Source organism: Theropithecus gelada, chromosome 2 (assembly GCF_003255815.1).
Source record: "Theropithecus gelada isolate Dixy chromosome 2, Tgel_1.0, whole genome shotgun sequence".
Lineage (NCBI taxonomy): Eukaryota > Metazoa > Chordata > Mammalia > Primates > Cercopithecidae > Theropithecus > Theropithecus gelada.
The window spans coordinates 50821732-50893820 of record NC_037669.1 but is presented as its reverse complement, the minus strand read 5'-3'; the positions used below and the strand labels follow the sequence as shown (position 1 = coordinate 50893820).

At 41.6% G+C, this 72089-nt stretch overlaps 1 pseudogene; it reads left to right on the top strand.

The window, feature by feature from the left end:
* The first annotated feature begins 14228 nt into the window (after positions 1-14228).
* Positions 14229-56893, top strand: LOC112619306 (annotated as a pseudogene).
* Positions 56894-72089: the final 15196 nt, after the last annotated feature.

The following is a 72089-nucleotide window of genomic DNA, read 5'->3' as shown; positions in this document are numbered from 1 at the left end:
GAAAATTTCAAATCAAAGCCACGAGATACCACTTCATAACCACTAGGGTGACTATAATAAAAGTAAATGTAAGGCAACAAGTGTTGGCAAGGATATGAACAAATTGGAACTTTCATATATGAGGATGTACAATGCAACTGCTGTGAAAAGCATTCTTGAGGTTTCCCCAAAAGGTTAAACAAATGGTTACTATATGTCCCAACAATTTCACACCTAGCATATACTCATGAAAATTGAAAAGAGTTGTTCAAAAAAAAGTGCACATGAATGTTCACAGTGGCATTATTTATAGTAGTCAAAAAGTGAAACCAGGCTGGGCGCGGTGGCTCAAGCCTGTAATCCCAGTACTTTAGGAGGCCGAGACGGGTGGATCACAAGGTCAGGAGATCCAGACCATCCTGGCTAACCCGGTGAAACCCCGTCTCTACTAAAAAATACAAAAAACTAGCTGGGCATGGTGACGGGCGCCTGTAGTCCCTGCTACTTGGGAGGCTGAGGCAGGAGAATGGCGTGAACCTGGGAGGCGGAGCTTGCAGTGAGCTGAGATCCAGCCACTGCCCACAGAGCGAGACTCCGTCGCAAAAAAAAAAAAAAAAAAAAAAAGTGAAACCAACCCAAATAAGTAATAATTGATGAATAGAGAAATAAAATATGGCATATCTCTCTGAATCATTATTTTTCAGTAATAAAAATGAATAAAGTACATGCTACAACATAGACCTGCAAACATAACGTTATGAGAAAGAAGCCAGCCACAAAAGTCCATTTATTGTATAATTTCATTTATATGAAATGTCCAATATAGGAAAATATATAAACATGTGAAATAGATTAGTAGTCGGAGGCCTGGAGGGTTGAGGGGAAATGGGGAATGGTTGCTGAATGGTATGTGGTTTCTTTTTAAGGTTATCAAAGTGTTCTAAAATTGATTGTGGTGATGGTTGTGCAACTCTGTGAATATTTTAGGATATTGAACCCATCAATATATAAAAATATACATCACACCCTCTTAAAATGGCATCAAAGAGATGTGTACTACTTAGGGGCACTTTAACAAAACGTAAGATATTTAGATTGAAAACTGCCAAATTTACTGATAGATATTTTATTTTCAACTTTTATTTTAGAATCAGAGGGTACATGTGCAGGTTTGCTACAAAGGTATATTGTGTGATACTGAGGCTTGGGGTATGACTGAACTGTAACCCAGGTAGAAGGCATAGTACCCAAAAGGCTTTCAGCCCTTGTCTTCTCCCTTACTCCCTCCTCTAGTGGCCCCAGTGTCTATTGTTTCCATCTTGATGTCCATATGTATTCAATGTTTAGCTCCCACCTATAAGTGAGAATATGTGGTATTTGGTTTTCTGTTTCTGCATTAGTTTACTTAGAGTAATGGCCTCCAGCTGCTCCCATGTTGATGCAAAGGATATGATTTCATTCTTGTTATGGCTGTGTAATATTCCATGGTGTATTTGTCCCATATTTTCTTTTTCCAGTCCACCACTGACGGTCACCTGGGTTGATTCCTTGTTTTTGTCAAATGGTAGTTCAACACTTATTTCTTTGAGAAATCTCCAAATTGCTCATCACAGTGGCCGGACTTAAAATTACACTCCCACCAACAGGGTATAAATGTCCTTTTTTCTCCGCAGCCTTGCCAACATCTGTTATTATTTTTTTTTTTGCTTTTTAATAAAACCATTCTGGTGTGAGATGGTATCTCATTGTGGTTTTCATCTGTATTTCTCTGATTAGAGATTATGAGGATTTTTTCATATGTTTGGGGGCCATTTCTATGTCTTCTTTTGAAAAGTGTCTGTTCATGTCCTTTGCCCAGTTTTTAATGGGGTTATTTGCTTTTTTGAGTGTTGATTTGTTAAAGTTCCTTATAGATTCTGTATATTATGTTTTTTTCCAGATGCACAGTTTATGAATATTTTCTCCCATTCAGTATGTTGTCTGTTTAGTCTGTTGATGGATCTTTCATTTTTCTGCAGAAGCTCTTTATTTTAATTAGGTTCCATTTGTCAATTTTTGTTTTTGTTGCAATTGCTTTTGAGGATTTAGCTATACATTGTTTGCTAAAGCTGATATCAACAAGGGTATTTAGGGTACTTCCTAGATTTTCTTCTAGGATTTTTATAGTTCGAGGTCATACATTTAAGTCTTTAATCCATCTTGAGTTGATTTTTCTATATAATAGGTAGGGGTCCAGTTTCATTCTTCTACATATGAATAGCCAGTTATTCCAGCACCATTTATTGAATAAGGTCCTTTTGCCATGGCTTATTTTTGTCGAATTTGTCAAAGATCAGATGGTTGTAGGTGTGCAGCTTTATTTCTGGGTTCTGTATTCTGTTCCATTGGTCTATGTATCTGTTTTCTGTTTTATTATTATTTTTTTGAGATGGAGTCTTGCTCTGTTGCCCAGGCTGGAGTGCAGTGGTGCAATCTCGGCTCCCTGCAAGCTCCACCTCCCTGGTTCACGCCATTCTCCTGCCTCAGCCTCCCAAGTAGCTGGGACTGCAGTCACCCACCACCATGCCTGGCTAATTTTTTGTATTTTTTAGTAGAGATGGGGTTTCATCATGTTAGCCAGGATGATCTTGATCTCCTGACCTCATGATCCACCCACCTCGGCCTCCCAAAGTGCTGGGTTTACAGGTATGAGCCACTGCGCCCGACTGGTCTGTGTATCTGTTTTCATACTAGTCTGATGCTCTTTTGGTTACTGTAGCCTTATAGTATAGTTTGAAGTCGGGTAATGTGATGCCTCCAACTTTGTTCTTTTTGCTTAAGATTTCTTTGGCTATTCAGGCTATATTTTGGTTCCATATGAATTTTGAAATAGTTTTTTCTAGTTCTGTCAAGAATGACATTGGTAGTTTGATAGAAATACTGTTGAGTCTGTAGGTTGCTTTGGACAGTATGGCCATTTTAATGATGTGGATTCTTCCAATCCATGCACATAGAATATTTTTCCATCTATTTATGTCATTTCTGATTTCTCTCAGCAGTATTTTATAGTTCTCCTTGTAGAGACCTTTCACCTCCTTGGTTAGCTGTGCTCCTAGGTATTTTTTTGTGGCTATTGAAAATAGGATTGTGTTCTTGATTTGGCTCGCAGCTAGAATGTTACTGGTATATGGAAATGCTACTGATTTTTGTACAGTGATTTTATATCCTGAAACTTTACTGAAATAGTTTATTGGTTCTAGAGGCCTTTTGGTGGAGTCTTTGGGGTTTTCTGGGTATACAATCATATCATCAGCAAAGAGAGATAGTTTGATGACTTCTGTTCCTGCTTGGATGCCTTTTATTTATTTCTCTTGCCTGATTGCTCTGACATAGTACTTCCAGAGCTATGGTTAAATAGAAGTGGAGAGAGTGGGTATCCTTGTTTTATTCCAGGTCTCAAGGAAAAAGTTTTCAGCTTCTGCCCATTCTGTATATTGGCTGTGGGTTTGTCATAGATGGCTCTTATTATTTTGAGGTATTTTTCCATTGATGCTTAGTTTGTTGATGGTTTTTTTCATGAAGGGATGTTGGATTTTACCAAAAGCGTTTTCTCTGTCTATTGAGATGATCATATGATTTTTGTTTATAATTTTGTATATGTGGTGAATCACATTTATTGATTTGCATATGTTGAACTGACCTTGCATCCCACGAATAAAAGCCTATTTCATCATGGTGAATCAACTTTGTGATGTGCTCTTGGATTCAGTTTGCTAATATTTTGTTGAAGATTTTTGCATCTGTGTTCATCAGGGATATTGGCCTGAAGTTTTCTTTTTTCTTTCTGTCTCTGCTAGATTTTGGTGTCAGGATGATGCTGGCTTTGTAGAATGAGTTAACAGGTCCCTTCTCTGTGATTTTTTGGAATAGTTTTAGTAAAATTGGTTCCAGTTCTTCTGAGTGATCTTTTTAAAGACCTAAATAAATAGTGAAGTATCCCATGTTCATATATAGAAAGGCATCACATTTCTGGAATTTCATTTCTCCCATATCAGTTTAAACATTCATTGCAAACCCAATCATAATCTCAGCAGCATTTTCTACAGAATTTGATAAGCTTAATATAACATGTATTGGAAATGCAAAGGATTTCATTATACAAACAATCTTGAAGAAGAATCAAGCTGGAGGACTTAAACCACCTTACTTCCAGTCTTGTTACACAGTGGCTGTAATTGCAACAGTGTGGTATTGTCAGGACAGACACATATATTAATGGAATCAAATAGATACCAAAGAAATATACCCCTGTATGTACAGTCAGTTGACTTCTGACAAAGGTACAAACCAATCCCATGAAAAGGAAAGTTTTTCAACAAATGCTGTTGAAATAACAGGATCCATATGAGAAAAATGAACCTTGACTAGCACCTCACAGTGTACACAAAGTTTAACTCAAGACAGTTAATAAATTTAATGGCAGAAGCTAAGAATATAAAGATTTTAGCACACAATATAGGAGGATATCTTTACAATTTGCATAGGCAGAGATTTCTTAAGACAGTGGTCCCAACATTTTTGGTACCAGGGGCCAGTTGTGTGGAACAGTTTTTCCAAGGACAGTGGTATGGGGGATGCAGGGATGGTTTTGGGATAATTCAAGCACATTACATTTATTGTGCACTTTATTTCCATTACTATTACTTACTATGATGGTTAATATTGAGTGTCAACTTGATTGGATTGAAGGATGCAAACTATTGTTCCTGGGTGTGTCTGTGAGGGTGTTGCCAAAGGAGATTAACATTTAAGTCAGCGGACTGGGAGAAGCAGACCCACCCTCAATCTGGGTGAGCACCATTAATCAGCTGCCAATGTGGCTAGGATAAAAGCAGGCAGAGGATCGTGGAGGGGCTAGACTGGTTAAGTCTTCTGGCCTTCATCTTTCTCCTGTACTGGATGATTTCTGCCCTCAAACATCAGACTCTAAGTTCTTCAGCTTTGGGACTCGTGGGCTTACACCAGTGGTTTGCCACAGGCTCTCAGGCCTTCAGCCACAGACTGAAGGCTGCATTATCGGCTTCCCTACTTCTGAGTTTTTGGGACTCGGACTGGCTTCCTGGATCCTCAGCTTGCAGATAGCCTATTGTGGGACTTCACCTTGTGATCATGTCACTCAATTCTCCTAATAAACTCCCCTTCATATATTCCTCTATCCTATTAGTTCTGTCCTTTTAGAGAACTCTGACTGATACACATGCTCACCATAATGTAGAATCATTGGGAACCCTGAGCTTGTTTTCCTGCAGTGGTCCCATCTAGGGGTGATGGGAGACAATGACAGATCATCAGGCATTAGATTCTCATAGAAGCACACAAGCTACATTCCTTTCATGTGCAATTCACAGTAGGGTTCGTGTCCCTATGAGAATCTAATGCCACCGCTGATCTGACAGGAGGCAGAGCTCAGCTTTACTGACTTGCCTGCCACTCACCTCTGGCTGTGTGGCCTGGTTCCTAACAGGCCACAAACCATGTCCCGGGGATTGAGAACCCCTGTCTTAAGACATAAAAGCAATAGCCATAACAGAAAAAAAAAAAAAAAAAAAGATAGGTTTCATAAAAACTACATTCATTCATCAAAAGTCACAAAAGTATTAATAAGAGGCATATACTGAGAGAAAATATTCAGAAAGGATTTACCTGCTTTAGACTTGTATCTACATTGTAAAAAGAACCTCTTAAACTCAACTATAAAAAGATATACCCAGGCATGGTGGCTCACACCTGTAATCCCAGCACTTTGGGAGGCTGAAGCAGGTGGATCATTTAAGGTCAGGAGTTCGAGACCAGCCTGGCCAACGTGGTGAAACCCTGTCTGTACTAAAAATACAAAAATTAGCTGGGCATGGTGGCACCCACTTGTAATCCCGGCTACTTGGGAGGCCGAGGCAGGGGAATTGCCTGAACCTGGGAGGCAGAGGTTGCAGTGAGCAGAGATTGCACCACTGCACTGCAGCCTGGGTGACAGAGCAAGACTCTGTCTCACGTTAAAAAAAAGAAAAAAAAAAGAACCACGTGCCCTAAATTTAGACTGATGCTATTGATTTTCTGATGACAAATCTGTGAAAATATGTGACTGAACCAATTATGCAATGTTATGTACCTCACATTTATAAATAAGTAGATAGCTGTATTAATCGTGAAATATTCCACAACTAGCTCTTAACAAATTTCTTAGTAGAATTTTAACACTTGGACCCCATGACTGGGAAATATCCTTGCTGACTTAAAGAAGACATGAAAGATTGAACTCCTATGGAGAACCACCTTTTATGGTAGAAGTGGAGAGATATCTTCTAATTATATCTGTAGAAAAATTATTCTAATCTTTATAAATAATGAATATATTTACCACTATTTTCATGTGCCTAAGAATGAAGAGAGAAGAAATTTTGGAATGTGGTCCTGCTAATAATTGATGACTCTACTCACTTACACTAGGTTTTTCTGGCATGAGTTTCAACTATATACATATCTTTAGGGATTCAGAGAAAAAGCTTTAAATTCCATCAATGTGCTAAGAACAGAGATTGTTGAAAGTCTACTATTTTAGCATTCATTGCTCTTTGGTCTTTTAGGCATGAACAAATCTGAAAAATTTTTAAAATAACTGCATTATCTCAATCACATGTATGAGGAATTGTATAATAAAAATAGTAGTTGCAATTTCAGTGGAGATTATTATTTGTCAGGAACTATCTATATTTGATACGTTTACTTAATTTTTTTGCGTGCATACCATGATATGGTTTAGCTCTGTGTCCCCACCCAAATCTCACCTTGAATTTTAGTTGCCATAATCCCCATGTGTCATGGGAGTGACCTGGTGGGAGATAATTTAATCATGGGGGCAGTTACCTAATGCTGTTCTCAAGATAGTGAGCGAGTCGTCATGAGATCTGATGGTTTTATAAGGGGCTTTTAGCCCTTTTGCTCAGCACTTTGCTGCCACTATGTGAAGGACGTGTTTACTTCCTCTTCTACCATGATTGTAAGTTTCCTGAGGCTTCCCCAGCCCTGTGGAACTATGAGTCAATTAAACCTCTTTCCTTTTAAATTACCCAGTCTTGGGCAGTTCTTTATAGCAGTGTGAGAATGGACTAACACAGTAAATTGGTACCAGGTAGTGGGGTGCTGCTGTAAAGATACACAAAAATGTGGGAGCAACTTTGGAAATGGATAACAGGCAGAGGCTGGAACAGTTTGGAGGGCTCAGAAGAAGACAGGAAGATGTGGGAAAGTTTGGAACTTCCTAGAGACTTACTGAATGGCTTTGATCAAAATGTTGATAGTGACATAGACAATGAAGTCCAGGCTGAAGTGGTCTCAGATGGAGATGAGGAACTTGTTGGGAACTGGAGAAAAGGTGACTCTTGCTACATTTTAGCAAAGAGACTGGCAGCATTTTGCCCCTGTCCTGGAGTTCTGTGGAAGTTTGAATGTGAGAGAGATGATTTAGGACATCTGGTGGAAGAATTTTCAAAGCAGTAAAGCGTTCAAGAGGTGACTTGGTGCTGTTAAAAGCATTCACTTTTATGTATTCACAAATATATGGTTTGGAATTGGAACTTATATTTAAAAGGGAAGCAGAGCATAAAAGTGTACATTTTGGACTGCGTTGTCACCTCCTCCTCAGGACTGGTGTGGAACAGTGATCCAGTCCGTCATTGAGTCCAGATGCTGGTGAACAATGGCTATGCCACCATCAGTTCCTCAGTGCTGCTAGTCAGTACTGAAAAATGAATGATCAAAGTCTGAACATCCATGTGGGAGAAGGACAATAAATCCCTAATTATTCAGTAATGCATAATGTCTCATAATGAGCATATTATTTTTAAAATGATTAATCCCATCATAGGGGATATGCTTTCTAGGTTCATTTAATCATATGGGGTTATGCTTTTTCTGTTAAGCCTGTTTACTTTGAAACATGTTACTAAGAAGTATACAATAGACAATTTAACCCTATAACTACTGAGATAACACAAGGATCTAATTCAAATCAGACACATAAAACTGGAGCTTTGAATTTCAAACTTCAAATGACAAAACAGAGATGAGCGAGTGTCTGAAGGTGCACCTTGGAGCCATGAAGATGCAGGAAGCTGGGATAATGAAAGGGCACAGGGGAGCTGTGGGGTGGCTGTGGTTTCTGCCTCACATGTGGTCCACATGCTGATATTTATCAATGTGTGTGCTTTAAGTATGTATACTTTATTTTGTCACTTTTAAACCAACAAAGCTGTTAATAAAATAGAAAGTCGGAACAGAAATACAACAAATAAAGAGATGCATTTGGTAATCAAAAAAATTCCCACAAGGAAACCCCAAACCAGAAGGATTCATCACTGATAAATTGTACCAAATGTTTAATGAAGAATTAACACCAATGCCTCACAGAGTCTCTACCCTCCTCTGCCCTCCGCAACAACAAATGACTACCTCTCCCCATGACTCAGATCTCTCCAGGGTTTGCAGGGCAAAGTCCCCCAGAAAAAAACACCTTTCAGAGTACCAAGTCCCTGTCACTCTGCACTAAATCCCACCAGCACCCACGGCCAGACGGAAAACTTTCAAAATGTGAGTTAGAATATCAATAAAAAGTCAGAAAACAACAGATGCTGGGGAGGATGTGGAGAAATAGGAACGCTTTTACACTGTTAATGGCAGTTTAACCATTGTGGAAGACAGTGTGATGATTCCTCAAGGATCTAGAACCAGAAATACCATTTGACCCAGCAGTCCCATTACTGGGTATATACCCAAAGGATTATAAATCCTTCTACTATAAAGACAACACACATGTATGTTTATTGCGGCACTATTCACAATAGCACAGACTTGGAACCAACCCAAATGCTCATCAATGATAGAATGGATAAAGAAAATGTGGCACATATACAGCATGGAATACTATGCAGCCATTAAAAAGGATGAGTTCGTGTCCTTTGCAGGGACATGGATAAAACTGGAAACCATCATTCTCAGCAAACTAACACAAGAACAGAAAACCAAACACTGCATGTTCTCACTGAAGTGGGAGTTGAACGATGAGAACACATGGACACAGGGAGAGGAACATCACACACCAGGGCCTGTTGGGGGGTGGGGGGCTAGGGGAGGGATAGCAGTAGGAGAAATACCTAATGTAGGTGACGGGTTGATGGGTGCAGCAAACCACCATGGCACATGTGCACCTATGTAACAAACCTGCATGTTCTGCACATGTACCCCAGAACTTAAAGTATAATTTAAAAATAAATAAATAAATATTTTTAAAAAAGAATCTGTCCCTCATCTGTTTTACCTCCTCTACAGCTCCACGTTGTTATGAGAATAAAATCCAAAATCCTTGTGCTGTCCACCCCTCTGAGTTCACCTCAAAGTTGCCCTTCGTCCAATGCGTATAACATCTCAACCTTGACTTTCCCTTGGAATGATGGTGAGACTAGGGGATGTCCTTTGGGAGATGTGACTCTCCTTGTCGCCTGTACAGTGCCACGCCCAGGAGGGGTTAGTTAAGAGGCTCTCAGCCAGGCCTGCCCTCAGAAGGGTTAATGTGGCCTCTTCATCCCATGGTTGCCATGGGGACAGTTCTTGCTCTTCAGGAAACAGGGAGAGCAGTTCCCTATTTTGAAGAAAGCTTGAGGGCTGCTTTCCTCCAATCCACATGCCCAGAGAGGGGCAGGAAGCCTAGGGCCAGCTGCCCCTGCTGCTGGGTGTGTGACAGAGCTGTGCCCACATTCCGCCAGCCAGGAGGGGCTGTTTTGAAATGCAGCTTTGGGAAAAAGCCAAACAGGCCAAGGCAAGGAAAAAACTGGCTGCCTGGAAGAAGAGGATGTCCACTTCCTCCACAGACCTTGGAATCCCACCCAGTGATAAAAACTCTGAGCTGGCCCTGCCCAGCCTCCATATGTCATGAGATGTATGGAAAGGGTGGAGAACAGAGCAGGTGCTCCACAGGCATCCGCTGTCAGCATTTATTACTGTCATTGCTATGACTGCCTGTTATTAGCACCAGTACCTGCCTCCTCACCTGGCTGATGCACTGGATGTCCAGGTTCCTTTGATCCCAACTTCTGGGACCAAAGCTGGGCATGGGCACAGCTCTGTCACCCAGTAGGCTCTGAGGTGGACACCTGACTGATCCTTGGATGGTGATGGTCCCCTTGACCCCCACTTCCAACACTCCTGCTGGGTTTTCACTGCAAAGTTGCTGGCAGCTGCTGGCCTTCTGATCATCCAAAGTAGATAGAGGGCAGGATGGAAACAGCACAAAGAAAGGGGAAGAGAGGGAAAGCCTGCTCAGATGTCAACACTGCTGGCATCTGCCTTAGAGGTTCCTGTCCTTCACCTTCCAGGCTCCTCCAGAAAAGGGCAGAGAGGCTCTTGCCACCAAAAGGCAAAGCCGCAGACTGCAAGCATTCACAGAGTAGTAAATGGGTGAATGGGATGCGAGTCCTGACTGGGCTGTAAGGGCAAGTCACTTCCCCTCTCTGGGCCTCAGTTTTTTTTCCATCTGTGAAATGGGGATATAATAACTCCTTTATAGAATTCTTGGGATGAATACATATGTTAAAGGCTCAAGAAAGTAGCAATGGTGGTCATCACCCCCACACATCATGTCTTTTGTGGGTATTTACAGTTACTCCTCCTGAATTCAGTGAGTGGCTGTGGCTAAGTCCCATAAATAAAACCACCAGTATTGGCAGTGGGTGTTTGTAAAGCCAACAGTGTCTCCCATCCATTTTTTCTTATTAGGAACAGCAAACAAAGGAATAAGCATTTCAACTTCACAGCCCATCACTCCACACTATTGTATGGCTTCAGCTACACAAGCTCAGACCTGTGATTTTCCCAACTGGCCTTGGGGCTATGATCTTTTTAAGTAGACTTTGCTTAGCCTCAAGCCCAAATTCAACAGTAGTGGAAAGGACTTAGCAAAGCCTTGTCCCTCTTGTCCTCCCTTCTTCTTTGCACAGGCCGATAGTGAAGAGTAACACTGGTGGTGAATTGAATTATCTGAGGCTCCCACCCTGGGGATTCTAGGGTATTTTGCTTTTATTGCTAATCTCAGAAACAAGCTCAAGTTTTAAAAACATACTTTCTTTTTCCATCAAACATTGAAGCAATTTATCCACTCATTCGTTTGTACCCACATTTAAACACAGATATACCTGCTCCGTGACCTCCGTCCCCTCCCTTGACTCCATTACCTACACCACCTCCATCAACTCAATCCTTTCCACCACCTCCCTTGACTCCATCACCTATACTACCTCCATCAACTTAATCCACTCCATCACTTGTCCCACCTCCACTCAACTGCCTCTGTCACCTGCACCACCTCCCTCAATTCCATTACCTCCCTCAACTCCACCATCTCCACCACCTCCATCATTTCCCTTGGCTCCGTCATCTATACCACCTCCATCAACTCAATCCACTCCATCATCTGTTCCATGTTCACCATCTCCTTCACCTCTTCCAGTTCCACCATGTCCACGTCATCTGTCAATTCCACCACTTCCAATTCTTCCACCAAATATATTATGCCCTCCAGCTGCACCACAATTTCCACAACTACATCAATTATCCTTTCGACCATCACCACCACCACCACCTCGACCTCCTCTCCACCACCACTAGTATCTACTACCACCTCTGCCTCCTTCACTTCCAACATCACCTCCACCATCTCTGTTTCTGCTACTACCACCTTCACCACCTCTGCCACCTCCACCATCACCTCCATCTCCATCCCTGCCACACCTCCATGCATGGACCCATAAAATGTGTATCAAGAGCCTGTCTAAGTAACACCAGATTTTCTATTCGAGTCACAAGTATTTCTCCACAAAAGGCTGGAGAATTAAGAAATCTGTGGTGGCTTAGAAATGGAAAGGGCTTTAAAAGGATCAAATTCAGTTCTAATTTTACAGCTGGAGAAATCAGATCTGCCTCCAGCACCACCTCTGGACACTCCTCCAGCAGGCCAGGCCTTGTCCCACCTCGGTGAAGTCTTTGCCCCAGCAATTCCTCCTACTGGGAAGGCCTCTCTTCTGGTGGAACCCTCCGCACTGGGGTCCTCCTCTGAGCTCCCACAGGCACCTGTGCGTTCCCATCCCAGCACGAGCCTCGGGTAGCAGAACTATCTGCCTGTGTCTGTGTGGACAAGCAGACTGGGAACTCCTGGGAGGTGGAGGCTTAGTCTGAGTCATCTATGTCGCCGAGCACCAGGCAGGTACCTGTGAGGGGCTGCGCGGTGTGTGCTGAGTGAATAAGGAAAGGCTCCTCATTAAAATGGTCTCCCTTACCAATGTCACCTCCTCAGGGAGGCTTTCCTTGACCACCCATTCTCTACTTCAGTGGTTCTCAAACCTGGAGGGTTTGATGAAACACGGGGTTTCTGATTAAGTGAGGCTGGGGAGGGCCCCAAGAATGCGTGGCGCCCTGAGGGCCATCGCTGAGTTCCATTGCCCCGGTTTCCCTCCCTCGCTTTGAAATGGTGTCTCCAGCGACTTCCTCCCGTCTAAGCTTCATGAGGGCAAGAATTTGGGGCTGTCTTGTTCCGTGCTCAGCGCAGAGGCTGGCGCGGCACTGAACGAATGTCCAGACTTAAAAATAAAGGGATAGATGGTCCGCTGGGCGAAGGAGCCAGGAACATCCCAGAAGTCCAACTCCGTGAGTTCTGGTCTCTCGAATCTCACGAGCCTCCAGCTGTGCCGACAGCCACCGCCCCTTTAAATGTGCTCAGGGAGGCCCCGACCCTCGGTTCTTTGGATCCCTGACTCAGCAGGAAAACAAAAACAAAAACAAAAACAAAATCCTTCCTTTTGGGGACGGAGGAAACGTCTAGGAGGGAACGGAGGTGCGGCTGCGGCGCAGGCAGAGGCGCAGGCGAAGGCGCGACGGCCAGAGTGCAGGGTGCTGGTGAGGAGCCCTGGACCCGGAGGGGACGCGAAGCCACGCGCTGCCCCGGCCGCCGCCCCCGCGACCTCCCGCGGCGCCGAGGCACGCGCGCCAGGGGCCCGGGCCAGGCGCTCGAAGTTGGAGCTCCCGGAGCGCCCGGGACTAGCTTCCTAGGATTCCCCGACCTTCCGGTGCTGCTCGGCCTCGGCCGAAGCATACATGGCTCCGGGGACCCCTCGCTGAGAATCGGGGTCCACCCCTGCCAAATCGCCCCGCCTCAGGGACCCCCTCAACCTTGGCGAGGCCGTGCCCCGGCCGTGTGAGCTCGTATCCCACTCTCACGGCTGTCCGCAGAGTGAGGGTCCCCCGACAAGGGAGAAAGACATCCCTTTCTCAAAAGCGACTTGGTCGGGTCCCCAAACCCTTGGCCTCCACTCCCAGACGTCACAGACAGGCCTTGCTCCCTTCTCAGGGGCCCCACCTGACTGAGGCTTGGCTGGACACAGTCCTGAAGCATGCAGATTCCAGACATGACCCCCAGCAGAAATACACATCACTGTTTCAAACCTTTGGTGTGTCATTCGTGAAGGGATGAGATGGTGGCTATTCAGTCATAATATTCCAAGGGTCCCCGGATCTACCCTCCAGTTATTCTAACTTAACAGTGAGTTCTCAGCAGAGTCTGTCTTCTCTTGACCTTAGGAGACTTTGCCTTCTGCAGTGCTATGTGTGTAGCTAGTGGGTACCCAATGGAGTAGCTGTAGAAGGGGGCAATGTAAGCTCCATGAGGGCAGCAGGGAGGGTGACGGCAAGTTCAGCCTTTTCTCGTGGTCGCTGGCTCATAGAAAGTGTTTATCAGTACCTGCTGGATGAATGAATGCACTGACCCGGACACTTCATTTGAGGAGCGCAGGATTTCATTTGGTTGATTTTCATTAGTTGGCTGTGTGTAGAACAGAGGTCTGTTCACCTTGTTTGCAGAATGAATCTTTAGTGGAAAATCAAGGGGTTTTAAAGATTCTGGTGGAGGGCATAAGCCTAACACGAAGCACGGGAGGTGGGCTTCACATGGGCAGATGGAACCATCTGCAATGTCCCCAGCAAGTGGTGTGTAGGAGACTCTGAATGGAAATAAAGTTAATCGTACTTTTTCTCCTTTTCTCTATTTTTGTCCTCTAGATTTGCCAAAACCACCTGTTGCTCCCAAGCCAAAGACTACCAGTCCACTGACGCCAGTGACTGTGCCCAAATTCCCTTCCTCACCCAGGCCCGATAGTCTTCACAGTCCAAACTCCATGTTCAGGGGTCCGAAGGCCCCCATTGCCCCCAAGCCCAGGCTGACTGCCCCAAACGAGTGGAGAGCCAGTATGTACCTGAATGACAGCTTGAACAAATGCAGCAACGGGCGGCTGCTCTGTGTAGACAGGATGCTTGATGAAGGGCCCCGGTCCATCCCGAAGTGCTCTGAGTCAGAGACTGACGAGGATTACATCGTAGTCCCCAGGGCTCTGCTGAGGGAGGATGAACCCAAGGATGGGGCAGTACAGGGAATGCAGCCCTGGTGTCTCCTGAGGCCTCTGGGGAAGAGGAAGAGGAGTGTGAGGAGGGAGGTGAGGCCTGTGGCCTGGAGGGGATGGGAGCTGGGGAGGACTTGGCAGTGACTGCTGCCCTAGCTGCAGTATCACTGAGCAGGGAGGGTGAGGAAGGCACAGACTTTGCTCCTGAGGACCAAGGAGAGGGCTGTGGCCATAAGCTAGGGACACTGGAGCAGGTGTCCGGAAGTGAGGAGGAAGAGAAGCTGGTGCAGCCACACAGGGAGTGCAGCCTGGAGGACGATGATTCTTGGGCTGGAGAGGCAGTCTTCCAGAGTGACCTCCTCCTGCCTCACATCCATGGAGAGGAGCACGAGCCCCCCCGACAACCCCCAGGAGGCAGAGGAGGATGATGGGGAAGGCTGTGCCAGCACAGACCCAGCAGGGGCAGATGAGGGTTTGGGTCCTGACAGGCCCACCGAGGACATGGGACAGGATGCTGAGGAAGCCAGCGAGGAGCCCCCTGAGAAGGAGCTGGCCATGGGGGTCCAGGAGGCAGAGATGGCCACAGACTGCCCTGAGGTTCTTGAGGAGGGATGGGAAGAAGCCACAGGTGTCACAGTTGGGGAGCAGGTTTACTTCAGTGAACCACCTGACCACGAGGAGGAAACCAACCAAAAAGTGGCAGCTGCCACCCTGGAGGACCGTGCACAGGATGAGCCTGCCGAGGAGAGCTGCCAGATAGATCATCCTTTTCCAGAACAACTGCATGGACAACTTTTTTCCCTCACAGGAAGCCCCTACGAGTTCTTCCCAACGGAGAGCACCTCTTTTTGTAGTGAGAGCTGTTCTCCTCTTTCTGAGTCAATGAAAGGCTTAGAATCAGAGCAGGCACCAAAGTTGGGGCTGTGTGCGGAGGAGGACCCCGTGGTCGGGGCTTTGTGTGGCCAGCATGGCTCCCTGAAAGATGGAGCGGCAGAGGGTCCTATAGCCCCTGATGTGGTGGTCCTGCCGAAGGAGAAGGTGGGGGAGGAGTAGGGGGAGGGGGAGGAGGAGAAGGAGGAGGTCTTCGTGGATGACATGCTGGCCAACCCCTATGTGATGGGAGTGGGCCTGCCAGGAGGAGGAGGGGAGGAGGAGGAGGAGGCCATGGATGATACACTGGCCAGCCTGTATGTGATGGGAGTGGGCCTGCCAGGAGGAGGAGGGGAGGAGGAGGAGTAGGAGGAGGCCATGGATGACACGCTGGCCAGCCTCTATGTGATGGGAGTAAGCCTCCCAGGAGGAGGAGGGGGAAGAGGAGGAGGAGGTCATTGATGACACACTGGCCAACCCCTATGTGATGGGAGGGGGCCTGTCAGTCTGGCAGCCCCTGGAGGAGGGCAGGCTGCATTGGACGCCCTGGGTGGTTATGGCTCAAAAGAAGAAATGAACTGTGAAGCAGAAGGTAGCCTGGTCTCCGTGGACAGGTAGAACATTGGCACAAGGGCCTGGCCCCACTTTGGGAAGGGGGCCAGAAACCATCCCAGAAACTGCCCCCAAAGAAACCAGATCTGAGGTAGGTTCCTCAGCCCCTGGCATCAGAGGTGCTGCAGAGGAGGCAGGAAATAGCTTTTGTCACTGGAAGGGAAGCCCCTGGAAGCCAGCAGGGCCTTGCCATCGAAGCCCAGGGCCTTCACTTTATACCCTTGGTGGTTCTCCATGGAAGGCCAAGAGATTCCTGTTCCCGTCTCTGTGAACTGGGAGCCAGGAGGATTAGGGTTAGATGACCACAGGATAAAGAGGAAAGAGGAACATCTCTCTGTCCTGTCTGGGAGTTTCTCCCAGAGAAACCACTTCCGTCCAGCGGCACCTCCACGCCTTCTTCCATGGTCGACATCCCACCTCCTTTTGACCTGGCCTGCATCACCATGAAGCCCATCACAAAGAACTCTCCCTCGCTCCTGATCGAGAGCAACTTCTCGGACAAGTGCAAGAAGAAGTCATCCTTTAAGCGGTTCCTGGCACTGATGTTTAAGAAGAAGATGGAGAGGCCAGGCGTGGTGGCTCACGCCTGTCATCCCAGCACTTTTGGAAGCTGAGGCGAGAAGATCACCTAGTGTCAGGAGTTCAAGAGCAGTCTGGCCAACATAGTGAAACCTCATCTCTAGTAAAAATACAAAAATTAGCCAGGCATGGTGGTGCACACCTGTAATTCCAGCTACTCGGGAGGCTGAAGCAGGAGAATCACTTGAACCTGGGAGGCAGAGGTTGTGGTGAGCCGAGATTGTACCATTGCACTCTAGCCTGGGCAACAAGAGTGAGACTCCGTCTCAAAAACAAAAAGAAAAAGAAAAAAGAAAAACCAAAGACAGAGAGTAAATTGCACGTGAAGGTGTCTTCCTCCAGGTCCTCTTCAGAATCCAGCTGCCACGGGCCTTCCAGGATTCTGGAAGTTGACCAGAGAAACCCCAGTAACTCCCCTCAGCTTAAGTCTCGAACTGGGAAGCTCCAGGCTTCTGAATCCCCCTCCTCCCTCATCTTTTATAGAGATGGCAAGAGGAAAGCGTCCCCTTCAGCAGGACGGTGACCAGAGTGGAGCCCTTCAAAGACCGCTCCCGGCCGCCCTTCCTGCCCTTGCCACTGGCCAAGCCACCATCTGTCTCCTTCCCCAGCACTGACACTTCAGACTATGAGAACATTCCAGCCATGAACTCGGACTACAAGAATATCCAGATTCTGCCCCAGAGGCCTGCAGGGCTGGCATGTTCAGGAAGCTGTTTGAAGATCAGAGCAGATCCCTGTCCACAGCATATGAAAACGATGGCTACATGGACATGAGCAGCTTCAGAGCCTTCGAGAGCAAACAGCAGAGCACGGGCCAGCACGCAGAAAGGTACCTGACATTCTATTTCCTTTCTTGTTTGGTAGCTGTCACTATTCAAAAGGCAGCATGGGTGTGGGGGACAGATGGACTTGCTTTCCAGCCTCAGGTTCTGTTTCCCACTAGCTGCATTGACCTGGGGTGAGTGAGTGGCTTTACGTCTCTGAGCCCTAGTTACTTCATCCGTGAAATAAGATTCATGCTACCTCACAGCAGATATTTAAGAATATCAGAGTAGATATTCTATGTGAAAGCAGTGTATAAAATGCCAAATATGGTACACGTAAGAGCATTTTTTTTTTTTTTGAGACATCCTCATTCTTGTCACCCAGGCTAGAGTGCAGTGACACCGTGTCGGCTCACTGCAAACTCCGTCTCCTGGGTTCAAGCAATTCTCCTGCCTCAGCCTCCCGAGTAGCTTGGATTACAGGTACTCATCACTATGCCCAACTAATTTTTATATTTTTAGTAGAGAAGGGGTTTCACCATGTTGGCCAGGCTGGTCTCGAACTCCTGACCTCAGGTGATCCACCCGCCTCCCAAAGAGAGCATTTTTATTTACATTATTTGGGGAACAGTTCTCATATCTCCTAGGTAGATGGCTTTGTGAGTCTGCTCTGAGAGTGTCACCAAGAGAGAAAGTTTTAGAAACTTGCCAAACTAAATATCTTTCGCCATCAGGAAAATAGCCTAAATTGATATTGATACTTTTTATTGAGTAAATATATGCTGTACTCAATACGGACCTAGAAAAGAAATTTTATTTGAATTGCTTAAGGAGCTAATGGTGTGGCTCACCCCTGAAATCCCATCACTTTGGGAGGCCGAGGCAGGTGGATCATTTGAGTTCAGGAGTTCGAGACTAGCCTGGCCAACATGGTGAAACCCTGTCTTTACTAAAAATACAAAAATTAGCCAGGAGTGGTGGCAGGCACCTGTAATCCCAGCTACTCAGGAGGCTGAGGCACGAGAATCGCTTGAACCAGGGAGGCGGAAGTTGCAGTGAGCCAACATGGCACCACTGCACTCCAGCCTGGGTGACAGAGCGAGACTCAGTTTCAAAAAAAAACAAAGAAAAAAAAAGAGCTAATGGTGCTGTTACAGGAAAGGGGTCCCAATCCAGACCCTGAGACAGTTCTTGGATCTTGTGCAAGAAAGAATTTAGGGTGAGTCTACAGTGCCAAGTAAAAGCAATTTTATTAAGAAAGTAAAGTAGTGAAAGCACAGCTACTCCACAGAAAGAGTAGGGCATTACTAAAAGAGGAGGAATGCATCCACCATAGGCACAATGCTTGTACCATGTATATATGTGTGTATATATACATATATATGTGTAGATATGTATATATGTGTGTATATACATGTGTGTGTATATATGTGATAAAAAAGATTCTCAGGAGATGTGCTCTGCTACAAGGGTTTGTGATAAAGGATTAATTTTCTTAATTAGTATATTTTGCAATAATTAATATTATTATTTTTAAAGCAAAATTAGGAATGCCTTTGTTCTCCAGATATCAGAATATCTGGACACTCCCAAGTCTGGGTCTGTTTAGTAAACATTATTAATTTGTTCCCTTAACTGTAAACATCTAGAGGCTAGGAATGTCTAACCTTTTGGGAACGCAGTCCGGCAAGTCTAAGCCTCATTTTCCTAGCCCTCACTCAAAATGGAGTTGCTCTGGTTTGAATGCCTCTGACATATCTCCCCCTTCCCTTTACAAAAGGACCGTTAATCCTGGGGGTTGCAGAGGGACGAAGATCTGTCTTCTGTAACTTTTTCAGGCTGAATAGGGGTGATGATATTCCTGCCTAAATTGGGGTCTCTTGCATTCAGGGTAGAGAGAAGCTCAGTTAGACAGCGTTGGTATGGTTAAGGTTGTTTATAACTCCCGAGTTCTCACAAAAGGTGATGTCTGGCAGATTAGTACGTGTTTAATTTAAGAAAGCATTGCGTGAGCTTGTCTTGCATTTCTACACAAAGAGTGCAACCACAACAGCAAAGCAGAATAAGTAAAATTATTTCAAGTAAACTAAACAGGGTCAGGAATATCATCGCCCCTATTCAGCCTGGGTCCTGCCCCAAGAACTGGGCAGTTGTTGGAACCAAGCTGATAAAGGGTTGACCGATAGCACATTAATGGCACAGATATGAGTGTCTAAAGCTTCTATAGTCTGGGTAATATTATGTGAATAGTCTGGAACACACACACAACATTCGGTTTTAATTAAAGCACAGTTCTCCCCTTGGGCTGCTGTTAAAATGTCCAAAGCCATATGGTTTTGTAAGACTACCTGCCTAATCGGAGAAGTTTCCTCAGGAGGGTAAGGGCCTAGGGTGTATTATTGAAAACTGCAGCCGTGTGCTTCACTAAGGCTTCACCTTGTAACTCGATACTGATTGTAGCTACCTGTGGGGAAAATACAGCCTTCAAATAGAACCGTTTTGTTGCCTATGGTGAGCTTTCACAATTTCCCAGTTAGATAGGATAGAGTCCAATTTGGTTAGGATAGATCTCTGGAGATAAGGATGATCCCATGTATACCTTTTAGTCCAGTTATAAGGTAAGTATGGCCAGCCATGAGTTCTGCAAGCCCATAACCATCCCAAGGAGAAGGGTAGGCACTTATTTTTGGGAAATTGTCTTGCCATCCCATCCACATTTGATCTGTTAAAAGAAGGATCTGATTACAGGTGACAGCCATCCCATATTATGGGTTCCAGTTAGGTGGTGACTGCTGTGCCTTTTAAAACATAGAGGTGATTTGCCTGATGCCTGTACTTGAATAGCTGTCATTTGCCCAAGTTCATTATGTATAGCATAACCTAAAGTTGGGGTGGAATTTAGCTGTTTTTTAATTAGATTAGAAGGATGCTGTTTTGTTTCTTCATAGGAGGGGAAGGGGCTAAGGCCTGTGTGGCTATGATACATGGGAAAAGAGGGGCTATGTTTATAATGTCCAATCATAATAAAATCCCCATAAACTTAAGTTGGCCAGTTGAATATGCCAGGGCCACCTGGAAATGGAGGAAAGGAGCAATTTCCCACATACCCAACAGTTTGATTTTGTAGAGAGGCTAAAGTCTGTGCCCACTCAGTAAATAAAATACTCTGTAAATAAAATACTCTCTGCGTGATTCCAACTTACATCCAGAAGTAGAATGCCAATCCATATCTTTATGTTACCCATCTCTTGTATTTTTTTTGAACAGGAGTTGGAGGTCGCTGATTGGCTTACAGGAATAAACGTGATTAGTCTTCCGTGTTCCGTCGGCCTGTGGGACTTTTTACGAGAGACAGGTTTAATTTGAGATAGGTGGCCCCAGCTGTTTATTTTCAGAAGTTTAACTGCAGTTGGGGTACTTAGGAGAACTTGATAAGGTCCCTTACATTTTGGGGAAAGTTGATCTGCTAGGGATCCTTTCTTTCATGTTTTGAATAGGACCTAATCTCCCAGCTGGTTGTAACAAAATTCTCTTCCTTAGTAGGGGAAGGGAGTCTTTGATTTCCATATTTAAGGAGTGCTTTTTGCACTTATCCTAAGTTGATTACATAATTTTGTAGCCTGAAAGTATTTATGTTTATTAGGAGGTCTATAGTTAAGAAAGGCCTTTCCTACATTATTTTAAAAGGGCTGAGCTGCAGATTTCCCTTTGGGGTCACTTGAACTCTTAATAAGGCTACGGGTAATAAATACAGTCAGGTTTCTGATGTTTCTTGTCATAGTTTAGCAAGAGTTCTTTATATTTTTATCTTTCCATAAGTTATTGGGGCACAGGTGGTATTTGATTACCTAAGTTCTTCGGTGATGATTTGTGATATTTTGGTGCACCCATCACCCGAGCAGTATACACTGCACCATATTTGTAGTCTTTTATCCCCCGCCCCCTCCCACTCTTCCCACCAAGTCTCCAAAGTCCATCATATCATTCTTATGCCTTTGCATCCTCATAGCTTAGCTCTCACATATCAGTGAGAATGTATGATGTTTGGTTTTCCATTCCTGAGTTACTTCACTTAGAATAATAGTCTCCAGTCTCATCCAGGTCATTGCAAATGCTGTCAATTCATTTCTTTTTATGGCTGCATAGTATTCCATCATATGTATATAAAAAATAAACAGTGATATATATATATATCACAGTTTGGTAATATGGTATTATTTGGTATATATACTATATATAAACTGTGATATGTATAATAAACTGTCATATGTATATATCACAGTTTGGTAATATGGTGTTATTTGGTATTTATATTATATATAATAAACTGATATATATATCACAGTTTGGTATTATGGTATTATTTGGTATATATTTGGTGTATATATGTGTATATATACACACACATACATATACACACCAAATATATATATATATCTCACAGTTTCTTTATCCACTCATTGATTGATGGGCATTTGGGTTGGTTCCACAATTTTGCAATGGTAAATTGTGCTGCTATAAACATGCGTGTGCAAGTATCTTTTTTGAATAATGACTTCTTTTCCTCTGGGTAGATACCTAGTAGTGGGATTGTTGGATCAAATGGTAGTTCTACTTAAGGAATCTCCACACTGTTTTCCATAATTACTGTACTAGTTTACATTCCCACCAGCAATGTAGAAGCGCTCCCTTTTCACTGTGTCCACACCAACATCTATTTTTTTTTATTGGTTGGGGGGTGAGGTGTTATGGCCATTCTTGCAGGAGTAAGGTGGTATCACATTGTGGTTTTGATTTGCATTTCCCTGATCATTAGTGATGTTGAACATTTCTTCATATGTTTGTTGGCCACTTGTATATCTTCTTTTGAGAACTGTCTATTCATATCCTTAGCCCACTTTTTGATGGGATTGTTTGGTTTTTCTTACTGATTTGTTAGAGTTCCTTGTAGATTCTGGATATTAGTTCTTTGTTGAATGTATAGATTGTGAAGATTTTCTCCCATGCTGTGGGTTGTCTGTTTACTCTGCTGACTGTTCCTTTTGCCATGCAAAAGCTCTTTAGTTTAATTAGGTCCCAGCTATTTGTCTTTGTTTTTATTGCATTTGCTTTTGGGTTCTTGGTCATGAAATCCTTACCTAAGCCAATGTCTAGAAAGGTTTTTCCAATGTTATCTTCTAGAATTTTTACAGTTTCAAGTCTTAGGTTTAAGTCCTTAATTTATCTTGAGTTAATTTTTTGTATAAGGTGAGAGATGAGGATCCGGTTTTGGTCTCCTACATGTGGCTAGCCAATTATCCCAGCACCATTTGTGGAAAAGGGTGTGCTCTCCCCACTTTATGATTTTGTTTGCTTTGTTGAAGATCAATTGGCTGTAAGTTTTGGGTTTATTTCTGGGTTCTCTATTCTGTTCCATTGATCTATGTGCCTGTTTTTGTACCAGTACCATGCCGTTTTGGTGACTATGACTTTGTAATATAGCTTGAAATCAGGTAATGTAATGCCCCCAGATTTTTTCTTTTTACTTAGTCTTGCTTTGGCTATGCAGGCTCTTTTTTGGTTCCATATGAACTTCAGAATTTTTTTTTGTAACCCTGTGAAGAATGATGGTGGTATTTTGATGGGGATGGTGTTGAATTTGTAGATTGCTTTTGGCAGTATGGTCATTTTCACAATATTGATTCTACCCATCCATGAGCATGGGATATGTTTCCATTTGTTTGTGTCGTCTATGATTTCTTTCAGCAGTGTTTTGTAGTTTTCCTTATAGAGGTCTTTCGACTCCTTTGTTAGGTATATTCCAAAGTATTTTATTTATTTATTCATTTTTGCAGCTACTCTAAAAGGGGTTGAGTTCTTGATTTGATTCTCCACTTGGTCGCTGTTGGTGTATAGAAGAGCTACTGATTTGTGTACATTAATCTTGTATCTGGAAACTTTGCAGGATTCTTTTATCAGCTCTAGGAGCTTTCTGGAGGAATCCTTAGGGTTTTTAAGGTAAAAAATCATATGATCCACAAACAGTGACAGTTTGACTTCCTTTTTGCCTATTTGAATGCCCTTTATTTCTTTCTCTTGTCTGATTGGTCTGGCTAGGACTTCCAGTACTGTAAAGAAGAGTGGTGAGAGTGGGCATCCTTCTCTTTTCCCATTCTCAGGGGGAATGCTTTCAACTTTTCTGTTTTCAGTATTATGTTGGCTGTGTGTTTGTCATAGATGGCTTTTATTACATTAAGGTATGTCCCTTGTATGCTGATTTTGCTGAGAGTTTTAATCATAAAGGGATGCTGGATTTTGTTGAATGGTTTTTCTGCATCGATTGAGATGATCATATGATTTTTGTTTTTACTTCTGTTCATGTGGTATATTACATTTATTGACTTGCATATGTTAAACCATCCCTGCATCCCTGATATGAAACCCACTTGATCATGGTAAATTATTTTTTTGATATGTTGTTGGATTCAGTTAGCTACTATTTTGTTAAGGATTTTAGCATCGATGTTCATCAAGGATATTGGTCTGTAGTTTCCTTTCTTGGTTGTGTCCTTTCCTGGTTTTGGTATTAGGGTGATGCTGGCTTCATAGAATGAATTAGGGAGGGTTCCTTCTTTCTCTATCTTGTGGAATACTGTCAAAAAGATTGGTACCAATTCTTTGAATGTCTGGTAGAATTCTGCTGTGAATCCTTCTGGTCCTGGACCTTTTTTTTGTTGGTAATTTTAAAATTACCATTTCAATCTCGCTGCTTGTTATTGGTCTGTTCAGGGTATCTAATTCTTCCTGATTTAAGCTAGGAGTGTTGTATTTTTCCAGAAAGTCATCCATCTCTTCTAGGTTTTCTAGTTTATGTGTATTAAGGTGTTCATAGTAGCCTTGAATGATCTGTTGTATTTCAGTGGTGTCAGCTCTAATATCTCCTGTTTCATTTCTTAGTGAGGTTATTTGGATTTTCTCTCTTCTTTCCTTAATCTTACTAATGGTCTATCAATTTTATTTATCTTTTCAAAGAACCAGCTTTCTGTTGCATTTATCTTTTGTGCTTTTTTTGTACTTTTTTGTTCCAATTTCATTTAGTTCTGCTCTGATCTTGGTTATTTCCTTTCTTTTGTTGGGTTTGGGTTTGGTTTGTTCTAGTTTCTCTATTTACTTGAGGTGTGACTTTAGATTGTCAGTGCTGTTTTAGACTTTTTCATGTAGGCATTTAGGGCTATGAACTCTCCTCTTAGTACCACTTTAGCTGTATCCCAGAGGTTTTGATAGGTTGTGTCATTATTGTCATTCAGTTCAAAGAATTTTTTAATTTCCATCTTGATTTCATTTTTGGCCCAGTGCTCATTCAGGAGCAGGTTATTTAATATCCATATATTTGCATGGTTTTGAAGGTTCCTTTTGGAGTTGATTTCCAGGTTTATTCCACTGTAGTCTGAGAGAGTGCTTGATATAATTTCAAATTTCTTAAATTTATTTAGGCTCATTTTATGGCCTATAACGTGGTCTATCTTGGAGAAAGTTTCATGTGCTGTTGAATAGAATGTGTATTATGCTGTTGTTGGATGAAATGTTCTGTATGTTTGTTAAGTCCATTTGTTCTAAGGTATAGTTTAAATCCATTGTTTTTTTGTTAGATGACCTGTCTAGTGCTGTCAGTGGAGTATTAAAGTCCCCCACTATTATTGTGTTGCTGTCTATCTCATTTCTTAGGTCTATTAGTAATTGTTTTATAAATTTGGGAGCTCCAGTGTTAGGTGCATGTATGTTTATGATTGTGATATTTTCCTGTTGGACAAGGCTTTTTACCATTATATAATGTCCCTCTTTGTCTCTCTCTTTTTTTTTTTTTTATTATACTTTAAGTTCTAGGGTACATGTGCACAACGTGCAGTTTTGTTACATATGTATACATGTGCCATGTTGGTGTGCTGCACCCATTAACTCGTCATTTACATTAGGTATATCCCCTAATGCTATTCCTCCCTCCCCCACAACAATAGGACCTGGTGTGTGATGTTCCCCTTACTGTGTCCAAGTGATGTTATTGTTCAGTTCCCACCTTTGAGTGAGAACAGGCAGTATTTGGTTTTCTGTTCTTGCGATAGTTTGCTGAGAATGATAGTTTCCAGCTGCATCCATGTCCCTACAAAGGACACAAACTCATCCTTTTTTATGGCTGCATAGTATTCCATAGTGTATATGTGCCACATTTTCTTAACCCAGTCTGTCACTGGTGGACATTCGGGTTGATTCCAAGTCTTTGCTGTTGTGAATGGTGCTGCAATAAACATATGTGTGCATGTGTCTTTATAGCAGCATGACTTATAATCCTTTGGGTATATCCCCAGCAATGGGATGGCTGGGTCAAATGGTATTTCTAGTTCTAGATGCTTGAGGAATCACCACACTGTTTTTCACAATGGTTGAACTAGTCTACAGTCCCACCAACAAGGTAAAAGTGTTCCTATTTCTCCACATCCTCTCCAGCACCTGTTGTTTCCTGATTTTTTAATGATTGCCATTCTAACTGGTATGAGATGGTATCTCATTGTGGTTTTGATTTGCATTTCTCTGATGGCGAGTGATGATGAGCATTTTTTCATGTGTCTGTTGGCTGTATGAATGTCTTCTTTTGAGAAGTGTCTGTTCATATCCTTTGCCCACTTTTTGATGGGGTTGTTTGTTTTTTTCTTGCGAATTTGACTGAGTTCTTTATAGGTTCTGGATATTAGCCCTTCATCAGATGAGTAGATTGCAAAAATTTTCTCCCATTCTGTAGGTTGCCTGTTCACTCTGATGGTAGTTTCTTTTGCTGTGCAGAAGCTCTTTAGTTTAATTAGATCCCATTTGTCAATTCTGGCTTTTGTTGCCATTGATTTTGGTGTTTTAGACATGAAGTCCTTGCCCATGCCTATGTCCTGAATGGTATTACCTAGGTTTTCTTCTAGAGTTTTTATGGTTTTAGGTCTAACATTTAAGTCTCTAATCCATCTTGAATTAATTTTCATATAAGGAGTAAGGAAAGGATCCAGTTTCAGCTTTCTACTTATGGCTAGCCAATTTTCCCAGCACCATTTATTAAATAGGGAATCCTTTCCCCATTTCTTGTTTTTGTCAGGTTTGTCAAAGATCAGATGGCTGTAGATGTGTGGTACTACTTCTGAGGGCTCTGTTCTGTTCCATTGGTCTAGATCTGTGTTTTGGTACCAGTACCATGCTGTTTTGGTTACTGTAGCCTTGTAGTATAGTTTGAAGTCAGGTAGCATGATGCCTCCAGCTTTGTTCTTTTGGCTTAGGATTGTCTTGGCAATGTGGGGTCTTTTTTGGTTCCATTTGAACTTTAAAGCAGTTTTTTCCAATTCTGTGAAGAAAGTCATTGGTAGCTTAATGGGGATGGCATTGAATCTATAAATTACCTTGGACAGTATGGCCATTTTCACAATATTGATTCTTCCTATCCATGAGCATGGTATGTTCTTCCATTTGTTTGTGTCCTCTTTTATTTCACTGAGCATTGGTTTGTAGTTCTCCTTGAAGAGGTCCTTTACATCCCTTGTAAGTTGGATTCCTAGGTATTTTATTCTCTTTGAAGCTATTGTGAATGGGAGTTCATTCATGATTTGGCTCTCTGTCTGTTACTGGTGTGTAAGAATGCTTGTGATTTTTGCACATTAATTTTGTATCCTGAGACTTCACAGAAGTTGCTTATCAGCTTAAGGAGATTTTGGGCTGAGATGATGGGGTTTTCTAAATATACAATCATGTCATCTGCAAACAGGGACAATTTGACTTCTTCTTTTCCTAACTGAATACCCTTGATTTCTTTCTCTTGACTGATTGCCCTAGCCAGAACTTCCAACACTATGTTGAATAGGAGTGGTGAGAGAGGGCATCCCTGTCTTGTGCCAGTTTTCAAAGGGAATGCTTCCAGTTTTTGCCCATTCAGTATGATATTGGCTGTGGGTTTGTCACAAATAGCTCTTATTATTTTGAGATACATTCCATCAATACCGAATTTATTGAGAGTTTTTAGCATGAAGGGCTGTTGAATTTTGTCAAAAGCCTTTTCTGCATCTATTGAGATAATCATGTGGTTTTTTTCTTTGGTTCTGTTTATATGCTGGATTACGTTTATTGATTTGTAATGTTGAACCAGCCTTGCATCCCAGGGATTAAGCTCACTTGATCATGATGGATAAGCTTTTTGATGTGCTGCTGGATTCAGTGTGCCAGTATTTTATTGAGGATTTTTGCATCGATGTTCATCAGGGATATTGGTCTAAAATTCTCTTTTTTTGTTGTATCTCTGTCAGGCCTTGGTATCAAGATGATGTTGGCCTCATAAAAGGGTGAGTTAGGGAGGATTCCCTCTTTTTCTATTGATTGGAATAGTTTCAGAAGGAATGGTACCAACTCCTCCTTGTACCTCTGGTAGAATTCGGCTGTGAATCTGTCTGGTCCTGGACTTTTTTTTGGTTGGTAGACTATTAATTATTGCCTCAATTTCACAGCCTTCTATTGGTCTATTCAGGGATTCAACTTCTTCCTGGTTTAGTCTTGGGAGAGTGTAAGTGTCCAGGAAATTACCCATTTCTTCTAGGTTTTCTAGTTTATTTGCATAGAGGTGTTTGTAGTATTCTCTGATGGTAGTTTGTATTTCTGTGGGGTCGGTGGTGATATCCCCTTTATCAGTTTTTATTGCATCTATTTGATTCTTCTCTCTTTTCTGCTTTATTAGTCTTGCTAGTGGTCTGTCAATTTTGTTGATCTTTCAAAAAACCAGCTCCTGGATTCATTGATTTTTTGGAGGGTTTTTTTGTGTCTCTATCTCCTACAGTTCTGCTCTGATCTTAGTTATTTCTTGCCTTCTGCTAGCTTTTGAATGTGTTTGCTCTTGCTTCTCTAGTTCTTTTAATTGTGATGTTAGGGTGTCAATTTTAGATCTTTCCAGCTTTCTCTTGTGGACATTTAGTGCTATAAATTTTCCTCTACACACTGCTTTAAATGTGTCCCAGAGATTGTGGTATGTTGTATCTTTGTTCTCATTGATTTCAAAGAACATCTTTATTTCTGCCTTCATTTTGTTATGTACCCAGTAGTCATACAGGAGCAAGTTGTTCAGTTTCCATGTAGTTGAGTGGTTTTGATTGAGTTTCTTAGTCCTGAGTTCTAGTTTGATTGCACTGTGGTCTGAGAGACAGTTTGTTGCAATTTCTGTTCTCTTACATTTGCTGAGGAGTGCTTCACTTCCAATTATGTGGTCGATTTTGGAATAAGTGCGATGTGGTGCGTAGAAGAATGTATATTCTGTTGATTTGGGGTGGAGAGTTCTGTAGATGTCTATTAGGTCTGCTTGGTGCAGAGTTGTGTTCAATTCCTGGATATCCTTGTTAACTTTCTGTCTCGTTGATCTGTCTAATGTTGACAATGGGTGTTAAAGTCTCCCATTATTATTGTATGGGAGTCTAAGTCTCTTTATAAGTCTCTAAGGACTTGCATTATGAATCTGGGTGCTCCTGTATTGGGTGCATATATATTTAGGATAGTTAGCTCTTCCTGATGAATTGATCCCTTTACCATTATGTAATGGCCTTCTTTGTCTCTTTTGATCTTTGATGGTTTAAAGTCTGTTTTATAAGAGACTAGGATTGCAACCCCTGCTTTTTTTGTTTGTTTGTTTTGTTTTCCATTTGCTTGGTAGATCTTCCTTCATCCCTTTATTTTGAGCCTATGTGTGTCTCTGCAAGTGAGATGGGTCTCCTGAATACAGCAAACGGATGGGTCTTGACTCTATCCAATTTGCTAGTCTGTGTCTTTTAATTGGACCATTTAGTCCATTTACATTTAAGGTTAATATTGTTATGTGTGAACTTGATCCTGTCATGATATTAGCTGGTTATTTTGCTCGTTAGTTGATGCAGTTTCTTCCTAGCATTGATGGTCTTTACATTTTGGCATGTTTTTGCAATGGCTAGTACCAGTTGTTCCTTTCCATGTTTAGTGCTTCCTTCAGGATCTCTTGTAGGGCAGGCCTGGTGGTGACAAAATCTCTAAGCATTGGCTTTTCTGTAAAGGATTTTATTTCTCCTTCACTTATGAAACTTAGTTTGGCTGGATATGAAATTCTGGGCTGAAAATTCTTTTCTTTAAGAATGTTGAATATTGGCCCCCACTCTCTTCTGGCTTGGAGAGTTTCTGCCGAGAGATCTGCTGTTAGTCTGATGGGCTTGCCTTTGTGGGTAACCTGACCTTTCTCTCTGGCTGCCCTTAACATTTTTTCCTTCATTTCAACTTTGGTGAATCTGACAATTATGTGCCTTGGAGTTGCTCTTCTCGAGGATTATCTTTGTGGCGTTCTCTATATTTCCTGAATTTGAATGTTGGCCTGCCTTACTAGGTTGGGGAAGTTCTCCTGGATGATATCCTGCAGAGTGTTTTCCAGCTTGGTTCCATTTTCCCCATCACTTTCAGGCACACCAATCAGAGGTAGATTTGGTCTTTTCACATAATCCCATATTTCTTGGAGGCTTTGTTCATTTCTTTTTACTCTTTTTTCCTCTACGCTTCTCTTCTCGCTTCATTTCATTCATTTGATCTTCAATCGCTGATACTTTTTCTTCCAGTTGATTGAGTTGGTCACTGAAGCTTGTGCATTTGTCACATGGTTCTTGTGTTATGGTTTTCATCTCTATCAGTTCTTTTAAGGTCTTCTCTGCATTGATTATTCTAGTTATCAATTCATCCATTCCTTTTTCAAGATTTTTAGTTTCTTTGTGCTGGTTACATAGTTCCTCCTTTAGCTCTGAGAGGTTTGATCAACTGAAGCCTTCTTCCCTCAATTCATCAAAGTCATTCTCCATCCAGCTTTGTTACGTTGCTGGCAATGAGCTGCGTTCCTTTGGAGGGGGAGATGCACTCTGATTTTTTGAATTTCCAGCTTTTCTGCACTGCTTTTTCCCCATCTTTGTGGTTTTATCTGCCTTTGGTCTTTGATGATGGTGACATACTGATGGGGTTTTGGTGTGGGTGTCCTTTCTGTTTGTTAGTTTTCCTGCTAACAGTCAGGACCCTCAGCTGTAGGTCTGTTGGAGTTTGCTTGAGGTCCACTCCAGACCATGTTCGCCTGGGTATCAGCAGCAGAGGCTGCAGAAGATAGAATATTGCTGAACAGCCAGCATTGCTGTGTGATCCTTGCTCTGGAAGCTTCGTCTCAGGGGTGTACCCCACTGTGTGAGGTGTGAGGTGTCAGTCTGCACCTAGTGGGGGATGTCTCCCAGTTAGGCTACTCAGGGGTCAGGGACCCACTTGAGCAGGCAGTCTGTCCATTCTCAGATCTCAGCCTCTGTGCTGGGAGATCCACTGCTCTCTTCAAAGCTGTGAGACAGGGACATTTACCTCTGCTGAGGTTTCTGCTGCTTTTTGTTTAGCTATGCCCTGTCCCCAGAGGAGGAGTCTACAGAGGCAGGCTGGCCTCCTTGAGCTGTGGTGGGCTCCACCCAGGTTGAGCTTCCCGGTGGCTTTGTTTACCTCCTTAAGCCTCAGCGCATGGCGGGCGCCCCTCCCCCAGCCTCACTGACCCCTTGCAATTAGATCTCAGACTGCTGTGCTAGCAATGAGGGAGGCTCCATGGGCGTGGGACCCTCTGGGCCAGGTGTGGGATATAATCTCCTGGTGTGCCGTTTGCTAAGACCCTTGGTAAAGCGCAGTATTAGGGTGGGAGTTACCCAATTTTCCAGGTCTTTGTCTCTTTTAACTGCTGTTGCTTTAAAGTTTGTTTTGTTTGATATAAGAATAGCTATCCTGCTCGCTTTTGCTATCCATTTGCATTAAATGCCTTTTTCCACGCCTGTACTTTAAGTTTATGTGAGTCCTTGTGTGTTAGGTGAGTCTCCTAAAGGCAGTAGATGGTTGGTGAGTTCTTATCCATTCTGTGGTTCTGTATCTTTTGAGTGGAGCGTTTTGGCCATTTACATTTAATGTTAGTATTGAAATGTGATGTACCATTGCATTCATCTTGCTCTTTGTTACCTGTGTAATTTGTTTTTGTTTTTGTTGTTTTGTTTTTGTTTTTTTAACTTATATTTTTGTTTTATAGGTCCTGTGTGATTTATGCTTTAAAAAGGTTCTCTTTTGATGTGTTTTCAGGATTTGTTTCAAGATTTAGAGTTCCTTTTAGCAGCTCTTGTAGTGGAGGTTTGGTAATGGCAAATTCTTTCAGCATTTGTTTGTCTGAAAGTGACTGTATCTTTCCTTCATATATGATGCTTAGTTTTGCTGGATACAAAATTCTTAGCTGGCAATTGTTTTGTTTGAGGTGACTGAAGATAGGGCCCCAATCCCTTCTAGCTTGTAGGCTTTCTGATGAGAAATCTTCTGTTAACCTGATAGGTTTTCCTTTATGGGCTACCTGGGTGCTTTTATCTCACATCTCTTAAGGTTCTCTCCTTCATCTTAACTTTGGGTAACCTGATGACAGTGTGCCTAAGTGAAGATCTTTTTGCTATGAATTTCCTGGGTTTTCTTTGTGCTTCTGGTATTTGCATGTCTAGGTCTCTAGCAAGGCTGGGGAAGTTTTCCTCGATTATTCCCCCAAATATGTTTTCCAAGCTTTTAGAATGGTCTTCTTCTTCTGGAACACCAATTATTCTTAGGTTTAGTCATTTAACATAATCCCAGACTTCTTGGAGGCTTTGTTCATATTTTCTTATTCGTTTTTCTTTGTCTTTGTTAGATTGGGTTAATTTGAAGACCTTGTCTTCAAGCTCTGAATTTATTTCTTCTACTTGTTCAATTCTATGGCTGAGACTTTCCAGAGCATTTCACTTTTGTAAAAGTGTGTCTAAAATTTCCTTACTTTTTAATTTTTTTTCTTCAAGCTATCTATTTCCTTGAATATTTTTCCCTTCACTTCTTGTATCATTTTTAGGATTTCCTCACAATGGGCTTCACCTTTCTCTGGTGTCTCCCTGATTAGATTAATAACTAACCTCCTGAATTCTTTTTCAGGTAAATCAAGGATTTCCTCTTGGTTTAGATTCATTGCTGGTGAACTAGTGTGATTTTTGGGTGGTGTTGAAGAGCCTTGTTTTGTCATATTACCAGGGTTGGTTTTCTGGTTCCTTCTTATTTGAGTAGGCTCTGTTAGAGGGAAGGTCTAGGGCTGAAGAGTGTTGTTCAGACTTTTTTTGTCCCATGGGGTGTTCCCTTGATGTAGGAGTCTCCCTCTTTTTCTGTGGATGTGGCTTCCTGTGAGCTGAACTGCAGTGATTGTTCTCTCTCTTCCGGGTCTAGCCACCCAGCAAGTCTCCCTAGCTCTGGGCTGGTATTGGGGGTTGTCTACAAAGAGTCCTGTGATGTGAACCATCTATGGGGCTCTCAGCCATGGATACCAGTGCATGTTCTGGTGGAGGTTGCAGAGGATACAATGGACTCCATGAGGGTCCTCAGCTTTGGTGTTTTAATGCTCTATTTTTATGCTGGTTGGCCTCCTGCCAGGAGGTGCTGCTTTCCTTAAATGCCCTTTGTCTTCTGCTACCAGGGTGGATAGGAAAGGACCATCAGGTGGGGGTGGGGCTAGAGGTGTCTGAGGTCACATTCTCCTTGGGCAGGTCTTGCTGTGGCTGCTGTGGGGGATGGAAGTGAGATTCCCAGGTCACTGAAGTTGTGTACCTAGGAGGATTATGGCTGCCTCTGCTTAGTCATGCAGATTGTCAGGGAAGTGGGGGAAAGCCAGCAATGACAAGACTCGCACAGCTCCCAAGCAAACAGAAGGGCCAGTCTCACTCCCACTGTGTGTCCCCCAACGGCCCCGAGTCTGTTTCCAGGCAGAGGGCAAAACGGGCATGAAAACTGGCCAGAAGCTTTCCGCCTCCCAGCTGAGAGAGAAAGGGCTTTAGTTCTTCCCCCTGCCTGTGAAGTCTGCCAGGTTCGCGCCCTCCCCCAAGTTCTTGCCAGGAGACTTCTTGCCCTGTTCAAATTGTTACAAAGCTCAGCTAGAGAATTCCTTCTCCCTGCGGAGTTTTAGCCCCTGCTCCTCTGGCCACCCTTCCGATGGATCCCTGTGGTGTCAGGCAGGAATGGGCTGTTTGGGGACCAGTGAGCTCCTAGGACCTTTCTGCTGCTTCCTCTACCCCTGTATTTTGCTCAGCTCTCTAACTTGACTCAGCTCCAGGTAAAGTCGGAAACTTCTCCCACAAACAGAACTTCAGCTTCTCCAGTGGGGGTGTGTGTTCGGGAGAGGGGCGTCTCCTTTTCCCACTTCTGCAGTTGGGGCACTCACAGGATTTGGGGTGTCTCCCAGGTCCTGCAGGAGCAGTGCTTCCTTCAGAGGGACTGTGGGTGCTCTCAGGATTGCTGGTTTGTTCTTGCAGTAGATCTGGAGCTAAAATTCACAATGCAAGCCTGTATGCTGCTCTGTCCAGAGCTGCAATTTAGTCCTCAAGAGTTCTTTTTAGAGTTTGATTAGCTCTTTCTACTTTCCCTGAAGACTGTGGCCTCCACTCCAAGTGAAGGTGGTATTGAATTTCTAAGGCTGAAAATATGTTTTGGGTAATTGTTGCTGTGAAAGATGGACCATTATCACTCTGTAAGCTCTTAGGCAGCCCAAGTCTAGGAATTATTTCCTTTAGCAGGAGTTTAGAAACCTCAGTTGACTTTTCAGACTGGATAGGAAAAGCCTCAATCCCACCGGTAAAAGTGTCAACAAATACTAATAAATATTTAAACCCTTTACATGGGGGCATTTGAGTATAATTTATTTGCCAGTCTTTACCAGGGTATGTTGCCCTACGCTGAACAGGCCTTACTAGAGGAGGAGATAAAGATTGGTTATTTGGGTTATTCTGGGCACAGAATTCACAGGCCTGAGTTACCTGCTTTACTATTTTAAGTAAGCCTTTTGTTATAAAAAGCTGAGACATGAATTGACACAGGGAATCTCTTCCCAAATGAGTAAAGTCATGCAAATGCTTAACTGTTTTCCACTGATTAGCACCTGATATTAACAGTTTGTTGTTATTGATAAGCCAGACAAAAGGATCTTGAAAATTAAACCCTGACCTTTAGCCCATTGTTGTTCCTCTTTAGTGTATGAGTTCTGTCATTACCGTGGCTGAGGGCACTAACCTGCCGACAAGTTCAACTGGCTCCTTTAACACTACTGCCTTAGCAGCTGCATCTGCAAAGGAGTTTCCCTTAGCCACACTAGAGTCTCCTTTTTGATGTCCTCTGCAATGGATTACAGCTACTTTCTTGGGCAGCAAAATAGCATTCAATAGATTCAGAATTTTTAAATGATGTTTTATAGGGGAACCCTTAGCAGTTAGGAGTCCCCGTTCCTTCCAGGTAGCAGCATGAACATGAAGTACCAGAAAGGTATACTTAGAATCAGTGTGTTAATTCTTAAGTCCTTTCCCGATTGCAGGGCTCTAGTAATAGCTATTAATTCTGCATTTTGAGCTGAGGTAGAAGCTGGTAAGGCCCGGGATTCAATTACCTCATGTTGACTGACAACAGCATACCCAGCTTTCCTGTTTCCCTAGTGCACAAAGCTACTTCTATCTGTAAACCATTCTACCTCAGGATTATCTAGAGGCTCATCCTTTAAATCCAGATGGTGAAGTAAACTCGCTCCATAACTTGTATACAAGAATGATCTAGGGTAGGTGGATTCAAATAGGTAGGTGGATTCAAAGTTTGGCATACTTTAAGTGTTATATTAGGAGTGCCTAGCAACGAAGCCTGATATTTTAATAAACGTCCCCCGTCATCTTCTGGTGTCCTTTAGCTTCTAGGACTCCTTGTACTTAGTGTGGGGTTAAAACATCCAGATGTTGTCCTAAAACCAGTTTATTGGCTTCATCTGCTAAAAGAGCAGTTGCTACCACTTCCCTGAGGCATCCAGGCCATCCCAAAGGGACATGGTTTAATTGCTTAGAAAAATATGCCACTGATCAGGGAATATCTCCTAACTTCTGTACAAGGACACCTAGGGTGCTTCCTTGTTTTTTACCCACATAAAGGAAAAATGGCTTAACAAGATTAGGGAATCCTGGGCTGGAGCTGATCCCAGTTTCTCCTTGAGAGCATTAAAAGCCTGTTTACAGTTATTATCCTGTTCAAAAGGATTTACATCTGCTCCTTTTAGAGCCTCATATAAAGGCTTGGCTATATGCCCACATCCAGCCACCCATAAATGGCAGAATTCTGCCATCCCTAGGAAAGCCCACAGCTGCTTTTTAGTTTGGGGTTCTGGAATGTCCAAGGTAGCTTCCCTTCATTCTGACGCTATTGCCCAGGTGCCAGGGGTTAGGACATATCGTAAGTGTTTAACCTCTTGCGTTGAAATCTGGGCTTTATGTGTCTAAACCTTATACCCATTAGCTCCCAGAAAATTTAGCAACATGGTGGTATTTTCATTTGAGTTTCTTTTGGTTGGGCTAACAATCAGCAGATTATCTACATATTGAATAATACTGCCCTTATTTAATTGTAACATCTTTAATTCTCTAGCCAGTGCATTTCCAAATGGATGAGGGTTGTCCCTAAAACCCTAAGGAAGAACTGTTCAAATTAATTGAAAAACTAAATGACTATCAGGATCAGTCCACTTAATGAATTGTGAATCAGGTGTACTGGAATGGGGAAAAAAAAGGCATCCTTAAGATCTTGGCATTCCCAAGGACCTTGGCTAATGGCAGGTAGGGACTGGGCACTATAGGATGTATGGGAATGACAGCCTCATTGACAATCTGAAGATCTTGAACAAATTTATAGTCTCTATTTGGCTTTGACTTTTTAACTGGTAAGACTGGCGTATTACAAGGAGACTTACAGGGCCTTAGCAACCCAAACTGCAAAAACTTAGCTATTAATGGTTGGACCTCTCTTTGTGCCTCTGGCTTTAAGGGGTATTGTCTCTTCCAGGGGTATGGGACACTAGGCTTAAGTTGGATGTAAACTGGGGAAACATATAATAGCGTCCCATACTATAGGATCTACTTGGGAGATTACTCCAATAGGTAAAGTAGATACGTCCCCTATTGACTTTCCTCCCTTATCACAGGAAAGGAGGAGGAGTAGTTCCTTGTGTCTGCCTTGTGATTTCCGAAAGATACCACTGTCTGCAGCTGAGTCATCAAATCCCCTCCCAACGAAGGGGTGGGGCACTCAGGCATGATAAGAAAGGCATGTGAGAAAACCAAAGTCTCTGAAGAACAGCTTAAAGGATAGGTCAAATGGTGTCTATGGGCTTGTCCATCTACCCTGTGACCATACAGTTTTTGGGTGACAGAGGCCCATTATAATGGGCCAAAACAGAGTAAGCAGTCCAGAAGGAAGTTAATATTCTTACCTGGCACATCAAAGGTTACCGAGGCTTCTCCAGAGATTTGGCTAGTTGTCTGACAGGAACTGTGGCAGAAGGCCTTGGACCCCTGTCACTCTTGGGTTTGTCTGGCTATTTTGGCCATTATTGATTCAGGTGCCAATGGCTCCCTCTGGAGTGCTGGGCAATCCCTCTTCCAATGACCTCTTTTCTTACAGGGTGCACACTGATTTATGCACAAGGCACGGTGACTCAGACGTCCAGCTTTGGGCTTCCCACCTTTCAGCTTCCCTTGTTCAGGCCAAGAGTCAGGAGGGCAGCCCCATCAGCTCCAGCCCAGGAATCCCTAATCTGCAGCTTAAGGCTGCAGCCAAGAGCTGCACCTTGGGGGAGGTCCATTTTATTCTTTCTACTTCCTCTGGTTTGTCCCTGTTATTAAAAACTAAAAATGCCAAATCCAAAAGCTGTTCCATAGGAGTTTGGGGACCCATAGCTGCTTTTTGTAGTTTCCTACAGATATCAGGGGCAGACTGGGTTATAAAATGTTCTCCCAAAAGGGTTTGTCCTTCCTTTGGAGCAGAATCAGTGTTAGTATATTTCCTGATTGCCTCAACTAAATGCTTTTGAAACAAAGCTGGATTCTCATCTTTACCCTGAGAAACTTCCTTAACCTTTGCATAGTTAACAGGCTTTTTCATATATTTCTTCATCCCTTCCAATAAACAAGTGACCATATGAGCTCTCCTCCCCAAGTCCTCACTGGCCCTTTGATACTTCCACTCTGGATCTTGATCTGGAACTGCTATACCTCCTGCCATATATATTATGGTTCAGATTGTCAGCCAATTCCTTATCTGCCTGGGCCCTAGCTGTCCCCAAAACACGTTGTTTCTCTTCCACTGTACAACACAGAAACTACAAAACATGAAAATCCTGCCAAGTTAAACTATAGGTTGGAGTTAATTTCTCAAACTCATCTATGAATTTTCCTGGATCTTCAGAGAAAAGACCAAACTTCTCTTTATATAGGGCCACATCAGGCAGAAAAGGGGATATGTACTCTCACAGTGCCTTCTTCCCCATTCGCCACCTCGTTAAGTGGACAAAGGTTTCCTGTTGGAGGTTGATAGGAGGCTCCACTATGAGTGGTACTTGCTGGGCTAAGTTCCTCAGGGAGTGGTGGGTACAGAGTGGGACTAGACGGGTAAGAAGGATGGGATGAAGGGTTCTCAATACAGCTTTCAGGTGGACTAGAAGGAGAAATGACCGACGCATCTGAACCTTCAGAGCTGACAGAAGGAGGTTCTGCTCCACCCAAAAATGCCCACTGAATCAGGGGGGCTTGCATCAAAGGATCATCTAGTATGTCTAATTCTTTTTCTTCCTTTCCTCTCATCAAACATGATGCACGTTATCCAAATAACAAATAAATGTATAACCGAGCTGTGACTCTTAGATAAACCACAACATGGACTCCAACACAAAAAAGTATTGAATAAGGCAAGGAAATGAAGAGGATTTAGATGGAAATAAGCAGAGCAAGCAGATTCTGGGCAATAGCAGATGAGCAAAGCCAGTTTGCCCAAATCCAAGAAAGGAAAGAAGTGTTTTGTTTTGTTTTTTTAGTGTGCAAAATGAAACAAAACAGCAAGGAGAAAAGTCCCCTGATTTCCATCCTAGTGCTTCTCAATCACATTTAGTTGGCATAGCAGCAACAAAACATAAACACATTTGCCAGGCATGGTCGCTCACATGTGCAATCCCAGCACTTTGGGAGGCCAAGTTGGGTGGATCACTCGAGGCCAGGTATTTGAGACCAGCCTGGCCAACATGGCAAAACCCTATCTCTACTAAAATACAAAACTTAGCTAGGTGTGGTAGTGGGTACCTGTAATCCCAGCTACTTGGGAGGCTGAGGTAGGAGAATTGCTTGAACCCGGGAGTTGGAGGTTGCAGTGAGCCATGCCACTGCACTCCAGCCTGGGCAACAAAGCAAGACTTCATCTCAAAAAAACAAAACAAAACAAAAAACATCTATCTAATCTTATTGCTCATAGCTATTAAATACCAAATCTCAACCAGCAATTTTTGTGCCCTTCTGTGGTCACGAGAAATATGTTATAGGAAAGGGGTCTCGATCCAGATCCCAAGAGAGGGTTCTTGGATCTCATGCAAGAAAGAATCCAAGGCAAGTCTGCAGTTTAAAGTAAAAGTAAGTTTATTAAGAAAGTAATGAAAGTACAGCTACTTCATGGATAGAGTAGAGCGTTCCTGAACGTAAGAGGAGAAACGCGACCACCCTAGGTACAATGCTTTTATATATATATATATATGATTAAAAAAAGATTTTCAGGAGATGTGCTCTGCTGCAAGGGTTTGTCATAAAGCATTAATTTTCTTAATTACTATATTTTGCAAGAATTAATATTATTATTTCTTTTTTGAGACAGTCTTGCACTGTCACCCAGGCTGGAGTGCAGTTGTGCCAACTTGGCTCACTGCAAGCTCTGCCTCCTGGGTTCACGCCATTCTCCTGCCTCAGCCCCCCAAGTAGCTGGGACTACAAGCTCCCGCCACCATGCCCAGCTAATTTTTTGTAATTTTAATAGAGATGGGGTTCCACGGTGTTATCCAGGATGGTCTTGATGTCCTGACCTTGTGATCCCCCTGCCTCAGCCTCCCAAAGTGCTGGGATTACAGGTGTGAAGAATTAATACTATTTTTAAAGCAAAATAATTTTTAAAGCAAAATTAGGAATGCCTTTGTTCTCCAGATATCAGAATATCTGGAAACTCCCAAGTCTGGGTCTGTTTAGTAAACGTTATTAATTTGTTCCCTTAACTATAAACATCTAGAGGCTAGGAATGTCTAACTTTTTGGGAATGCAGCACAGCAAGTTATCAGCCTCATTTTCCTAGCCCTCACTCGAAATGGAATCGCTCTGATTTGAGTGCCTCTGACAGTGCCCTGAGCTAAATTTCTGATTGGAAGTCTTTAAGAGCTACATCCAAGCTGGTTTTTTAAAAATTGATTCATGTTGGAAGTGAGAGCAAAACACTGAAGTGTTTTGAACAACAGTGGGGGTGTTCTGACCCCACCTTCCCAAGACTGACTGAATGCACCTCATTGATCATCCCTAGTGGATAATTGCCAAATCTTGCCATTCCTCATGGAATTGTGGTCGCAACTTAAAGGCAATGCAATTCACCCTCAACCATCTACACTGTTTGGGGTCACCTGATCTGAATTAACGAAAAAACAAATGGTTGTGATTTTAAAAGAAACCCTGTGATTCTTTTCCCTCACGTGCAGAAACTTAAACCAGTCCTACACAGCTGTTGTTGCTAGGAATTCCTAGGGGACCCGCAGTCTTGCCTAGATAAGGATGATTTGCAATTAGCATTAGCTGTTGTTGGAGTAGAGCTGCTAGAAGTGTTTGTATGGATAATTCTCTTGAGTATTTTGCATGGTTTCCCATCCTAGCTCCATCTTCTCCCTACCCCGAGTCTGGGTAAGGCTATTAATTTATTAGTTCTTTCTAGGATGAAAAGATTTGTTTGTCAGAGCAAAGGTAAACACCCGCACGGCCCGAGGGACCGAGTTTAATTTGGAGAATGTGGACTTGTGTGAGCTGCAAGAAGGGTAGAGAGGCAGAGCCGACAAGGTTATTGCATTAATAACTATCCGCAGGGGTGGACCAGACCTGGCCCCAGCTGAGTGCCTCCTAGCACTGAGGAAAGCAGAACCAAGCTTTGCAACAATAAACTCTCCGTGCTCGAAGAGACTGCCCACCTCTAACAGGTGCTTACCCAGTGTACTTGAAATCCTCCAGCCACAGGGAACCCATCACTCCCACTGCTGCCTCATCGGGTGCTGGGTACTCTGATCATGAAGAAGAGTTTCTTTCTGACTGAGGCATATACTGTTCCTCTCTAAATCCCTCCCCAACTCATGGTTCTTCTCTCTCAAGCCAGGTGAGGGAGCTGATTTCATCTTTTGTATGACAGCCCTTCAAAAATTGAAATCTGCTTCTGTAGAATCACAGAATTTTATAGCTGGAGGAAACTTCAGACACAAGTCCTGTTACAGAAGAGGAAACTGGCACAGAGAGGAAATGGCGCTTGCATAAGATCTCTTGGTAAGTTACTGGAGAAATCAGTGTCCAAACCCAGACTTCTTGACTTCTGGATCAGGAATTTGTAGTGAATTATGTGAGGGGATACCAGGTCTGGATGTGCAGGCTGTGCATTGTACAATCACAAGAGCAACTCCTTCACCTTTTGGTCTACGTATGGTGCCACCTGGGGTGTGCAGTGCACAGGCTGCTTGGCTATATGTGAAGGACGTGTTGCCTTGGTCTGTACTTTTTAAAAAAATTTTTATATCAATAGCTTTTGAGGTACAAGTGGTTTTTTTGTTGTTGTTGTTACATTGGTGAATTATATAGTGGTGAATTCTGAGATTTCAGTGTACCGGATACTCAGCTAGTGTACATTGTATCTAATGTGTAATTTTTTATTCCTAGCCTCTCTCCCCACCCTTCCTCCCTCCCTCCTTCCCTGCCTTCTGAGTCTCTGAAGTCCATTATATCATTCTGTGTGCCTTTATGCACTCATAGCTTATAAGTGAGAACACATGGTTTTTGGTTTTCCATTCCTGAGTTACATCACTTAGAATAATTGCCTCCACCTCCATCCAGGTTGCTGCAAAAGACATTATTTTATTCCTTGTTATGGCTGAGTAGTACCCCATGGTGTATATTTATCACATTTTCATTATTCACTCATTAGTTGATGGGCACTTAGGTTGGTTTCACATCTTTGCAATTGTGAATTGTGCTGCTGTAAACATATATGTGTGGCAAGTGTCTTTTTCATATAATGATCTTTTTCCTTTAGGTTAGATACCCAGTAGTGGGATTGCAGGATTGAATGGTAGACTTTTAGTTCTTTAAGGAATATTCATACTATTTTCCATAGAGGTTGTACTAATTTACATTCCCATCAGCAGTGTATAAGCATTCCCTTTTCACCATACCCATGCCAACATCTATTGTTTTGAAACTTTTAAATAATGGCCATTCTAACAGGAGTAAGGTGGTATCTCATTGTGGTTTTAATTTGCATTTCCCTGATGATTAGTAATGTTGAGCATTTTTTTCATATGTGTGTTGGCCATTGTATATCTTCTTTTTAGAAATGTGTATTCATGTCCTTTGCCCACTTTTCGATGAGATTTTTTTCTTGTTTGAGTTCCTTGTAGATTCTGGATACTAGTTCTTTGTCAGATGCGTAGTTTGCAAATATTTTTACACATTCTGTGGGTTGTCTTTTTACTCTATTTCTTTTGTTGAGCAGAAGATTTTTAGTTTAATTAGGTCCCTTTTTTGTTTTTGTTGCATTTGCTTTTGGGGTCTTAGTCATGAATTCTTTCTTTGCCTAGGTCGATGTCTAGAAGAGTTTGGCAATGCTGTCTTCTAGAATTTTTATGATTTCAGATCTTATATTTACATCTTTCATCCATCTGGAGTTCATTTTTGTATAAGGTAAGAGATAGGGATCCATTTTCATTCTTCTATATGTGACTATCCAGTTTTCCCAGCCCCATTTATTAAACAGGGTGTCATTTCCCAATTTAAAATGTTTTTATATGCTTTGTCAAAGATCAGTTGGCTGTACATATTTGGGTTTATTTTTCGGTTCTCTATTCTGTTCCATTGGTCTATGTGCCTTTCTTTTTTTGTTTGTTTTGTTTTGTTTTGTTTTGTTTTTTGAGGTGGAATTTCGCTCTTGTTGTCCAGGCTGGAGTGCAATGGCATGATCTCGGCTCACCACAACCTCTGCCTCCCAGGTTCAAGTGATTCTCCTGCCTCAGCCTCCAGAGTAGCTGGGATTACAGGCATGTGCCACTGTACCTGGCTAATTTTGTATTTTTAGTACAGACGGGGTTTCTCCGTGTTGGTCAGGCTGGTCTCGAACACCTGACCTCAGGTGATCCACCCACCTCAGCCTCCCAAAGTGCTGGAATTACAAGCATGAGCCACCACACCCAGCCTATGTGCATACTTTAATATGAGTACCATGCTGTTTGGGTAACTACAGTCTTGTAGTATAATTTGAAGTTCAGTAATGTGATGCCTCCAGATTTGTTCTTTTTGCTTAGGATTGCTTTGGGTATTTGGGATTTTTTTTTGGTTCCTTAAATTTTAGGATTTTTTTTTAATTCTGTGAAAAATGATGTTGATGTTTTGATGAGAATTGTATTGAATCTGTAGATTGCTTTGGGGAGGTATCATTTTCACAATATTGATTCTTCCAATCCATGAACATGGGATGTGTTTCCATTTGTTTGTGTCATCTATGATGTCTGTCAGCAGTGTTTTGTAATCTGTAGAGATCTTTCACTTCCTTGGTTAAGTGTATTCCTAAATATTATAATTTTTTTGCAGCTGTTGTAAAAGGGATTGAGTTCTTGATTTGATTCCCAGTTTGGTGGTTGTTGGTGTATAGCAGTGTTACTAATTTGTGTACATTGATTTTGTAACCTGAGACTTCACTGAATTCCTTCATCAAATCTAAGAGTCTTTTGGAGGAGTCTTTAGGATTTTCTAGGTATACAGTTATATCATCTGCAAACACAGATATTTTGACTTTCTGTTTTCCAATTTGGATGCCCTTTATTTCTTTCTCTTGTCTGATTGTTCTGGCCAGGACTTCCAGAACTATGTTGGATAGGAGTGGTGAAAGTGGGAGTTCTTGTCTTGTTCCTGTTCTCAGGGATGCTTTCAACTTTTCCCCATTCAGTATGATGTTGGCTATGGGTCTGTCATAGATGGCATTTATTATTTTGAGGTAAGTCTCTTCTATGCTTAGTTTGTTGAGGGTTTTTATCATAAAGGGATGCTGGATTTTGTTGAATGCTTTTTCTGAATCTCTTGAGATGATCATATGGTTTTTGTTTTTAATTCTGTTTATGTGATATCACATTTATTGACATGTATATGTTGAACCATCCCTGCATCCTTGGGATGAAAATCACTTGATTATGATGTATTATCTTTTTAATGTGCTGTTTGATTCAGTTAGCTAGTATTTTGTTGAGGATTATTGCATCTATGTTCATCAGAGACATTGGTCTGTAGTTTTCTTTTTTTGTCATGTTCTTTCCTGATTTTGCTGTCAGGGTGATACTGGCTTCTTAGAATGGTTTAGGGCAGATTCCTTCTTTCCCTTCTTTCTCATTTTTTTAGAATAGTTTCAGTAGGATTGGTACCAATCCTTCTTTGAGTGTCTGGTAGAATTCAGCTTTGAATCCATCATGTCCTGGGCTTTAGTTGTTGGCAATTTTTAAATTACTAATTCAGTCTCACTTTTTGTTATTGGTCTGTTCAGAGTTTCTGTTTCTTCCTGATTTAATCTAGGAGGGTCTTATGTTTCCAGGAATTTCCTCTAGGTTTTCTAGTTTGTGTGCATAAACGTGTTCATAGCAGTCTCAGATGATCTTTCGTATTTCTGTGGTATATCAGTTGAGTATCTCAAGTTTCATTTCTAATTGAGCTTATTAGTTTTACGGGGGCTGAGGTGTCAGGAAGAGACTCTATCGGATCCTTTGAAACACGTTTCATTGATCCCCCACCACCTACACCTTCCCCTAAGTCTTCTTCCAAAATCTTTCACAACGAAACAGTTGTTCCGCCTCCATCTAATGACAAGACCAAGGTAGCTATTGTAGAAGTTAAAGACCTAAAACAAACTTTGGCAATTGAGACAGGATATCAAGATACGAATGCCTGGTTGGCATGGATCAAATATTCCATCCACACTTGAAACAAAAGCAATTGTTATGCTTGTGCACACAGCAGGCCGGAGGACCAGGTTGTCCCATTTCCACTAGGATGGTCCTTCAGTCGACCAGGCATGGGCTGTATGGTAGCTCTTTTCCAGGATTCCACAGCCCGGGGTAACAAGTCATGCCAAGCTCTCTCTCTGCTATATCCTGAAGTTCGACACCCTGCGGGTCAGCCGCCGAGGGCCATCCAGCCTCCGTCTCCCGCATAGTCTAAGCTAATTCCAATTAGCTATTTTAAAGAGAGCAGGGGTATAAACCAGAGTGGCAGGGTGAGCAGTTTCAGTGGGAAAGATAGTTATGGAACAGGTGACTAAAAGTGACTCAGGTCAGAGCAGGTGACCAGGGGTGACTCAGGATGGAGCAGATGACCAGGGGAACAGATGTGAACTACTGATTAGAACTGGTGGAAAAGGTTGTTTACTGAAACTAGGGGCAAGGAGATGAGGAGAACAAGGAAGTTCAACTTTAAAATGGAGAACAAAGAACTGAACATACTGACATACTTACTATTTGAAGAGAAAGTTAGAACTCACTGTATTTAACAATTTTCCCCTTCTTGAATTTTACAGTTCTTTCTCTTCAGACTTCCTTAACATGTGTTGGCTTAGTTCTGCTTGATTCTCTAAATGAAGAAGCTTCTCGGAATAAGGTAGAGGAGAGTTAAGGGAGGGTGTTTTGTTTTTTTCTTAGATGGAGTCTTGCTCTGTCACCCAGGCTGGAGTGCAGTGGCGTGATCTCTACTCACTGAAAGCTCCGCCTCCTGGGTTCACACCATTCTCCTGCCTCAGCCTCCCAAGTAGCTGGAACTACAGGCAGCCACCACCACATCCAGCTAATTTTTTGTATTTTTAGTAGAGACAGGGTTTCACCATGTTAGCCAGGATGGTCTCAATCTCCTGACCTGGTGATCCACCTGCCTCAGCCTCCCAAAGTGCTGGGATTACAGGTGTGAGCCACCATGCCCGGCCAAGGGAGGTTTTAGTAAGTGCTGTCTCTCTGAGTCTTTGCACCAGCCCATGGATGCATGGTATGACACAATACCTGACAAGAATGAGTACACCTACTATGGCTGTGAGAGAAGTAAGAGTTGAGGCTGTGATTCCTTTCCATTTACCAAACCATTTTCCTAGCCACCATGTGAAGGGGTCATTTACTCCTGAGTTTTTGGCTAACTCATTGGACAGAGCAGTTAGACCTTGCAATGCCTTTGTTATACTTCCATCAGGGGCAGTATTGTTTGGGACGAAGGTGCAACACTGAGTTTTAATCATGACACAAACTCCTTCTCTTTCTGCTAATATCATGTCTAAGGCTGTTCTATTTTCCCAAGCTGTCTGGCTAGTAGCCACTAATTGCTCAGCTATTCCTTTAACAGCACCTCTAGTGTAGTTAATAAACCACTGTTGGTTGTAATAAATGTAATTTATCCAATCTATGTTTTTATTGTCACCTACCAAAATATTGACTCAAATCCTATTTGATCTCGAGATTTAACTTTATCTGGTACTCCTCGTGGGACTCCAATTGCATCTAAGTAAACATGAGAGTCGAAAGACCCATAAGGAGCTTCTCTTGTTTTACAGTGTTGTATTTTTCTTCTCTCTGGTTGATGAAATGCCAAGGTGAAAGGAATAGCCAATTGGACTACAGCACAAGTGCCACTCCAGTTACTTGGCAGAGTGTCCAGTAAAGGTTCACCACAATACCACCTTACATATGCTCGGGGATGAAAAAGGGCCGATTGATTGGTAAGCTCTTGAAAATTCTTAAGCTCACCTCATCCCTTCAGGTCTCCAAGGAACACTAAGTTTCCCCCTTGTCATGAGAGACATGAAGTGAACTTAATGTCGGGAGACGGAGGTTGGATGGCCCTCGGGGGCTGACCCGCAGGGTGTCGAACTTCAGGATATAGCAGAGAGAGAGCTTGGCATGACTTGTTACCCCGGGCTGTGGAATCCTGGAAAAGAGCTACCATACAGCCCATGTCTGGTCGACTGGAGGACCATCCTAGTGGAAATGGGACAACCTGGTCCTCTGGCCTGCTATGTGCACAAGCATAAGAATTGCTTTTGTTTAAAGTGTGGATGAAATATTTGATCCATTCCAACCAGGCATTCGTATCTTGATATCCTGTCTCAATTGCCAAAGTTTGTTTTAGGTCTTTAACTTCTACAATAGCTACCTTGGTCTTGTCATTAGATGGAGGCGGAACAACTGTTTCGTTGTGAAAGATTTTGGAAGAAGACTTAGGGGAAGGTGTAGGTGGTGGGGAATCAATGAAACGTGTTTCAAAGGATCCAATAGAGTCTCTTCCTGAAACTTCAGCCCCCATAAAACTGACTTAAAGAAGGGAACCAGCTTGGAGAAGGGGAAGAATTTTTAGGGTTTGGGATAATAACCTGTATTGGGTTGCACTACAGTGAGGGGTTTAACTGACAGTTAGGGGAAGCTGTTCCTTTAGTAAAATGAACGTATGGTTTTAGGAAATTACAACTACTGGTTAGGGCAGCCCATCCTTGCTCTTTAGTGGTCTACAGAACATTGGACCAACTATGGCATAAAAGCTCTGGATTGGGGGTGGGGGGCAAGACTCCCAGTTGACACTGGGGTCTTCATCGAAATCTTCCCAGACTAAATGATCCCAATTCACTAGTGTCCAGTCTGAGGAGAGCCTGGAAGGACAGATGTACTTTTCTGAAGTGGAGAGCTATCTTTGACTTGGCCAGTCTCCACACGGTATAACAAGGCAAGCATCAAATGTAATAGTTTGAGGCAAAATTTACTTGGTTACATTAATAGCTAGGTGGTCAGTAATAGAGCGAGGAAATAAGGAGTAATGGGATAGATGAAAGAGAGTTAAATTTTTCTTAGCTTTAGTTTGGTAGGGTTTTCCCCTGGGACTATGGCCCAGAAGCGGCAGCATTTTCTTGACTCAGGTGTGATGGGTCCATCCTCTCTCTGCTGTCCGGTCTATGGTTTCAGTACTTAGGAGCACTAGGCCAGATCCTTCCCAGGCCAGCTCCAGCTTCTCCTCTTTCCAGCTTTTGATGAGGATGTGATCCTCAGGTTGATGTTGATGCACTGGGAGCTCCAGGGGTGGTGCCTATGCTAAGAGAACTTTAGTTTTAAGAGAAGAGAAAGTAGAAGACAGGCCAAGTATATAATTTTTAAGAAATTGATCTTTTGTTTCAAAGGTAGGATTGTCAGCAGTGGAGTATAAATAAGGCAATCCGTAGAGCATCTCATCAGGAGAAAGACCAATATCTTTCCACAGGGCAGTTCAGATTCTTAGCAGGGCAATAGGAAGGCTCTTGGCCCATGGTAACTGAGTATCCAGAACCAATTTTGTTAAGTGGTTCTTTAAAGTCTGATTTATTATTTCTACTCTCCCTGATGAAGGTAGATGCCAGGGAGTATGGTATTCCCACCTAATGTCTAATGTTTGGGATAGCTTTTTAATTATGTGTGCGGTGAAATGAGTTCCATTGCCTGAGTCAATATTTTCTATTAGTTCAAACCTGGGCACTATATTTTCAATTAGGGCTTTGACTACATTATTGGCTGTTGCATTTGAAAAGGGAATAGCTTTGACCCAGTGAATAAGGTGATCTACTGTCACTAGTAAGTATTTTAGACGACCTATTGGAGGCATTTCTGTGTAATCAACTTGGATACTTTGGAATGGCCTTAAGCCTGGACTCCTTCCCCCAAGGGGTAATCTTTTATAGTTTATTAGGTTTTGTGGGTTTTTTTTTTTTTTGTCATACTAAACAACTGTCTGTACATGTTTGGCCAGGATATAAATTCCTATGCACCCATAAACCCATAAACTCTGAGAACTGCATCACACATGCCCTGGGGCCCCCAATGGGTCCCTTGATGTGGTTGGGACAAGATTTTCCTCATAAGGGGTTTGGATAACATTTCTCTCTGGTCTGGCAATATCTATTTTCCTTCTGAATTCTCTTTAGCACTTATTTTTATTAGTTTTTAGACCAAAGAAAGCCAAACACCATTTTACATTTGACAATGCTTCCTATATGATTTTTATACCAAATAAGCTAAATTTCACCTTTATATCAGTGTGCTATTAATGTTAAACTCAATTTTAATAAAACCTGTAGACATATTTGTCCAATTTTAATGTCTAACCATAAGGTAAGATTTTTATACACTCTTTTTAACCCTTTATAATTTGTTAAAGAACAGGTTAGTGCTTTAAGAAAAAAACATTGTGCTTTTATTTTAATGTTCAATTTACAGAAAAACTGGATGATACCCCTTTCACTTTAGGCAGTATGTTCACACAAAGAATTTCCTTTACAATTAACGTTTCAAAACTTGCATAAACCTTCAAAACATTTTTTTAACCTTTTAATGTAGGTAAAAATCCACATTCTTATGCCTCCTAATAATTTAAAGTATATTTTACTTTCCTTACACACCTTGCATGTAAACTGTTTCTTCAATAGTTTTACATTCAGGAGGCCTAATTTTAAATTATACAACATTTCTTGCATAGATTCCCTTTTAATACATTTTTCATGACTTTCACGGACAATCTTTGACATGCCTCAACTTTCTGACTTTTTGTAAACATCCCTTTCTTTAAACAACCCGTTAATTTACTTTAGGACAAGAATTTACCGTATAAGACTCTTTTTACATCAATTCTCCTTTTTTTAATGTCAAAGATGATAATCGTTCTTTCCCAAAGCAAACTTCCTTTATGTCTGTGGACTAAACTGCCTAAGGCCACAAGATTAGAAGTGGGGATAATACATGTTATACTGTTAACTTTTACTTTTGTTGAAAACTTTGTAAGTTTGGGATTTTAATTATGTGCTAGGTGTAGAGCCTAGGACCTAGACAGAAGTGCAGATAAGGTCGGGCTTATTCTGCATTTAACTCCGTGTGTCCTAGGTTTTACCTACCTGCAAAGCAGGCCAGTGGTACAGCTAAGAAATGGTCACCTGTTTGGCTATCTGGTCTGCTAGGTTATTTCCTCAGCTTTCAAAAGGCTTTTCTGGTGTCCAGGGACATGGACAATAACTATTTCTTTTGGCGACTGAAGGTTATTTAATATTTGGGTGACTAATTCCTTGTGGACTACGTCTTGGCCTTTGCTATTAGTAAGACCTTGTTCAGTCCAAATTTTTCCAAATGTATGAGCCACTCCACAGGTGTACTTAGAATCAGTATAGATGGTTCCTTCCTGGTTCTGTAAGTACTTTAAGGCTTGGCTGAGTGCAAACAGCTCACACGTTTGAGCAGACCAATTATTAGGCAATTTTCCTGACTCTATTTCTACAAGAGTTTCTCTATTAATTACTGAATACCCATGGTGTCATTTTCCCTAAATCACCCAGGAAAAGCCATCTATAAATAAGTGTTGTCCTGTCCTGAAGGGAGTTTCTCCTAGGTCTGGTCAGACTGCTGTATGGTAATCAATTAAATCTAAACATGTGTGATCTTTCTCTAGATTTGGATCCCCTTTTAGGAAACCTGCTGGGTTAAACGAATTATCAGTGGTTAATGTTAAATCATCTTTTTCTACCAGAATAGCCTCATACCTTAAGATTCTTGAGTCAGTAAGCTACCTTTTTGCTTTCTGACTTAGGATAGTCCTGACCTGGTGAGGTGTGCTCACAGTGATGTTTCCTCCAAAAGTTATTTTTCTACTTTCTTCTGTTAGCAAAGCAGTTGCTGCTACAGATTGAATGTATCTGGGCCATTTGCAGGTTACTGGGTTTAGGATTTTTGATAGGAAGGCTACGGGTTGCAAGTGGCCTCCATACTCTTGGGTGAGTACCTCTAAGGTTATGCCCTTGTTTACACTGACAAAAAGATGGAATGGCTGCTTAAGGAGGGTAAAGCTAGGATAGGGGCAGTTACTAATAGATGTTTTAACCTTTCTACCTGTTGGATTTCTGATAATTGCCAAATGAGGGGTTTGGCCCATCTTGCATGAGCTTTTTGTATAAGGGTTTTGTTTTTAGGGCATAAGAGTCTGTCCATAGATGACAGTATCTGACTAACCTTAAAATTTTCTAAGTTTTTGTTTAGTCTCTGGCAGAGGCAAGGATATGAGGCCTTTAATTCATTCAAGCTCAATTTTCTGTTTACCTTTGCTAATTAAATGACTTGTTCTAATATTTGACTAAATGTGGAGACTCCGTAAACCCCTGGGGGTAAGACTGTCCATTGGTATTGCTGTTTTCAACCAGAGTGAGGGTCTTCTCACTCAAAGATAAATACGTCCCGGCTGCCCTCTACTAATGGACAAGCCCAGAGGCATCTTTTAAATCTATTACTGTAAACCACTGGTGACTGTATGAGATCCTACTGATAATAGTATAAGGATTGGGAACAACAGGCTGTGTAGTTTGGACTATTTGATTAATAGCTCTAAGGTCTTGCACTAACCCATCTGGCTTCTTCACAGGCAGTACTGGAGTGTTATAGGGAGACATACAGGGTTTAAGAAGCCCATCACAAAGAAGATCTTCAATTACAGGTTTTAAATTTACCCTGGCTTCTAAAAGAATAGGGTATTGCATTCGCTTTACTACTTCCCTAGGGGTTTTTAATTTAACATGAATCAGAGGAATCTAACTTTCCTCAATTCCGGTCTTTTGACCATATCTCCGGATGAATGTGTTCTTCATCTGTGGTGGTGAGCAAGATTAGGGAGGGGAGGGGAGGAATTTTCCATGATTGATTTGGAGGCCTAAGCCTAATTCTAGCATTAAATATCTTCCTAATAGATTTGTCTCTGTGTCCAGAATTGACAGAAATTTGATATTAGCTGATCAGTTTTTGGATTTTACTCCTGTCTCCTCTAAGATTTTTTGTTTTAAACGCTTCTCCTTTTACTCCTGAGATAAAAAATTATTGTGAACAAGTTACACTGGATGGAAGATAACAAACCGAGGAGTGAGCTGCTTCTGAGTTGATTAAAAAGGTAATAAGCTTAAGTTTAGATCCCACTTCTAAATTTATTAAGGGCTTTTGATGGGACTTAAGATAAAAAAAGATAGAGCCCCTGACTTCCATAGTCTTCTTCAAAAGCTTTAAGTGGGATGACTTTTTCTTTCTTTTCTTTCAGGACATTGTCTTTTAAAGTGACCTAATTTTCTGCATCTGAAACATTCGTTCTGTCCCTTTTTTTTTCTACCTTTGAGTCTTCTGGCTTTACTATTTCGTACTCTTTATATTGCCTGGAGAGTGGGGGTTTAGGTTCTTTATAGGTTCTGGCCCCCGGGTACTTTATTATATGGTGGAGAGCACAATTTTTGCTTTCTGCTTTTGTTTTTCCTTCATCTCTTTTTACATATACTTTTTGGGCTTCTTTTAGAAGCTCTTCTGTAGGTCTATCTTTCCAGTTCTCTATCTCTTGTAATTTCTTGTTAATATCTGGCCAACTATTAGTTACAAAATAAAGCTTTAACATCCCTTATTTGAGGGGAGTCTTCTAATTCTAGACCTACATATTTCCTCATTTGCTCTTGAGTCTTCCTAGGAATTTTATAGGTCTTTCATCTTTTCCTTGTTGTATATTGAAAGCTTTTGTAATGCTTTGGATGTGGGCTACAGACTCTCGAATTCTTTCAATTATCATTTCTCTAAGGTTTTTTTCTTCTTCTAATATTTTAACGTTAGGCCTAGGGGACTATTAGGGGGAATATTATTGTTGTTAACTTTATCCTTTTTATCTCTTACCTTACTTGGGGTATTTCCCATATTGGGTCCTGGTTAGGCTCAATCTCTCGTGTTACAGATGTCTTACCTATCCTCCTCTGGGGGCTTGCTAGGGCTATTAGACTCAATCTCTCATATTAGAGCTGTCTCGCCTATCCTTTAGCCCCACCTGCTGGAGGCTCCTTGCATTCACACACACTTTCATCCCCCAGAATATCCTGACCACCAAGGAAATACTTTGCTGCCCTGTGATGTTTCTTACCTTGGTCTGTGCACAGAATTACCTGGTCACCATGGTATGTGAGGATCCTTTCCCCCAGGTTGCCAGCCGGTTTCTTTCTGCATTGCTGAGTCCGGGTTTATTCATCACACCAGGTGGGTCTCAATTCCTTACCCCCGAGGCCGCTGCAATGAGGCAGCGGGCCATGTCTCCTCATGGGAGAGGTCTAGACCCTCCCCAGAGGAGAATGGGAATCCCAGATGGGCCCCCAAATTTGCTAGAAATAAATTTTTGGTGCCGCAAAAGAAATAGCACTCAAACACGAATTTTCTCAGCAAGGCAATTTTACTTCTATAGAAGGGTGCATCTCTTAGATGGAGCAATTGCGAGAGCACACCTGAACAAGGGAGGGGGAAGGGTTCTTATGTCTGATACAGGTAACCCCTACTGCTGTGTCTGTCGTTCCCCTATTGGCCAGGGTTGGACCACACAGACTAAGCTAATTCTGACTGGCTATTTTAAAGAGAGCAGGGATATGAACCAGAATGGTGGGGTGAGCAGTTTCGGTGGGAAGGACAGTTATGGAACAGGTGACTAAAGGTGACTCAGAGCAGGTGACCAGGAGTGACTCAGCATGGAGCAGGTGACCAGGGGAACAGATGTGAACTACTGATTAGAACTGGTGAAAAATGTTGTTTACTGAAACTAGGGTCAAGGAGACAAGAATGAGGAAGTTCAACTTTAAAATGGAGAACAAAGAACTGAACATACAGAACTCACTGTATTTAACACTATCTTGGAGAATGTTCCACCTGCTGATGAGAAGAATGTATATTCTACAGTTCTTTGGTAGAATGTTCTGTAAATATCTAAGTCCATTTATTCTAGTGCATCATTTAAGTCCATTGTTTCTTTGTTGACTTTCTGTCTCTGATTTGTCTAGTGCTGTCAATGGTGCATTGAAGTCTTCCACTATTATTGTGTTGCTGTCTATCTCATTTTTTAGGTCTAGTAGTAATTGTCTTATGAATCTGGGAGTTCCAGTGTTAGGTGCATATAAATTTAGGACTGTAATATCTTCTTCTTGGAGTGATCTTTTTATCATATAATGACTTTCTTTGTCTTTTTTTTTTTTTTTTTTTTTTTTTACTGTTGTTGCTTTGAAGTCTGTTGTCTGATATAAGAGTAGCTATGCCTGCTTGCTTTTGGTTTTTATTTGTGTGGAATATCTTTTTGCTCCCTTTACCTTGAGTTTACATGAATCCTTCTGTGTGAGGTTAGTCTCTGGAAGACAGTAGATATTTGGTTTGTAATTTTTTAAAATCCATTCTGTATCTTTTAAGTGGAGCATTTAGGCCATTTACATTCAACATTAATATTGAGATGTGAGATACTGTTCATCATGTTAATTGTTATCTAGATTTTTTTTCATTGTGTTATTGTTTTTAGGCCCTGTGAGTTTTATGCTTTCAGAAAGTTCTATTCTGGTGCATTTTGAGCTTTTGTTTCAAGGTTTAGAACTCTTTTTAGAGTTTTTTATAGTGCTAGTTTGGTAGTGACAAATTCCCTCAGCATTTGTCTGAAAATGACTTGTTTTCTCTTTCATTTATAAAACTTAGTTTTGCTGGATTCAAAATTCTTAGCTGACAGTTATCCTGTTTAAGGAGGTTGAAGATCAGACCCTAATCCCTTCTGGCTTGTAAGGTTTCTGCTGTCAAGTCTGTTCTTAGTCTGATGGGTTTTCCTTTATAGGTTACCTGATGCTTTTATCTTACTGCTCTTATAATTCTTTCCTTCATTTTGGCTTTAAATAGCTTGATTACTATATTCCTTGGTGAAGATCTTTTTGCAGAGAATTTCTGAGGAGTGCTTTATCTAAATCTAAATCTCTAGCCAGGCCAGGGAAGTTTTCCTTAATTGTTCCCTCAAGTAAGTTTTCCAGACTTTTTGTTTTCTCCTCTCCCTCAGTAACACTAATTATTCTTAGGTTTGGCTTTTTTTTTTTTTTTTTTTTAACATAATCCCATATTTCTTGAAGACTTTATTTCTTTTGATTCTTTTTTCTTTATTTTTATCTGATTGGGTTAATTCAAAAGTATATCTTCACACACTGAAATTCTTTCGTCCACTTTTTACAGTCTATTGTTAAAACTTCCCATGACATTTTGTAATTCCCTAAATGTGTCTTTCATTTCCAGAAGTTGTGATTGCTTTTTCTTTATAATATCTATTTCTCTAGAAAATTTTTCATTCGTATCTTGAACTGCTTTTAAAATTTCTTTGATAGTTTCCACTTTTCTCTAGTACCTCCTTGAATAGCTTAATAATCAACTTTCTGGCCTGGCGTGGTGGCTCACACCTGTAATCCCAGCACTTTGGGAGGCCGAGGCAGGCAGATCACGAGGTCAGGAGATCAAGACCATCCTGGCTAACACGGTGAAACCCTGTCTCTACTAAAAATACAAAAAATTAGTTGGGCGTGGTGGCGGGTGCCTGTAGTCACAGCTACTCAGGAGGCTGAGGCAGGAGAATGGCGTGAACCTAGGAGGCAGTGCTTGCAGTGAGCCGAGATTGCACCACTGCACTCCAGCCTGGGCAACAGAGTGAGACTCTGTCTCAAAAAAAAAAAAAAAAAAAAAAAAAGAAAGAAAGAAAAAGAAAAAGAAAAAAAAATCAACCTTGGAATTCTTTATCTGGTATTTCAAAGATTTCATCTTGGTTTGGATCCATTGCTGGAAAGCTAGTGTGATCTTTTGGGGGTGTTATAGAACCCTGTTTTGTCATATTACCAGAGTTACTTTTCTAGTTCCTTTTCATTGGGGTAGCCTATTTCTTCCAATTATTCTTGAATTTATGTTTGATTTGACTGTTTTTAAAATTTTTCCCCTTAAGGATGTGACTTTAATGCTTATAGTTAATTATAGCCTAATTCGGTTATTGGTGCTTTCAGGGGTGAAGACTCTGTAAGAGTGCCTTGGTTATAGAGATTCTTTGCATGATGACTTTCTCATATGCTAGTTGTAGTAGCAGTGTGCTCCATGTGTGAGCAAGTTCATTGTCTTCTATGGAGTTGGAATGGTAGAGGTCTCTTGACGTTTATCTCATTCCCCTCTGGCATGTACTTTTTAATTTATTTTCCTCCATTATTGTATTTACTGGTTTGATGGTCAGGCTTCAGGCCAGTAGGGGAAGTATCCCTGGGTAAGAACCCACTGTGGCTAAAGCAGGTGGGTAAGTGCAATACCCAATGATGGGCAGAAGTCCCAGCCTTGACAGAGGTGGCTGGAGGAGCTGTCAGTGAGTTGCACTGAGGTCTTATCGGGGGAAGGGTTGGAGCCACCTCAGTTATCCTGCCAGGTCAGCAGGCAAATGATCCACCTTTCACACACACTCCTGTCCCAGTGCTCCACATGATCAGGCTACAGAGTTTAGCTAAACTACTCTACGCAGGATTCAAAAAATATTTGTTTAAAATTAATGTTTTTGGATTAGTTCCTTGGAAATTACACTTAGGAAGTTTCAGATTACATTACTCACACAGACGAGACATTAGAAAAATGCCAAAGTGGGCACATCCACAGTTAACAGGATTTCAAACCTCAGAATAAAATGTGTAGAAGGTGATTATGCTTCCCAGCACAGGGCAGGTTCTGGGAGTGCTCCCAGGTTGCACACTCAAATACAAAATGTTAAGAGGTAGTGTCCAGGCAGATTCTTTTGTACCACAGGACTCACATGTTTTAAAATGTTCGTCATTCTTGGTGGTCAAAGGTCATACCAGGAAGAGTTAAGATAACTTTACTCAGAATCCTAGCCTGACTGAATCAGGGTGGTAGTGTTGACTGCTACCTTCAAGGACATTCAAGGATTTATATAATAGGAAATGTTGCCATCTTCCTTACCTCCCCCAGATCAGATCCACTTGCACAGATAACTTAAGCAGAGACATATTCCAAATATTTAATATACCACACTTACAAATTAGAAGTACAGAAACTTGCTCTATGCATAGAAGTGTAAGTAAAATTATATTATCCACTGTGGGGGTCTGTTCTTTCTGAGGGAGTTTCTGGGTAAGTATATGGAGCAATACAAATGTGCTGTGATAACAGAAAAAGAACATTTTCTGTTCCTGTTTTCTTACACTGAAATGACACATTAAAACCATAATAAATGGCAGAAAGAGTGGCTCAGATTCTACCAGAAAAAACCTAATCAAAGACTTTTCACGAGTTAACAATTCTCATAGGTTTCCATCAACATTGTTGGGCATTATTCCGCATTCTGGATTATGTTGTGCATCACTTTTATGCAACTCCTAGATTCCTTTCTAAATAATATGGAATTAAACATATCTGCTTAATGCTATGTGATAAAACTGCTCATTTACCATTCCAGTATATTTTCTGAGGATGCTCCAGATACCGGAGTATCTGGAAAACAAGGGAGAGGGCAAACTTGTTCTGAAAGAAAAAAAGTTCATTTTAATGCCATTGACATTGGGAAGGACAAACTGTCGTTTGTCTATTAACATGAGAGCTGCAGGCACACAGGTATTGAGACACTTTTAAAATGTTCCTCGTCATAGACAGGGCTTTAGACAGAGCCAGTCTGGGATTGCACCTGTTCACTGCTACTTTGGCCCCTGAAAAGTTTTGTAGCAAATCATCTGGCCCTGTCTTTTCAGCACTGTTCTGATCTGAAGTCAGTTCTCTCAGTCCTTTGGGTCCAGCTGTCGGACCACCTCACAGGCCTACTCGCCTTTCATGTCCTGGCACCTCTGACCCTGTCGTTAGATTCAAGGCACACCTACCATGTTCTAATACTTAAATTGTTGTATAGCTACTAAGTAATGTAAACTAAATGCCATCACAGAGCCTAGCTACAGATTTTTAAGAAGTGAAATGGGAAAATGGAAACAAACTGTAAAAGCCAAAGTAAAACCCAGGCCCTGCATGGTACACTAGTACTTCCTCAAGGGCACTGAATTGAACAAAATTTGGTAACTCTGGGTACACTGGAAAACCCTTTACAAATTAGCCTAGACAGAAAAAACATCGAGGCCTCTGCAGGTGTTTGGATATAGCCAGAGGAATAGTGTCCGCTGGGGGTGGAAGGTCTGTGGCTTGGATAAGCAGCACATCAAAGCCAGGTCTGGTAGGCAGGGAGCTGGCCCCATATCTACAGATCAGAATGGCAGCATCACTGGGCATGGGGTTATGTAAGAGGTGCCCAGACCAACCTTCTAGAAAAGTTGTTAAAGTTTTCCAGTGGCCTTCTGAAATGTATCTGTATTCTGAAATATATCTGTGTAGCTAAAATATTAAAGAAAATATTTTTAAAAATTGTCTTCTAAAGAACCTCTAAATTTAATTAATTAATTAAATTAATTTGAACTGTAGAAGTTAACAAAATTTTACATTTTAAAATCAATAATATCATTTTTTAAATCCTCCATGGCAGAATTCTTCTGGTTACGTTTTCTTTTTCTTTTGTAGGAACTCACACTGCCCATTTGGCAGATCTGCCATCCAGCCAGTCTGTTGGATAAGCAGCTACAGATTAATCAGATTCCCCACTGTCTAAGACTATCAATCTTGGATAGTCTTAGATACCAAACGATGGATACCAGGGATAAGAATCCCTGCCATTACCTACCATTTACTTGTATAATATAGTTTTTGAGATGTATATGAACTGAATTTGCCATCTACTATCTTGGAAACATCTATCAGAAATGTAGCGTATCTAGAGAGATGTAAGCCTGAAAGCAACTTTGTGAAGATTGAATGAGGGCTGCCATTCCCCCAACAAATGCTTACATTAAGTGTGTGTGTGTGTGTGTGTGTGTGTGTGTGTGTGTACACTACCATTCCAATTAAAGGCAAAAGTAACAAATATCTTGAAGGTATTTATTGGAGGCAGAAGATGAGAGACACCAGAGCTTTGTAATTATTCTCAGCTTAGACATTGTCAGATGACTGCCAGCCAAAAGTCCCACTAATTTTTATGTACAAAACTTTTTGTGGTTTTGTTAGAAAGTAATCATTTGGTGGCATTACTACAGCCAAAAATAAGAACAGATGAGAGCAACAATCAGAATTTTCAGGCTGAAAGCACAGATCAGTGATTCTTTTTCAGTGGAGTTTTTCTGAGGGTTATTAGCCTGAACTCTATGCTTCTTTTTTCCTTTCATACTGAGAGAAAACTTTTTCTTATTCTAGGGACTGGCAGTGATATGTCCTTATGTCCTGGTTACATTTTCTTTTTTTCCTTTTTTTTTTTTTTTTTTTGAGACGGAGTTTCGCTCTTGTTGCCCAGGCCAGAGTGCAGTGGCGCGACCTCGGCTCACCGCAACCTCCGCCTCCCAGGTTCAAGCAATTCTCCTGCCTCATCCTTTCCGAGTAACTGGAATTACAGGCGTGTGCCACCACGCCCGGCTAATTTTGTATTTTTAGTAGAGATGGGGTTTCTCCATGTTGGTCAGGCTGGTCTGAAACTCCCGACCTCAGGTGATCCGCCCACCTCAGCCTCCCAAAGTGCTGGGATTACAGGCATAAGCCACCGCGCCCAGCCTGGTTACATTTTCAACCATACAGATGACATTATGACTATCTAGACAACACCACAATAACTGTTTTTTTAAAAATGGAAAGTCTCTTCACAGTTGTTTTGTCTGTGGGATGCAGTGGCTCTGCTTATCATCTCGCCATTATTTTTCCCTGCTACACAGCATTGTAGACAGACGCCAAAGAACCAAATTAATTTATGAAGTGTGACTAACAGATGCTGTGCTTGAATCCCCCTCATTCTGAGAAGTGGAGCAAGGTCAGGAGATCACTATCCACCAAATCATTAAATGTTATTTGGATGGAAGAAATAATATGCTATATGGGAGCTGAGCCTTCCAAATTCTCATAACTGCACAATTATACAGGTCCCCCTTATCCACCGGCTGGACGCTGAGCCTGCTTCCTGCTTCTGCTCCATGGATTGCTAGGTTAAACTCACAACACTGTTTGCTCTAGAGACCCTCTGTAAAAAAGAAAAAGATGATAAAACAAAGGTAGGCAAAATTAAGCTTCCCCTGGAACTGGCTGCCAGTTGTTTCATGCTTTCCAGGTTTGCTTCAGTTTTCATGAGACACACATGAGCTCTTCTGGGTCTCGTGTATGGGCATGTATATTTTTACTAAAATATCCTTATACTTTGTAGGAGGTTGGGGGGAGCCATTTTTTTCATGGAAGATATAAAAGAACCATGGGATGGGAACCAGAAGTACAGCACAACTCTTGCTACTGCCCAGCTGCATAACCTGGGGCAAATCTTCCAAGTCGAATCTACACAGCTACACAGTTCACCTGATTTTGGCAGCTAGCTTCTCAGTAAGAAAAATAATGCCCAGGACAATTAAAGCCGCTTGGAAATGAAGCTTCAGTTTCTTACCTATATGTCAGTTTGAAAGAATTTTTAAAAATTGTTTTTCTTTTTTTTTTTTTGGTGTGTGTGTGTGTGTGTGTGTGTGTGAAAGACAGAGTTTTGCTCTTTGGCCCAGGCTGGAGTGAAGTGGTGCGATCTCAGCTCACTGCAACCTCCGCCTCCCTGGTTCAAGTGATTCTCCTGCCTCAGCCTCCCAAGTAGCTGGGATTACAGCCACCTGCCACCACACCCAGCTAATTTTTTGTATTTTTAGTAGAGACAGGGTTTCACCATATTGATCAGGCTGGTCTTGAACTCCTGACCTCAGTTGATCCACCTGACTTGGCTTCCCAAAGTGCTGGGATTACAGGTGTGAGCCACCATGCCCGGCCCCTTGTTATTTTTATAAAGTACAAACACACTAAGATAAAAACATTTATTGTCAGTGGTGATATCATCTGCCCACTAAATTATCATCTCACTTTGTAGGAGCTCTTTGTATATTTCAGATATTTTATTCACTACCTACATTACAGATAACTTTTTGCAACTCTAGCATTGGTCTTATGATTTTGTTTATACTACATCTTTCTGTTTATAGTGTAATTTACAGTATGATTCGCCAAATCAAATTTATTTACCTGGGAAGACATATATTTTATTATAATCTATATATGCCTATGTATAGATTTTTTGGTATTTACCCTGCATGTTGTTTTTTAAAATTCTTGGGTCTGTGGTCTGGTTTCAGACATCAATTTTGGGAAATTCTCAGTCATTATTGCTTCAAATGTTTCTTTGATCCTTTCTGTTATTCTTCTCTTTCTGGTTTTCTCATTAAGTGTATGTTACACCTTTTGTAGTTGTCTCACCATTCTTGGATATTCTGGGGGTTTTTAATCTTTTTAGTTGTTGTTATTGTTTTTTGTTTGTTTGTTTTGAGATAGAGTTATGCTCTGTCACCCAGGCTGGAGTGCGGTGGCGTAATCTTGGCTCACTACAACCTCCCTGTCCCAGGTTCAAGCAATTCTCCTGCCTCAGCCTCCAAAGTAGCTGGGATTACAGGCATGCGCCACCATGCCTGCCTAATTTTTTGCATTTTTAGTAGAGATGAGGTTTTGCCATGTTGCCCAGGCTGAACTCAAACTCCTGACCTCAAGTAACCCGCCCACCTTGGCTTCCCAAAGTGCTGGGATTACAGGCATGAGCCACCACGCCCAGCCAAATTCTTTTTTGGTAGAGATGGGGGTCTCACTCTATTGCCCAGGCTGGTATTGAACTCTTGACCTCAAGTGATCCTCCCACTTTGGCCTCCCAAAGTGCAGGAATTACAAGTGTGAGCCACCATTCCTGGCCCATCATTGGTTTTTACTTTAGAAGTATCTATTGACATAAACTGAGACTCACTAATTCTTTCCTTTGTCGTGTCCATTCTACTAAGTATCAAAGATATTCTTCATCTCTTTTAAAAATTTTGTATTTTTAAATATTGTGGGTACACAGTATATATTTATAGGTACATGAGATGTTTTTATGCAGATACACATGCCTAATAATCACGTCATGGAAAATGGGGTGCCTGTCCCCTCAAGCATTTATCCTTTGTGTTATAAGCAATCCAATCATACTCTTTTAGTTATTTTTATTTTGTTTTACATTGATTGAGATGGAGTTTTGCTCTTGTTGCCCAGGCTGGAATGTAGTGGCACTATCTTGGCTCACTACAACCTCCACCTCTTAAGTTCAAATGATTCTCCTGCCTCAGCCTCTTGAATAGCTGGGGTTACAGGCATGTGCCCGCCCACCGCACCAGGCTAATTTTGTATTTTTAGTGGAAACGGGGTTTCTCCATGTTGGTCAGGCTGCTCTCGAACTCCCAACCTCAGGTGATCCGCCTACCTCTGCCTCCCAAAGTGTTGGAATTACAACATGAGCCACTGCACCTGGCTTTATTTTTGAGACAGAGTCTCACTTTGTTGCTCAGGCTAGAGTGCAGCGGTGCGGTCTTGGCTTACTGCAGCCTCCGCCTCCCAGCTTCAAGCAATTCTCCTGCTTCAGCCTCCTGAGTAGTTGGGATTACAAGTGCCTGCCACCACACCTGGCTAATTTTTGTATTTTTGAAGAGACAGGGTTTCACCATGTTGGCCAGGCTGATCTTGAACTCCTGACCTCAAGTGATCTGTCTGCCTCGGCCTTCCAAAGTGCTGAGATTACAAGTGTGAGCCCCCCTGCCTGGCCTCTTTTATTTATTTTTAAATGTACAATTAAATTATTACTAACAGTAGTCACCCTGTTATGCGATCAAATATTGAGCCTTATTCACTCTTTCTGTTAATAACTGTTTTGTACCAATTAACCATCCACATCTTCTCATGCACCCATTACCCTTCTCAGCCTCTGGTAACTATCCTTCTAAGAACTCTCTGTCTCCATGAGTTCAATTGTTTTGATTTTTAGATCCCATAAATAGGTGAGAACATGTGATGTTCATCTTTCTGTGACTAGCTTATTTCACTTAACATAGTGACCTGACAGGATATCATCCTTGTTTATGGCTGAATAGTACTCAATTGTGTATAAGTACTACAGTTTACTTTATCCATTGATCTGTTGATGGACATTTAGGTTGCTTCCAAATTTTGTCTACTGTAAACAGTGCTGCAACAAACATGGAAGTGCAGATATCCCTTCAGTATACTGGTTTCCTTTCTTTTGAGTGTATACTCAGCAGTGGGATTGCTGGATCATTTGGTAGCTCTATTTTTAGTTTTTTGAGGAACCTTCAAACTGTTCTCCATAGTGGTTCCAATAATTTACATTCTCATCAACAGTGTACAAGGGTTCCCTTTACTTCACATCCTTGCCAGCATTTGTTATTGCCTGTCTTTTGCATATAAGCCATATAAGATGATATACCAGTGTAGTTTTGATTTGCATTTCTTTGCTGATCACTGATGTCAAGCATTTTTTTGTATGCAAGTTTGCCATTTGTATTTCTTCTTTTGAGAAATGCCTATTCAAATCTCTTCTCTGTTTTTAAATCAGATTATTTGATTTTTTTCTATATAGAGTTGTTTGAGCTTCTTACATATTCTGGTTATTAATTCCTTGTCAAATGGATAGTTTACAAGTATTTTATCCCATTCCATGAGTTGTCTCTTTGTTGATTGTTTCCTTTGCTGTGCTGAAGCTTTTTTTTACCTGATGTGATCTCATTTGTCCATTTTTACTTTGGTTGCCTGTGCTTGTGGGGTACTACTCAAGAAATTTTTGCCCAGACCAATGTCCTGGAGAGTCTCTGCAATTTTTTTTTTTGCAGTAGTTTTCTAGTTTGAGGTCTTAGATTTAAGTCTTTAATCCATTTTGATTAGATTTTTGTGAGAGATAGTGGTGTAGTTTCATTCATCTGCATATGGATATCCAGTTTTTCCAGCACCGTTTATAGAAGGGACTCTTTTCCCCAATGTTTGTTCTTGGCACCTTTATCAAAAATGAATTTACTGTAGGCATATGAATTTGTTTAACAGTTCTCTAATCTGTTCTAATGGTCTATGTGTCTGTTTCTAGGTCAGTACCTTGCTGTTTTATTTACCATAGCTCTGTAGTATAACTTGAAGTCAGATGATGTGATTCCTGCAGTTTTGTTCTTTTTGCTCAGGATAGCTTTGGCTATTCTGGGTCTTTTGTGGTTCCAAATAAATTTTAGGATTGTTTATTCTATTACTGTGAATAATACAATTGACATTGCAATAGGAATTGCATTGAATCTGTGGATTGCTTTGGGTAGTATGGACATTTTAACCATATTAATTCTTCCATCTGTGAATATGGAATATCATTCCATATTTTTGTGGGTCCTCTTCAATTTCTATCATTAACATTTTATAGTTTTCATTATAGAGAACTTTTACTTTCTTTAAGTTTAATTCCTAGGTATTTAATTGTATTTGTGGCCATTGTAAGTGGAGTTACTTTTTAATTTCTTTTTCAGATTGTTTACTGTTGGCATATAAAAACGCTACTGACTTCTGTATGTTGATTTTATATCCTGCAAGTTTACTGAATTTGAGTTCTAATAGATTTTTTTATGGAGTTGTTTAGGTTTTTCCAAATATAAGATTATATCATCTGCAAACATAGATAATTTGACTTCTTCCTTTTTGTATGCCTTTTAATTCTTTCTCTTGTCTGATTGTTCTAGCTAGGATTTCCAGTACTATATGTTGAATAACAGTGGTGACAGTGGGCATCTTTGTTGTGTTCCAGACCTTAGAGGAAAGGCTTTTGGTTTTTCCCCATTCACTATGATACATCAGTCTGTCATATATGACTTTTATTATGTTGAGGTATGTTCCCTCTATATCTAGTTTTTTTAGGGTTTTTATCAGGAAGGGATGTTTAATTTTATCAAGTGCTTTTTCAGCATCAATTGAAATGATCATATGGTTTTTGTCCTTCATTCTGTTGATATAATAGATCACACTGATTGATTTGCATATCTTGAACCATCCTTTGTTCCCAGGGATAAATCCCACTTGGTTATGATGAATAATATTTTATTCTATTTTTTATTTTATTTTATTTTTTTTTTTTTTTTGAGGCAGAGTCTCACTCTGTCGCCCAGGCTGGAATGCAGTGGTATGATCTTGGTTCACTGCAACCTCTGCCTCCTGAATTTGAGTGGTTCTCATGCCTCAGTCTCCCAAGTAGCTGGGGTTACAGGTGCATGCCACCATGCCCGGTTAATTTTTGTATTTTTAGGAGAGACAGGGTTTTGACATGTTGGTCAGACTGGTCTCAAACTCCTGGCCTCAAGTAATCTGCCCGCCTTAGCCTCCCAAAGTGCTGGGATTACAGGCATGAGCCACCACGCCCAGCCTATGAAGAATATTTTAAATGTGTTGTTGAATTTGGTTTACAAGTATTTGGTTGAGAATTTTTGCATCGATATTCATCAGAAATATTGGCATGTAGTTTTCTTTTTTGATGTGTCTTTATCTGGTTTTGGTTTCAGAATAATACAGGCCTCATAGAATGAGTTTGGAAGTATTCCTTCTTCTCTGTTTTTCTGAATAGTTTGAGTAGGATTGGTGTTCTTCTTTAAATGTTTGGTAGAATTCATCAGTGAAGCCATCAGGTCCTGAGCTTCTCATTGCTGGGAGACATTTTATTACAGCTTTGGTCTTTTTACTTGTTATTGATGTGTTCAGGTTTTGGATTTCCTTATAGTTGAATCTTGGTAGGTTATGTGTGTTTAGGAATTTGTCCACTTCTTCTAAATTTTCCAGTTTATTGGCATATAGTTGCTCGTGGTGGCCACTAATGATTCTTGGACTTTCTGCAATATTGGTTCTCATATCTCATTTTTCATCTCTGATTTTATTTATCTGGGCCATCTCTTTTTTTTTTTTTTTTCTTAGTTTAACTGAAGGTTTTTCAATTTTGTTTAACTTTTTTAAAAAAACAGCTTTTTGTTTCATTGATCTTTTGTATATTCTTCATTTCAAAACCATTTATTTCTGCTCTGATCTTTATTTGTTTTGTTCTACTAATTTTGGGTTTATTTTGCTCTTGCCTTTCTAGTTCTTTTCTTTATTTATATACTTTGCATTCTTGGGTACATGTGCAGAACATGCAGGTTTATTACATAGGTATACATGTGCCATGGTGGTTTGCTGCACCCCTAAACGCGTCATCTACATTAGGCGTTACTCCTAATGTTATCCCTTCCCCCGCCCCCCATCCGCCGACAGGCCCTGGTGTGTGATATTCCCCTTCCTGTGTCCATGTGTTCTCATTGTTCAACTCTCACTTATGAGTGAAAACATGCAGTGTTTGGTTTTCTCTTCTTCTGTTAGTTTGCTGAGAATGACGGTTTCCGGCTTCATCCATGTGCCTGCAAAGGACATGAACTCACCCTTTTTTATGCTGCATAGTATTCCATGGTATATATGTGCCACATTTTCTTTATCCAGTCTATCTTTGATGGGCATTTGGATTGGTTACAAGTCTTTGCTATTGTGAACAGTGCTGCAATAAACCTATGTGTGCATGTGTCTTTATAGTAGCATGATTTATAATCCTTTGGGTATATATTCAGTAATGGGATTGCTGGGTCAAATGGTATTTCTGGTTCTAGATCCTTGAGGAATCGCCACACTGTCTTCCACAATGGTTGAACTAATTTACACTTCCACCAACAGTGTAAAAACTGTTCCTATTTCTCCACATCCTCTCCAGCATCTGTTGTTTCCTGATTTTTTAATGATCACCATTCTAACTGGTGTGAGATGGTCTCTCATTGTGGCTTTGATTTGAATTTCTCTAATGACCAGTGAAGATGGGCTTTTTTAATATATTTACTGGCTGTATAAAGGTCATCTTTTGAGAAGTGTCTGTTCATATCCTTCACCCATTTTTTGATGGGGTTGCTTGTTTTTTTTCCTTGTAAATTTGTTTAAGTTTTTTTTTAGATTCTGGATATTAGCCCTTTGTCAGATAGACTGCAAAAATTTTCTGCCATTCTGTAGGTTGTCCATTCACTCTGATGATAGTTTGTTTTGCTGTGCAGAAGCTCTTTAGTTTAATTAGATCCTATTTGTCAATTTTGGCTTTTGTTGCCCTTGCCTTTGATGTTTTAGTCATGAAGTCTTTGCCCATGCCTATGTCGTGAATGGTACTGCTTAGGGTTTCTTCTAGAATTGTTATGGTTTTAGGTCTTATATTTAAGTCTTTAATCCATCTTGAGTTAATTTTTGTATAAGGTGTTAAGGAAGGGGTCCAGTTTCAGTTTTCTGCTTATGCCTAGCCAGTTTTCCCAACACCATTCATTAAATAGGGAATCCTTCACCGGTTGCTTGTTTTTGTCAGGTTTGTCAAAGATCAGATGGTTGTAGATGTGTGGTGTTATTTCTGAGGCCTCTGTTTTGTTCCATTGGTCTATCTATATATCTGTTTTGGTACCAGTACCATTGCTGTTTTGGTTACTGTAGCCTTGTAGTATACTTTGAAGTCAGGTAGTGTGGTGCCTCCAGCTTTGTTCTTTTTGCTTAGGATTGTCTTTGCTATGGGGGCTCTTTTTTTGGTTCCATATGAAATTTAAAGTGACTTTTTCTAATTCTGTGAAGAAAATCAATGGTAGCTTGGTGGGGATAGCAATGTATCTACAAATTACTTTGGGCGGTATGGCCATTTTAGCAATATTGATTCTTTCTGTGTGCATGGAATGTTTTTCCATTTGTTTGTGTTGTCTCTGATTTCCTTGAGCAGTGGTTTGTAGTTCTCCTTGAAGAGGTCCTTCACATCCCTTGTAAGTTGTATTCCTAGGTATTTGATTCTCTTTTTAGCAGTTGTGAATGGGAGTTCACTCATGATTTGGCTATTATTCATGTATAGGAATGCTTGTGATTTTTGCACTTTGATTTTGTATCCTGAGACTTTGTTGAAGTTGCTTATCAGCTTAAGGAGATTTTGGGCTGAGACGATGGGGTTTTCTAAATATACAATCATGTCATCTGCAAACAGAGACAATTTGACTTCCTCTCTTCCTATTTGAATATGGTTTATTGCTTTCTCTTGCCTGACTGCCCTGGCCAGAACTTCCAATACTATGTTGAATAGGAGTGGTGACAGAGGGCATCCTTGCCATGTGCTGATTTTCAAAGGGAATGGTTTCAGTTTTTGCCCATTATGATATTGGCTGTGGGTTTGTCATAAATAGCTCTTATTATTTTGAGATACATTCCATCAATACCTAGTTTACTGAGAGTTTTAAACATGAAGGGGTGTTTAATTTTGTTGAAGTCCTTTTCTGCATCTATTGAGATAATCGTGGTTTTTGTTGTTGGTTCTGTTTATGTGGTTCTGTTTATGGTTTATGTTTATTGATTTGTATATGTTGAACCAGTCTTGCAACCCAGGGATGAAGCCAATTTGATCGTGGTGGATAAGCTTTTTGATGTGCTGCTGGATTCAGTTTGCCAGTATTTTATTGAGGTTTTTGCATCGATGTTCATCAGGGATATTGGCCTGAAATTTTCTTTTTTTCTGGTGTCTCTCCCAGGTTTTGGTATCAGGATGATGCTGGCCTCAAAATGAGTTAGGGAGGATTCCCTCTTTTTCTATTGCTTGGAATAGTTTCAGAAGGAATGGTACCAGCTCCTCTTTGTACCTCTGGTAGAATTTGGCTGTGAATCCATCTAGTCCTGGACTTTTTTTGGTTGGTAGGCTATTAATTACTGCTTCAATTTCAGAACTTGTTATTGGTCTATTCAGGGATTTGACTTCTTCCTGGTTTAGACTTGGTAGGGTATATGTTTCCAGGAATTTATCCATTTCTTCTAGATTTTCTAGTTTATTTGTGTAGAGGTGTTTATAGTATTCTCTGCTGGTAGTTTGTATTTCTGTGGGATCAGTGGTGATACCCCTTTATCATTTTTTATTGCATCTATTTGATTCTTCTCTCTTATTAGTCTGGCTAACGGTCTATTTATTTTGTTGATCTTTTAAGAAAAACCAGCTCCTGGATTCATTGATTATTTTTAAAGGGTTTTTTATGTCTCTATCTCCTTCAGTTCTGCTCTGATCTTAGTTATTTCATGTCTTCTGCTAGCTTTTGATTTGTTTGCTCTTGCTTCTCTGGTTCTCTTAATTGTGATGTTAGGGTGTTGATTTTAGATCTTTCCTGCTTTCTCTATATTTAGTGCTATGAATTTCCCTCTACACACTGCTTTAGCTGTGTCCCAGAGATTCTGGTATGTTGTATCTTAGTTCTCATTGGCTTCAAAAGACTTATTTATTTCTACCTTAAGTTTCATTATTTACCCAGTAGTCATTCAGGAGCAGGTTGTTCAGTTTCCATGTAGTTGTGTGGTTTTGAGTAAGTTTCTTAATCTTGAGTTTTAATTTGATTGCACTTGGTCTGAGAGACTGTTCGTTATGATTTCTGTTTTTTGCATTTGCTGAGGAGTGTTTTACTTTCAATTATGTGGTCAATTTTAAAATAGGTGCAATGTGGTGCTGAGAAGAATGTATATTCTGTTGATTTGTAGGGGAGAATTCTGTAGCTGTCTATTAGGTCTGCTTGGTCCAGAACTGAGTTCAAGTCCTGAATATCCTTGTTAATTTTCTGTCTCATTGATCTATCTAATATTGACAGTGGGGTGTTAAAGTCTCCCACTATTATTGTGTGGGAATCTAAGTCTCTTTGTAGGTCTCTAAGAACTTGCTTTATAAATCTGGATGTTCCTGTATTGGGTGCATATATGTTTAGGATGGTTAGCTCTTCTTGTTGCATTGATCCCTTTACCATTATGTAATGTCCTTCTTTGTCTCTTTTGACCTTTGTTGGTTTCAAGTCTGTTTTATCAGAGACTAGGATTATAATCCCTGCTTTTTTTTTTTTTTTTTTTTTTTTGCTTTCCATTTGCTTAGTAAATATTCCTCCATCCCTTTATTTTGAGCCTATGTGTGTCATTGCACATGAGATGGGTCTCCTGAATGCAGCACACCGATAGGTCTTGACTCTTTATCCAATTTGCCAGTCTGTGTCTTTTAATTGAGAGCATTTAACCCATTTACATTTAAGGTTAATATTGTTACGTGTTAATTTGATCCTGCCCTTATGATGCTTGCTGGTTATTTTGCTTGCTACTTGATGCAGTTTCTTCATAGTGTTGATGGTCTTTACAGTTTGGTATGTTTTTGCAGTGGCTGGTATCGGTTTTTCCTTTCCATGTTTAGTGCTTCCTTTAAGAGCTCTTGTAAGGCAGGCCTGGTGGTAACAAAATCTCCTAGCATTTGGTTGTCTGTAATGGAGTTTATTTCTCCTTTGCTTATGTAGCTTAGTTTGGCTGGATATGAAATTCTGGGTTGAAAATTCTTTAAGAATGTTGAAGATAGGCCCTCACTCTTTCTGGCTTGTAGGGTTTCTGCAGACAGATCCACTGTTAGTCTGATGGGTTTCCCTTTGTGGGTAACCCAACCTTTCTCTCTGGCTGCCTTTAACATTTTTTCCTTCATTTCAATCTTGGTGAATCTGACTATTATGTGTCTTGGGGTTGCTCTTCTCGAGGAGTATCTTTGCGGTGGCCTCTGTATTTCCTGAACTTGAATATTGGCCTGTCTTGCTAGGTTGGGGAAGTTCTCCTGGATAATATCCTAAGATTGTTTTCTAACTTGCTTCCATTCTCCTTGTCACTTTCAGGTACGGCAATCAAATGTAGATTTGATCTTTTCACATAGTCCCATATTTCTTGGAGGGTTTGTTCATTCCTTTTCATTCTTTGTTCTCTAATCTTGTCTTCTCACTTTATTTCATTAAGTTGATCTTCAGTCTCTGATATCCTTTCTTCTGCTTCATCGATTCAGCTATTGATACTTGTGTGTGCTTCACCAAGTTCTCGTGCTGTGTTTTTCAGCTCCATCAGGTCATTTATATTCTTCTCTAAACTGATTATTCTAGTTAGCAATTTGACTAATCTTTTTTCAAGGTTCTTAGCTTCCTTGCATTGGGTTAGAACATGTTCCTTTAGCTTGGAGGAGTTTGTTATTGCCCACCTTTTGAAGCCTACTTTTGTCAATTAGTCAAACTCATTCTCCACCTAGTTTTGTTCCCTTGATGGTGAGGAGTTGTGATCCTTTGGAGGAAAAGAGGCGTTCCGGTTTTCGGAATTTTCAGCCTTTTTGCGCTGGTTTCTCCCCATTTTCGTGTATTTATCTAACTTTGGTTTTTGATGTTGGTGGCCTTTGGATGGGGTTTCTGTGTCTGGATGTCCTTTTTGTTGATGTTGATGCTATTTCTTTCTGTTTGTTAGTTTTCCTTCTAACAATCAGGCCCCTCTGCCCCAGGTCTGGTGGAGTTTTCTGGAGGTCCACTCCAGATCCTGTTTGCCTAGGTATCATCAGCAGAGGCTGCAGAACAGCAAAGATTGCTGCCTATTCCTTCCTCTGGAAGCTTCATCCCAGAGAGGCACCCGCCAGATGCCAGCTGGAGCTCTCTTGTATGTGGTGTCTGTCAGCTGCAACTGGGAGGTGGCTCCCATTCAGGTGGCACGGGGGTCAGGGAGGCACTTGAGGAGGTAGTCTGACCCTTAGCAGAGCTCCAACACTGTGCTGGGAGAGCTGCCATTCTCTTCAGAGCCATCAGGCAGGGATGTTTAAGTCTGCTGAAGCTGTGCCCACAGCCACCCCTTCCCCCAGGTACTCTCTCCCAGGGAGATGGGAGTTTTTTCTATAAGCCCCTGACTGGAGCTACTGCCTTTCTTTCAGTGATGCTCTGCCCAGAGAGGAGGAATCTAGAGAGGCAGTGTGGCTATAGTGGCTTTGCTGAGCTGCAGTGGGCTCTGCCCAGTTCAAACTTCCTGGTGACTTTGTTTACACTGTGAGGGGAAAACCACCTACTCAAGTCTCAGTAATAGTGGATATCCCTCCTTCCACCAAGCTCAAACATCCCAGGTCGACTTCAGACTGCTGTGCTGGCAGTGAGACTTTCAAGTCAGTGGAGCTTAGCTTGCTGGGCTCCCCGGGGGTGGGATCCACTGAGCTAGACCACTTGGCTCCCTGGCTTCAGCCCCCTTTCCAGGGGAGTGAACGGTTCTGTCTTGCTGGCATTCCAGGTGCCACTGGGGTATGAAAAAAACAAAAAACCAAAAAAACTCCTGCATATAGCTCAGTGTCTACCCAAAGTGCCACCCAGTTTTGTGCTTGAAACCCAGGGCCCTGGTGGCGTAGGCACTGAAGGATATCTCCTTGTGTGCAGGTTGCGAAGACCATGAGAAAAGTGTAGTACCTGGCCTGAAGTACACTGTTCCTCATGGCACAGTCCCTCCTGGCTTCCCTTGGATAGGGGAGGGAGTTCCCCAACCCCTTGTGCTTCCTGGGTGGGACCACGCACCACCCTGCTTTAGCTTGTCCTTCATGGCCTGCACCCACTGTCTAACCAGTCCCAATTGGATGAACCAGGTACCTCAGCTGGAAATGCAGAAATCACCCTCCTTCTGCGTTGATCTCCCTGGGAGCTGCAGACTCAAGTTGTTCCTATTCGGTCATCTTGCCAGCTATCTTTTTTTTTTTTTTCCTCTCTCGAGACAGCGTTTCAGAGTTTCACCCTTGTTGCCCAGGTTGGAGTGCAATGGTGTGATCTTGACTCACTGCAACCTCCGCCTCCCGGATTCAGGAGAGTCTCCTGCCTCAGCCTCCCAAGTAGCTGAGATTACAGGCATGCACCACCATGCTCGGCTAATTTTGTATTTCTAGTAGAGATGTGCTTTCTCCATGTTGGTCAGGCTGCTCTTGAACTCCTGACCTCA